The sequence below is a fragment of the Quercus robur genome, chromosome 5, assembly GCF_932294415.1.
Source record: "Quercus robur chromosome 5, dhQueRobu3.1, whole genome shotgun sequence".
Classification (NCBI taxonomy): Eukaryota; Viridiplantae; Streptophyta; class Magnoliopsida; order Fagales; family Fagaceae; genus Quercus; species Quercus robur.
The window spans coordinates 79982250-80054338 of NC_065538.1; the positions used below are offsets into that span (position 1 = coordinate 79982250).

The 72089-nt window shown below is 34.3% G+C and overlaps 2 protein-coding genes across 3 annotated transcripts; both read right to left on the reverse strand.

Moving 5' to 3' along the window:
- Positions 1 to 33536: 33536 nt before the first annotated feature.
- On the reverse strand, positions 33537 to 52584 carry LOC126727307 (probable NAD(P)H dehydrogenase (quinone) FQR1-like 1). Of its 2 annotated transcripts, none has more exons than XM_050432894.1 (4): positions 52547 to 52584; positions 35009 to 35102; positions 34306 to 34568; positions 33537 to 33970 (listed from the first exon to the last, which is right to left on the reverse strand). In XM_050432894.1, exons 1-4 carry the CDS (start codon positions 52567 to 52569, stop codon positions 33739 to 33741), a joined length of 612 nt encoding a protein of 203 aa, XP_050288851.1. In that variant the 5' UTR covers positions 52570 to 52584; the 3' UTR covers positions 33537 to 33738. The 2 variants fall into 2 exon arrangements, with proteins under 2 accessions (XP_050288851.1, XP_050288852.1); XM_050432895.1 differs by lacking the exon at positions 52547 to 52584 and adding an exon at positions 36854 to 36999.
- Positions 52585 to 53234: 650 nt separating this feature from the next.
- Positions 53235 to 54315, reverse strand: LOC126728792 (uncharacterized mitochondrial protein AtMg00810-like). Its single transcript, XM_050434569.1, has 2 exons — positions 53716 to 54315; positions 53235 to 53672 (listed from the first exon to the last, which is right to left on the reverse strand). The coding sequence occupies exons 1-2, from the start codon at positions 54313 to 54315 to the stop codon at positions 53235 to 53237; spliced, it is 1038 nt and encodes a 345-aa protein (XP_050290526.1).
- Positions 54316 to 72089: the final 17774 nt, after the last annotated feature.

The window sequence follows — 72089 nt, forward strand, 5'->3', positions numbered from 1 at the left end:
AAAATTTTTTGAGGTCATTTTGAGTTTGCTCCTTCAAATTTTAAAACTAGCGGATGTCTGTGCAATGCACGTATAATGGTATACGTGTAAGGAGAGTGTGAAGAAAAGCTCAAGATTGTGCACTCAGCAAGGAACTCGCGACTGGATCTCGTGACTTGCTCGCGGCTTGCAAGTTGCTAAAGGATGCACACGAGTGAAGCATGCAGAAGAGCTGAATAGTCATACTAGCTAGAGCACTACAAGATAGAAAGTCTAGTCTGGCCATTCAGTTAGCTCGCGGCTTAGACTCACGACTTAGTCAAGTCGCGAGGCCAAGTCGCCAGTCCACTCTGTTTGGGAAAAACTAACTCTTCGCATTCTAAACACACACTAGTATAAATATCCCTTATATCCATGAAATGTAGAGAGATTCCAGAGAGAATTTTGAGAGAGAAAACCTAGAGAAAAACAAGATTGACTCATCCACAATATTCATCTTTTGACTTTCCAAATTCCTCTACTCTTACCATTTTCATTGTTACATCCTTAAGAGGTACATTAGCCAAAACCTTTTCTCACCATACCCATATCAGTAAGGAGGCTATTTAGTGCTTAGGAAGCAGTTAGAAAGGGACCAATTGATATTGGTTGATGCTATGGGATATAGCGGAATCCGGTAAGTTAGAGAAGATAAATGTTCGGCGTAACCTCGTTGAAGCAAGAAGCTTGGAGGGCTTAAATACACTGGGTAGATTAGGGTTGGAGGGTCTTATGTTGTTCATGTATCCCAACTTGATTCTCTAGTGAATTATTGACCGCTTGGAGGGTGGCGGAGAGGTTTTACGCCGAGGACTTCGGTTTCCTCTTCGATAACACATCACTGTGTTGTCTTTATATTTGCATCTCTCTTCCCTTAATCTTTGCCATTTAATTTCTGCTATGGTTGTGATTTTATTTGATTTAGATCGTTTTATCAATTCTGTGTTAAGCTTATGTTCATATTTCGCATATACATTGTTTGATAATAAGCTTGAATTGGTAATTTGTAATTTGGGGGTCTAAACTTTCAAGGTGTTTTACACACTAATTGAACATTCACTTTTAACTTCCATATCCCTCTCCAAATTGTTTTTTGTGCTATTGCTTCTAAAGGAAGGACCGGGTTCTGCAAGTTTTTATCACAAAGAGCTTTGTAAAAAATTCCTAATTCATATTACTGGCAAAGCTAAAAATATTCTTTAGTTAATGCAAACTTTAACAACCAATGTTTTTTGTACACGAGGTTTTTGCTTAAATATTGATTTTTTATTAAAATAAATTTATCCATAACTTATTAAAAAATAATAATTAATTAATTTCAACACTTTTAGGATTACTAGCCTTTGAGCATGCACTTATGCTATCTTGAGCATCCCTTGTAGAATTGTTTGATCTTTTGTTATTTTCTTTTTCCTCTATCAATTTTTTACAAATGGATATTTTGTAGAAGAGTTCAATTTTTTTGAATGTTGTGAGTTAAGGTTGTGTAAATTATTTAAACATGAGTTAGTAAAAGGCATGCATGAAGGGAAATTGTTAAAAACTATTTAGTTTGAAGTTTATAACTTTTTTTAAATTTGATTCTTTTTGTTTGAGATTAAAAAAAACAGTTCTTTATTTTATTTTTTTATTATGAAAACACGTGCTTGATTTTGATAGGAGAGTTTGCTTCTTTTCTTTAAAGTAACCAACTAACCATACATAATTTCCTTAAAAAAAAAAAAGTAACCGAAGATAGAGAGAAGGAGAGGTATAGTTTAATAATTTGCTAAATTTAAGGGATATGGATGGGAAGTTATAATAATAGTTTTTTGATAGGAGTGTTTTTTTTTTTTCTTTAAATTCAAAATAAATAAGAAGATATTTGTGAAAAAAAAAAAGAAAAAAAAAAAGTAAGATCATGGAGTAAGGAGAGCAAATTCTATATATAATTTTTTTTTTTTTTTTTTAAATGTTTAACCAAGAGAGTGGTCCTATTCTCATAAAAAAATAGAGTGATTCTATTTTGTAGGTAATATTTTAGTGGGAGTTAAAGATGTATTTTTACTTGGTAGTCCTTTAATTTTGTCTCTACTTAAAACTAGAGATGTGGAGGTATTTTGGAACAAAAAAAAAAATGTCTAGTCCAAACGGGAGAAGTCCCTTAAATAGTAGTATAGAAAATTTCAATTTTTTTCAAAATTAAAAATCTAACATGAATTTTATACTAACTAATAAAAAGAAACTGTAAATGCTTAAACTAATATGACATTAAAATAAAAACTTTATAAGAGTTATATCATAATTAAAATTATGGTGCTTAAGGAAATGTAAAGAACACTCTTTTACTATTTGAGCCACTCTAAATCATGATCAACAAAAGTACTCATAAGAAAGAGACATACTAGGATTCTGCTAGATAATCTTCAAGCTTGGAGAATAGTATAAAACCTTAAGATACCAAAGTTTAGGCCTTAATATTGTTTTTATTTTTATAAATATCCTAATAAATGTCAACTTACTTTTTATACCTAATTTAGAAAAACCTAAAAGGGTAACGAATATATTAATTGCAAATAAATATCACGCTTAAACAAAAACAACATAAACATAAACATGACATAAATGTTTTGTTTTATTTGAACCATAAAAACATATGTTATTATATATTCTAATAGAAGCACAGGATATACACCACTATTAGTTTTTGTGGGGGTCCTTTTTTGGACAGTGTCCAGGCCCAAGTTGAAACAAGGACCCTAGGCCTTTTAGTTGTTGTTTAAAGGGATTGAGCTTGATTCACCGCAGCTAAATGGGTTGTTTACAAACCAAGTGGTGCACAGAGCAAAAATCCTACAATACGTACATACTAGCGAGCATGAATATATGTATTGAATAGCAAGAAATAGTAAAGGAAACAGAGCAATAAAGAGAGAGACAAAATAATTGTTAAGGATCCTTAAAATACTGTGAAATATTTCATTACTTTTCTTAGTTGTAAATTACAATGTACTCACTAAGATGTGTTACAAGGTCCAAATAAGTTAAAAAATTACAGACTTGGATGGCTATCTAAGCCTCTAAAACTTGTAAAGTTTGAATCCCTTTAATTTCAAATATGTTTTATAGTGACTGTTTTGGGATACCGGACAATATTTCTCTTTCTTTTACTGCATTCTTTGAGTTTTTGACAGAGTTTTCTCAATGATTCTGTTATGATTCACTATTGCTAAATGCCTCTTCAATGTTGGCTGCTTCCCTCTTTTATAGTGTCATTTTAAGGTTCCAGGATACCACTGATTTCCCCCCCTCTATTCCCTTGGGTACCAAAGCTTATGTCGTGCTAGCCATTTCGATGGTTGGTTCCTTCCTTATTTTCTCATAGTTTTCTTCTTTTGATGCCTTTTCCCCAAAAGCTCCTTGTTGACTTTCCTTTCTGGGGTGTCCCTAGAGAGCTAACTTCTAATCTCTCTTCTTTCAAGGGTTCTACACCTCACATTTTCAAATTCAAGTTTTTCGGCTACCTTTCCTTTTGTCATTTTTCACGAGTGAGCTTATTCCATCTCTGCTAGGTCGAAAGTTTTTCCAACTACTTCCCTTTGTGGTTCTTCTTTCTGGTTTCCCCAAGATACCAACCCTCTATTCATGAATTATTAGTCCCAAGCTCTCTGATTCCTTTCTGCATCATTGGGTGGCTGATAAAGATATATTTGTTCTTCGTTTCTTGTGTTTTCTGGGCACTTTTTTTGAGCTGTCTTAATCTCATCCTAACTTTGTTGCATGTCCCGAGGACCTCGGGCTTCTGTCAGTCCCTGGGGATCCCGACCCAGTTCTTATCACTGGACTCCCTTTTGATTTTCTGATTTTGATAGGTTAGGCTTCTTCCTTTCTTTCTTTCTTTTTTCTAAGGCCTATCCCTTCATGGGTTCTGGGCTTTAAATCTTTTTTAATGGACTTGGGTCTACCATCCTTTTCTCTTGTGGTGAGCTCAACCCTTTTATATGGGGTTCACCCACTGCCCTATTTTGGGCCTTAGTGTTATAACTTTTTAGACCTCAACAGTTTCTTTAAGACATTCTCCCAATTCCTTTTGTGTGTGTTAACAATACTTACTATTCTATAAAAAAATAAAAAAATAAAAAAGAAAAAAAAGAAAAAGAAAAAGAGAAGCATAAGAAAATATGGACATTAAAATGTTATTACTTAAATTTTTATTCATACCTATTTATCCATCATTTTTAACATGCAACTCAATTTTTGACTGTTTAAGCAAGAGAAGCATAAGTTTCAAAGTCCTAAGCTTTAAAGAAGTTTTAGTAGCTAAAGATAATTTAAAATTATTTCTGTGTGAAATTTTAGTATTTTATTATTTCATTGATTATGATTACAAATGTGGCTCTCGGATAGTGGTTGCTCTAGCATAGTTGAAGCCGTATGGTGTTCTTCAGAGGAGGGGGCAGATGTAGAAATGATGGTCACTAACAAAATTAAGAAATGTGGTAAGGAGTTTGGCAGGTGGAACCAGACCCACTTTGGGAATGTGAGACAACAATTAGCAAGGAAAAGAAAAGAACTTTTTGAATCAGAAAAGGTGGCCATGCGGTCTGGATGCAATCAGAGAGTCAGAAGTCTAAAGCAAGATATTTTAGAGCTAGTTGACAAGGAGAATAGACTTTGGTTTCAAAGGTCAAAGGTGTTATGGGCAAAAATTGGAGACAAGAACTCTAAATTTTTTCACAGCCACACCTCACAAAGAAAAAGGAAGAACCTAATCCATAAAATCCAAGATTGCCACGGTCAATGGAGAATGGATAAGGACGAAATTGCTGATTGTTTAGTTCATTACTATCAGGAGCTTTTTTCGGCAACCAACAATCAGTTTTGTGACTTAGCCACAAACTCCATTTAGAGGGTCATTACTGCTGAAATGAATGATCAACTTTCTTCAGAATTTTCAGAATGGGAAGTGAAGCAGGCCATCAATCAAATGGCTCCCCTCAAAGCTCCTGGACCAAATGGAATGCCACCTCTTTTTTTCCAACACTATTGGAATTTAATTGGTGATGACATCTCTAACTCTATCCTTCATTTTTTAAATTCTGCTTCTTTACCTGAAAATCTCAATCATACTTTCATCACTCTTATTCCAAAAATGAAAAACCAAAATTTGCTGTTGATTTCAGACCTATAAGTTTGTGTAATGTGTTATACTAAATTTTCTCAAAAGTTCTAGCAAATAGACTTAAGAAAATTTTACCAAAAATTATTTCTGAACAGCAAAGTACTTTTACAAAAAGCTGTCTCATTTCTGACAATATTTTGGTAGCTTTTGAGTCTCTTCACAGCATGCAGAATCATAAAGGAAGGGATGATTTTATGGCAATAAAGCTAGACATGAGCAAGACATACGATAGGGTGGAGTGGCACTACTTGGAATCAATTATGGTGAAGATGGGTTTCTTAGAGCATTGGATTAAATTGCTCATGCTTTGTGTTAAAACAGTGTCCTACTCAATCCTGATAAATGGAGAACCCAAAGGCATGATCACCCATCAAGAGGCATTCGCCAAGGAGACCCTCTATCTCCCTTCCTATTTCTACTTGGCACAGAAGGTCTTCATGGACTCATAAGCCAAGCTGCAAACTAGGGTGATACTAAGGGTTATTCACTTTGCAAATATAGCCCATGATTAACTCACCTTCTATTTGCAGACGATAGCCTTTTGTTTTCCAGGGCTACTGTTCAAGAGTGCCAAAAAATTCTAGACATTTTGGAGGTTTATGGAAAATGCTCGGGTCAACAGATTAAGCAAAGTAAGACAACAATCTTCTTCAACAAAGCTACCTGTGAGGAGACCAAAAATCATATATAGACAGCCTTGGGAGTTCCTGAAATTGTTTAGTATGAGAAGTATTTGGGTCTTCCCTCCCTTGTGGGGAAAAATAAAAAAGCCAGCTTCAACTACATTAAGGAGAGAGTGTGGAAGAAAATACAAGGATGGAAGGAAAAGCTCTTGTCACAAGCCAGTAGAGAAGTTTTGATAAAGGCGGTCGTCCAAGCAATCCCCACATATACTATAAGCTGTTTCAAACTCCCTTTGGGTCTCTGTGCGGAAATTGAAAGTCTCATTAGGAGATTTTGGTGAGGTCAAAATGGAGATCAAAGGAAGATTCATTGGGTCAAGTGGACTACACTTTGCCAAAGCAAGGATGAGGGAGGGATGGGTTTCAAAGACCTAGCAAATTTTAATGACGCACTCTTGGCAAAGCAAGCATGGAGATTGTTACATAATAAAAACTCTCTATTCTATAGGGTTTTTAAACCAAGATTTTTTCTGGATTGTTCTATCTTGGAAGCCATAGATTCTACTTCGGGATCACATGCATGGTAGAGTATTTTGAAAGGAAGGGATGTGCTTCTCCAAGGTGTAAGATGGAGAGTTGGAAGTGGGGAATCTATTAGTGTATGGAATGATGCTTGGCTGCCATCCACTAATCACCCTAAAATTATCTCACAGGTTGTTCCAGGATTTGAAGATGCTAAGGTTGCAGACCTAATAAACCCGATTTCAAGAAGGTGGGAGGTTGATCTTATCCATGGACTTTTTCTTCCAGAAGAAGTGGAGCTAATATTCAGCATTCCACTTAGCCATCGCCCCACGGAAGATAAGGTGATTTGGCCTTATAATTCTTCAAGTGCCTACTCTGTGAAATCGGGCACTAAGTTTTAGCAAAAGAGAATAATATTCCAACCCCATAGGTTGACCAAATGCATGATGATGGCACGTGGAAGCGGATTTGGAGTCTCTCTATTCCAAATAAAGTCAGAAATTTTCTCTGGCATGTCACAATGCAATCTCGATCAAGCAAAATCTGGTGAGGAGGAAGATCCTCTCACAGAGGATATGTGCAAACAATGTAATTCAAACTCTGAAATGGTCTGCCATGCTCTTTGGGAATGCCCGAAGATTGCAGAAGTGTGGGAGGAGATATAGCTACATAACTTCCAATCTTTCAAAGACTTGATTGATTTCGCTCATGCAAAAGGGAAGAACTTGGAACTGATGGCAATGGTTATGTGGATAGTTTGGCACCAACAGAATCAAATCAGAGTTCGCTCATGGGACTTCCCTGTGTCACAAGTGCTTTCCCAAGCAAAGCAAGCTCTGGCAGACTTTAGGCACCTGAATGCTTCACTACCTCCTCAACGAAATGTTGCTGGAAAGCCACTAGCTCGGACTCATTGGACTTTGCCTCCACGGGATTGTTTTAAGATAAATTTCGACGGAGCTTCATTTTCTGACCTGGGCAAGGCGAGGCTAGGTGTAGTGATCAAAGATTGCAATGGTAGGGTGGTGGCAACCCTCTCGAAGCAGGCCCCTCTCCCATTCGCACCGGAAATTGTGGAAGCAATGGCTGCTGCCAGAGCTATCGGTTTTGCTTAGAAGATCGGAATCAGGCCATACATCCTCGAGGGAGATGCAGAGGTTGTGATTAACACCCTCAGATCTGACAAAGAATCCCTCTCTTCCTTTGGTCACATTATTTCTCTGGCTAAATCCACCTTAGATACCAATAGTTGTATTTCTTTTTCTCATGTATGTAGAGTTGATAATAAGATTGCTCATAACCTAGTTAGACGTGCTAGACATGTTAGAGGTTTGTCGTTGTAGTTGGAAGATGCTCTCCCACATCTATATTTTGTTCTCTTTGCGAATTCTAGTTAATAATATTGACAGTCTTCTTTCTCAAAAAAAAAAAAAAAAAAGTGATCATATTTATTTCAAGAATTTTCTCTTTCATGTGTTAAACTAGAAATTTTAATTCAAAATCTTATTTAATGCTATTCAGTTGGCGCGATAATTGTTGTCTTACTATTCATATAGAGAAATATTAAAGGAAGAAATATTTAGTTTTTGATAGCAAATTTGGGATTTCATTTTAGTATACATCTTGTTTTTAATCACCAAAATATTGTATTTTATATAAAGTAGACTAGTCTTCGTAAGACCTATAATCAATTTTGATTTTGATTGCGAAATGGCAACGCTGCTTTCTATTTCAAAAGTTGTCCCACTGGAGAACGAAAATCAATTGAGTTTTTTTTTTTTTTTTATTTGGTAAACATCAATTGAGTTTTTCAAATATAGAAGTTTTCGTACCTCATAATATTATTAATAGGACAAAGTTTAACTACAAAATTAGTTGTAACCTTAAGCTACAAACTTACTTAATATCTTTTTATTGGATGTGAATTTTGACAAATCCATCATTAGATTACATCTTCTTCTTATATCCTCCATGCTTGCAAAATTTTAAGAAAATTAAATATCAATAGCTATGTCATCTATAAATTTTTTAAATTGTAAGTTTTTGTAATTTAAAATTATGCACAAAATATAAACTTATAGATCATATAGTAAATGATATCCGATTGACACAAAATTTAACATGTGTATTAAAGGCGTAAAGAACATGCAATTCAATGGTTAGATTTTCAAAATATGTTGTAGTATTTATTTTATTGAGTGAGTTTGTAACCTTAAACTACAACCAATTTTGTAACTAAATTTTGTCATTATTAATAAGTTTTTGTGCCTTAAATTTTCCATTCCATGTAAGCTGGTTGCTATTACTAAATTATTTTTTGTTGCCAGCTGTATCTTATGTCATATGTTTAATAAAAAACTCTGAAGTTAGCGAGAAATTATAAGATCCATAGGTGGACAAGTGATGTAGTCCACCAATCTACTAAAAAATTTTCACTTGTTTAAAATTGTTAGTTAGAATTTTTTTTTTTAAATAGAAATTAATTACTAACTCAGCAATTTTAAACAAGTGAAAGTTTTTTAGTGGAATGGTGGACAAGTAACGTGATCCACAAAAGGACTTTATAATTTCTCGAGGTTAACAGCTACAATTCTATATGCATATCCTATCCATTAAGTTCAATAAATAAGAGACAAATATTTTTTTATTCAAAATAATAATGATTATATTTGAACACAAAAGATATAATAAAATCATAATACACATAAACATACACTAACATGAGCATGTATGTTGTTTTTTTTATCCTTCAAATTTAAAAATCAAAATATAGGTTTCAAAAAAAAAAAATATATATATATATATATATATGAGAAATTCGTACATTAATTGGTGAATTCATTAGGTTGTTTACACATCTTCCTCATTTATTTTTAGTATTCAAATTATTGGTGGCCATTTTTATATATCATACACGTTAGGATTATTGTCCTAATCCTAATTTTATCACTCCATCTTTTATATATATATATATATATTGTTTGAACAAATATTATTTTTCTAAAAACAAATGTTAATTATCTAATTTATTTTTCAAAAGAACTCCGTGATTAAATTAAAATGAGGTACTATCATTTGGAGATGCAGTGTGGGGTGCTTAGCTAACATCTTTCTCACCCATAACCGAACTTTTGAGTCCAAGAATCTTTGGTTTGAGACTTTAGCTACCTTAATTAACTTAGGGATCCCTAAGATTGGTTTTAGTTAATTAGGTAATTAAAATGGATCAAACAAAGGGCTGACCAATCACACCTATATAACAAAATCAATGTTAGTGGTGACCCTTTAAATTGAAATAAGTCCTTACCCTAATAACACATATGCACACATCACTCATTGCCACACTCCAATGTGGAAACTAAAAAAGGGGAAACTGAGAGGGACTTCCTTCTCCCATCTCCTAAACCCCCCAAATCTTTTTCAAGCATCCACAATAGTCAGTAATGAGATTAGACAGTCTGATAAGACTATAGTATTTCAATTATGATGATCTATCTTGATCATGGAAGCAAAAAAAATCTAATTAATATGTTGATATTCTGAAATACACTAAAATTGACTATTGTGAAATGTTCTACAAACTACTATCTTTTGAACAAACAATCTTACCAATGCTATGTGCATTAACTCTTAATCCTGAAAGGATGATGAACTCAAATATGAATTTTTGATTGCTTTGATGTCTGTTGGAGTGAGATTTTTTATGGTCAATACCTTAGTATGTTGTGTATTCACATGTAGTATTATGGGAACACTAATTCTCAAAATGGAATCTATAATTTCTTTTAAAGACACAAAACATCCCCTTGAGATAAGTTTAATGAGAATTCTGTATTTTGAACATTGGACCTTTAGTTCAATTAATCAAATGATTAATTGAGGGTCTTAAATGATTTAAGATGTGGTAACTTACAAAGTGGTAGTAATTTATAACTTTGTTTCACTATAGATAATTTCAAGAAGAGGTTAAATGCAATATAATAAAGTCTTGGGATAATTTAATTAAATAAATAAAAACCTATTGTGCATGGTTAATGGTAACTTTAAGTCTCTTATGCGATAACAGGAGGCTCAAGGTTCTTTTAGTCCCACCTTAAACCACATGTACTAAAACTCATAATGATTATTGTATCAAGGTAAGTTTTCTTTGAACCCTTATTAAAAATTCAAAGTTCGAATGTGTTCTTGGATCATGCGAACTTTGAATTTTATTTTGCTGCACATTATATGTATGAGATACATATGGTTTTCCAATAGTATAAGAGCAATATAAGCAAAGCCCGACTCTTTCGGAACCCATCACATAATGGGTAACGTATTACTTTTTTGGGCCCAAGTCCATGCAATTTTATTGAAGAAGTGTGGTCTGAGAACAAAGAGCGGGCCACGTGAGCTTAGAACGCTTGTAAAAACTAAAGGTCCATGAGCAACCTCATAGGGCCACAAACACAACTAAAAACACTAATTTGTTTTAGCAAAAAATTAATAATAATAATTTGACTTGTCGTATTTGTCACAAAATCCAGAATTTCCATAAATCCTTTTATAAGCACCTTAAGATAAAATAAGTAGGCCAGCTTATTTAAAGTAGTTTGTCCAATTCCCATAAATTTAGAAGGTTCCTTAGAGGAGTGTTGCCCATCAATAAACATACAAAAAAAAAAAAAAAAAAAAATGAGGAGGATTACCATTATATTTAATCCTATAATCCATCTAAAAACAAAAATCAAGATTAACATTTTTTTTTCTAAAACCCAACAACCAAAAGCCTTAGTTGGTATGAAGAGGATAGTAAGTGCATTTCTAATCCATTATAAATCCCAAAGAATAAAATAAAAAATATTTAATTTCCAACAAACAATTCTCTCTAATTCTCACCTCTATATTCACTACTCTGACTTAAAGACGGACATGCTCAGACTTCGGACGCTATGCATTTTTCTCTGTAGAATAAGAGAACCAAAGCTCAATTAACATCGAATACCCATTGGGATGTGAAAGGAATGTAGCACATTTAAGAAATCCTTGCATTATTTGTTTTGGACAAAAATATAATTTTTATTTTTTGCAAAGGAACGCGTTATTACTTTATTTTTATATGAAGCGAAGAGGCCCACCAAACCAAATTCTTTAGAACATTGGGCTCACCATTGAATCTGGGCTACTTGACATTTTGGGCTACAATTGGGTTTAATATTTCAAACTTTGGGGATTTTTTTTTTTTTCTCATTTCTTTTATAAATTCCATAATCCCTTTCCGAGAGAGTTTTATAACCAATCCACCAATTCCATAAATTTAACACAACCCAATACCTCAACTTGGATTTTCATGAGCTCATGGGCTGAGTTTTTCTTTTTTTGGAAATATTTTCCACCAAAGTAACCCAACCCAACCCACACAATTAATAGTTTTAGAAGTATATGTGTTTTAAATTTACCAGTATGATTAATTTTGGATTTTGAGACGTTAAAATTTTTTAGTTTTATTAATTTTTTATATTTTGAAACTTAGGTTTGATGAAATTGGAATATTAGGCTCCAATGTGTAAATTGTATTATGGATTGAATAATGGATTCCAATGCTATGTTGATACACCCCCCCCCCCCCCCTTTGTTTTTTGAGAGAAAGAGAGTTTCACAACCTATGACATCCCCTTTTAATGATAACTCTTTATCATCAAACCAAGATCAATCGGTTTTTAGTATAGACGTGGATTAAATACCAGATCTCTTATTCAACAATTAGATAGAGAATTTACCAGTTGAGCTAGCTGGAATTCATATGCTAATACAACTTAATGACTTATTCTTTCAATTTTTTGAAATCTTGTTACTATATTGTACATTGCAGAACAGATAATTTTTTTTTGAGAAGGTGCAGAACAGAGAATTAAATAAAAAATTTATATATATATATATATATATATATAAATGTATATATATTTGTTCTTTTTACTTGAAGCTGTAATCCACCTTAACCTTATGCAATTCATTTAAGTTTATCTGATGAATTTATTTTTATCCATTTATTTAGTTTATTTTATTTATTGAGTAAAGTATAATTATACCTTAAAAAATATGTACTTTCTTATGTTTTTTGGAAGTAAAATACTAAAATGGCCATACTTTAGAAAGCCTAGCGATGAGGAACAAGTATTCCGGAGAACTTTGGGCAATTAGAGTTGTGCTTTACATGCTAAAACACAGTCTCACCCACTTGATTGTGAAATTTGATACTAAACTTGTTTTGCATTTTCCAATACTTACTATCATTGCAAATAAAAAAAAAAAAAAAAAAATGCCAGTATTAGTAGAGACTGCAGATCCTTTTCTTCACAAATTTTTTAAATTCATTCTTTGACGCTGCGCCCAACTTTTGGCAAAAGACAATTATATTGGGTTTTGTAGAGCTTTGTGTTTTATCTGGACCTTACCCGAAATAGTATTATTACGGTTTTTAATAGGAGATTTTCTGATATTCTTATTTTTTTTTCTTTTTTCCCCCTCGCCAATGGTCTTGGTAGGCAAGCTACAGTGCAGAAACGTTGTTGAATATGACAGTCCAATTCAATTCTTAATTGCCTAATTTGCCTTATAGAATTCATGTTAAAGAATTGAGACATATATATAGATAAGCAAATATATATATATGTGTAGATGACCTCGCCAAATTAAGTATCGGTCAATAACTATCCCATCTATAAAATGAAATTAAGTATTGGTCAATAATTATCCCCATCTATAAAATTTATGAATTTTTATACACCACTGTTTTCAGATCTAGACCGGACCGAGAGGTCAGACAGTGAAAACTAAGAACTGGATTGAAATTCGGTTTTTTAAGTATAGAGAACCGGGTATATGTGGCAATTCCGTGAACCCCTAAAACCGAGGTTGGACCGCACGGTTCATGCAAAACCGGTGGCAAGAACCGTGCAGTCCAACCCCTTAGCAATACATACATATATATATATATATATATATATATTTTTTTTTTTATAAAAACAACTTAACACAATTTTATTCTACTTAATTAAATTATCCATCTCTTACAAGGAATAAAAAAAATATTATTAAAATCCTTCAAAGATATTCAACTTTACTTCAAAGATATTAAAATCCTTTAATGTTTTCATGGTTATTATTTTATTTTATTAACTTTCTTATTTAATTATTAAATATATGCTTGAAAATCATTAAATTTCCCTCACATATATAGATATATTAGTCAATTTTGCTAGTTTTATAAATTTAATATCTATATTTAGGCTTTAATTAATTATTAAATTAATTATGACATCATCACGGTTCAACCCCAGTTCAACCTCGGTTCGACCTCAAAAACCTTGAACCTCTTCCTTTTACGATTCAATAAACGGTCCTGATTTCAAAACCATACTAGACACTAGACAAGTGATATATAAATAAACTGCAACAATTCTATGAATTGTAGTAGCCAATGATATCGCTAAAGAATACTATTGAATTACACATCTCAACTTAAGAGTTCAAAATAGGCGACGACTACAAAGTCAATCACACACCTGCCACAGTTTTGCTTCTCCTTCCACGGATTAGGCTCCTTTGTTTATCTGGTCAGCTTAGCTTGTGAACATGTCAATAGGTAGAAAATAACTGCACAGCCACATCGTAAGATTGTATTTATTTTTTCTTTAGTTCATAAATGAATCATTGATAGTAAGAGAAAAGCAAATATCACTTCCTATAAATAAATAAAAAATAAAAAAATTTAAGGTACATCATCAAAAGCCTCATGACTGAATTGGCATGTTTTGGTGCTTCATACAAACTCGTCCAAGATTCAAATCCTTTAATTCCTGCCCTATTATAATTATCAAAATTCCAAAAACAAAAAAAAAAAAAAAAAAATAGATACATCCTTATTTAATAAAATTTCATAAAACTAATTTGTAGAATACATCCTTAAAAATTTGAGGTCATTATGAGTTTGCTCCTTAAAATTTTAAAAGTAGCAGATGTCCACGCAATGCATATGTTCATTATTAATTATTTTATAATACTCATATGTGTTATAATGTTCGGAAAATTAATTTCGATTTTGAATTATACATGATTATAATAATGAAGAAAAAAGTTATAATACAATATATCCATATATAAGTAACCATAATATCACCGCACATCCTTGGTGTGATAGTCACTTCACAAGTATAAGTGCTTGTGGGGTGTGGGAGGCAAGGGCCGGATTTCAAGTTTCCAAGAGGAAGTTTCACACAAATATATACTTAGATTAGGTTAGAGTAGAATTTCTATCTTGTATTAAAAAAAATAAAAATAAAAAATAAAATAAAAAAAGAAGAAGAAGAAGAAGAAGTAACTATAATTAATTTGACCCAAAAAATGCCACTACATACTTATTGATTTTTTTTTTAATTATTTTTTTTATCAAGTGTACATGTATATTTGGTTTTTACATTTGACGTTTTCAACACATGAACTTTTGAAGGCTGAACATCTAAGATTTAAGGTTTATAAATTTTAATTTGCAAAACTAAATATAGCTGTTAAGAGATTAAAAATATAATAAAAATTGAACAGAAAAATATATTAAAATTATACTATTTCATATCTTAAGTTTAATTTTGCAAACATTTGAGTACCTCAGTCTCTTACAAATATTAAGTACTTCCCAAAAATATAAATAAACACAAATAACAATAATAAAAGTTCTATGTCATCTCTAAACATACCTTTTAGAAACCCCAAATGTCATTGAAACATTGTATCAAGTTTTGACAATGTTGTTGACAAGTTTAGATCATATGCACCTAAAACCAAAGCCAATTTCATACTCTCTCTCTCTCTCTCTCTCTCTCTCTCTCTCTCTCTCTCTCTCTCTCTCTCTCTCTCTCTCTCTCTCTCTCTCTCTCTCTCTCTCTCTCTCTCTCTTCTTTTGACCCTTCAATATTTTATGAAACTAGAATATATAAAATATCAAGTGTTATAACATGAAAAACTAACATTGAATGGAAAAAAATATTTCATTTTTGAAATTATTGAAATTAAAAGTGGCAGAGTTCAAGAAAGTTGGAAAAGGGGTGGAACCAAATCTGTCAATCTTATGCATTTATGGCTTACACTGGTCATTGATAAGAAGATGGGATGTGATGAAATGCTAAATGAAATACTACTCATGAAAAGCGCTACAAGGCATAACTTTATACTCTTTCACATGAGGTCTCTACTTATATATATATACACACCCCTGACGTTACTTATCATTGAAATAACCCCTTGTGTCCATATTTGGTAATGAGTTGTCCATTAGATGTTACTAAGCTTTGCCACATGTAATAATTGGTCTAATCATATCATGACATGTCAATTAATTATGGCACATCAACTAAATAACCTAAAAGACTTAAAAAAATTTTACATTTCTCTAAAAAAATGAAAATAATATAAAATAATTCATTTTCTACATTGTATCAGCATCCAAATAGAAACAAAGGAGCCATTGACAAAAATATTCAAATCAATTCACAAAAATGACTTTTGAAGAACCCTATCTAATCAACAATAGCACCACAAAACCCACAAAACCTTTTGTGATGTTTGGTTCGGGTGGAAAAGAAGAACAGGAAAAATAGAGAAACAAAATGGGAAAGGAAAATAAGATTTTCAAATTTTTGGATGGAGTGGAAAGACAAAGAGATAAAATGAAAATGGGGTTGGATTGAGTTTTTCCCCTAGCCCAACATATTTTTCCTCCCAAATTCATATTGAAAAATTATTCAAATAAAAAAGAGAATGTGAATAATTTGTTTTATCTAAATTATGTGCTTTTTTTTTTTTCCAAGCAAATTGAGAATATTCAACCAAGAGAAAAATAAAGGAAAAAAGATGGGAAAAATACTAAAAAATGAAAATAAAAAAAAGGAGGAAGATGTGTTAAATATATATATTTTTAATTGAAATAGAAAAAACAATGTAGTTTTGAATACATTATAACTATGTTGTTTGAAATGAGCCGACATTTAACAAACAACTTACCAAAAAATATGAATGAAAGACTTTTTTTTTTGGGTGCAAATATAGGTTTCTTACTATTAAGGGTACACAAATCAAAATTTTAACATTTCAGGGGACAAAATAAAAATTACATTAAGTTTAATGGTATAGTTTACAATTTTGCCATTTCCTAATTAATATGAATGGCAAAGCTTAAATTTTTCTTTAGAGGTTGCAAACTTTAACAACCAATTTTTTTTTTTTTTTGGACATGGTGTTTGCTCAAATATTTATTTTTGTTTTTTTTTTTAAAAAAAAAAATTTCCACAAATGATTCAAAAATAAAACTTAATTAATTTCAAAACTTTTAAGATTGTACTTTTACTTTTTTTCAAAATTAAAAATGTAACATATATTTTATACTAACTAATAAAGAATTTAACAAAACCTATATATGCATAGAATAATATTACATTAAAATAAAAATTTAGAAGAGTTATATCTTAACTAAAATTATGGTGTTTAAGACATTATAAAGAACGCAATTTTACTCTTTTAACCACTTTAAATCATGATCAACAAAAGTACTCTAAAGAATGAAGAATTCGAGGTATGCGGCTACAATTCTGCATTGCAAACTTGGGTGTAGAAACAAATAGTAAAACTTACATGCATAACCTTTCTATCCAATTCAACAAATAAAAGACAAATCTTTCTAATATATTATATGTACAATTTTTTTATAGTTTATTTTTGTTTTTAATATATATAATTTAAAAAATTATGAAAGAACTACTAATACATCAAAATAATAATTATCAAATTTGAATACAAAATATTTAATAAAATCATGATACACAAAAACATAAACATGAGCATGTATGTTATTTTTTTATTATTCAAATTTAAAAATTAAAATATATGAGAATTTTTTTACATTAATTAGTAAATACATTAGGTTTTTTACACCTCTTCCTCATTTATCTTTTAGTTTACAAATTATTGATGGCCATTTTCGAATGAGAGGTTCTATGTCCACAATATTTTCACAACATTTTTACAACCAATCATAGGTGGTTAGTTGTTGTTAGTTCAAATTTGAACCTAACACTAAGATTACTTTTTTGCCCCAACAATAACAATCAGTAACAACTTGCCACTTAAGATTTGTTGTAAAAATGTTGTAAAAATGTTGTGGACATATCATTTCTCTTTTTGAATATCATACATGTGTGTCTATATATATATATATATATATATATATATATATAGACACACACACACACAAACACATTAAATTTTCTAACATTGTATTTGTGTGAACATTTGGACTAATGTGCGGTAATCCATGAAATGCATTGTATAAATGTTAGTTAGGAATGAGAATGAGATTTGCATATAGAAGATCAAAATCACAAATCCTTGTAAACTCAAAATATTAGTTCGTAGTTTGTAATGAGATTAAATATCTTGGTAGATAAGACTATAGTATCTATACTATTATTTAAGGGACCTCTCATTTTTAGTTTCCTACTTTTTATGCTCTAAATACCATTAAATTCATATGTTTAGAAATGTTAAATAGTAAGGTTAGATAGGTAAAATTACTAATTAAAAAACTACAAAATTTTGGATAAATTTTAAAAATTAGTTTTTTCCAACTACATTGCTCCCTCCTCTTGCATGTTTCTTTTTCAAATTCAAATCTAAAAATAAAATAACTGTTTTTTAGAAGAAAATTAAATGGTATTATAGATCAAACAACTCTCTCTCTCTCTCTCTCTCTCTCTCTCTCTCTCTCTCTCTCTCTCTCTCTCTCTCTCTCTCTCTCTCTCTCTCTCTCTCTCTCTCTCTCTCTCTCTCTCGTTTCTTTTCTTTTTTTGAGAGGATCTATCTCTCACGTCAGTCAAGTATAATACAACCCCCCATTCTTTCTTTCTCTCACATTAGGGAAATTATTGTGTACTCCCGTAGTACCATAAATGCGTACTTCCTCCTCTCACATGAATGGTGGGTCCTACTAATTAAATTCATAGTGGGACCCACCATTCATGTGAGAGGAGGGAGTACATATTTATGGTATTCCGGGAGTACGTAATAATTTTCCCTCATATTATCCATATCCCTTAAAATTAGGCACTTCTACCTCTCCTTATTCATTTTGATTTATTTATGGAAGTTATCAACTTATTTTTAATCCTGAAATTTAGTTTTAATCCTAAAATTTAGCCATTTACTAAATATCCATAACAAAAGTTAAAAAGAGCTTAAATTTAGGATTTAGCAACTACCTTTATAACCAAAAATATTGTATGTAACATTTTTATGGGTAGTAAATTAGTAATTATCAAAGAACTGTAAATTGAATCCCATCTCATCACACCTCTAGGTAATTTGTGATTAAAAAAAATGTAGCAGCTCCAAATTAGGATGAATGAAAACTATTAAGTATTAACCTTTAGAAGAAAAAGAAAATAGAAGAGCCTTTGAGTACGTGCGTGAACACGTGCTTAGAGGCTATTATCAATTATAATGATTGGTCTTGATCATGGAAGCGAAGAAATCTAATTAATATGTTGGTGTATTAGAAATATACTATATTGGATTATTGTGAGATGTTTTTTTACAAACTATTGTCTTTTGAACAAACAATCTGACAAATGCTATGTGCACCAATCTTCATCCTAAGAGGATGGTGAACTCAAACATAATTTTTTTTTTTTTTTTTTTTTTTTTTTTTGAGAATCTCAAACATAAATTTTTGATTACTTTGATGTGTGCTGAAGTGAGTTTTTGTATAGTAAATACCTTAATATGTTGTTTAATAACATATAGTGTTATGAGAACTCTAATTCTCAAGATGGAATCCATAATGTGTTTTAGATAGATAAAACATCCCCTTGTAATCGGTTTGATGAGAATTGATTACTTTGAGTATTAGGCCTAACCACATTGGCAAGTAGTTACTAAAATTAGATTTCATTGATATAAGCATTATCAAAAGATTAAATGAGTGATTTAAAGGATTTTAGATGTAGTGAATTATAAAGTGACAATAACTTATAAATTTGTTTTTTTCTTAAAAAAAAAAAAAAAAAGCATATAACTTTGTTTCGCTATAGATAATTTTATAGAGGGGTTAAATGCAATATAATAGTTTTTTTTTGGATAACTTAATTAAATAAATAGTCACCTAGAGTGCATAGTTAATGGTAAGTTTGGGCTTTTTATGTGAAAATAATAGGAGGCCTATGGCCTAGGATGCATGGACACGACTGGGAGGGTGCCGCACTGGAGTCTAACGCGGGGTGCAGCGTCCAATGCGGCTGCTTGTGCGTCGGTGCTGCGTTTGAGCTTTTTTTTCTTTCTTTTTTCCTCGGATTTGTGCCGACACGGCTCGATTCGTGTCGACTCGACTTCAATTCACATTGAACCAGGCCGATTCGGCCAGAATTGGGCCTTATCGGCCAGTGACGAAAATGGCCGAAACAGGCTGAAATCGGGCTTGAATCTAGCTGGAACAGTCGAAATTCCCACCTCTGAGGCATAGTTATGTGTTTCTTGCCTTCTTCTTTCTTTGTTTTGTGAATCAAGCATAGTAATGTATTTTTGACGAATATTTTAATAGTAAAAATATATAAAATATATAAATAAAAATATTTTTAATAATTTTTTAATCGCCACGCCCGCACCCTACTTTTTCAAAAATTGCCGAGTCCTGCACCCACACTCACACCCGCACTCACACCCGAATCTGGAAACGCACCCATGCTACATAGCCTATGGCTCATTGGAGCAAGGATTTTATTTTCTCTTTCGTCCACCTCAAACCACATAACTAAAACCCATAGTGGGTTGGCCATATGTCTAATTCACTATATATCACACATGTACATGAATAAAAAGGAAGTACACGAGTAGAGAAAAACTTATGAGGCACTCGACAGTTGCAAACAAAAGCCCCCTCCCCCCCCCCCCTTCCCCCCTCCTATTGTGAGAAATGGCTAGGGCTCTATCAACAAGGAGAGCCCCTACTCTTAGCTAAGTTTGTGGACATTGAGGTGAAGATCAATGTGATATTAAGATCAAGACTTGCTAGAATTTCAAATTTTGTTTAAGGTTTGTGGGGGTGTTGAAATTCAATTAGTGTGGCTGTTTTAGCTGTGCTACCAAGGTTAGTGCTCTCAAAATTGGAATCATTGTTCCATAGCCAAGGTCAGCTTTCTGGCAATGAGAGAGCTCATTTTCCTAGTATGATTGATCAAATTCTAAACCCATTATGACAATACAAATTTCAAACCCACCATCACAACCACAACCTAAAGAGGGGAAATTTGAAGGCAATCATAGCAAATTTAGATGCAAAGATAGTATGTTTGAGAGAGAGATGATATGGGTTATGGCTATGAGCACATATGAGAGAGAGAGAGAGAGAGAGAGAGAGAGAGAGAGAGAGAGAGAGAGAGAGAGAGAGAGGATTTGTGTTGCGGTTGAAAGTAGATCTATATATTTTTTTTTATTAATAAATTTGGATTTGGAATAGATGCTCTTAACCCAAAAGGGCCAAAACTGTCTTTTCCTATTATGTAAGTGCACTAAAATGGATGGAATGCATAGAATGGACCGAAGTGAATCAAAATGGAGCGGATTGGACTAGATTGGACCGAAGTGATCCAAAAGGACCAAAGCTGATTAAAATAGATAAAATGGACAAAAGTGGACCAAATTGGATCGAATAGAACCGAATGGACCGAAGTGGATAGAAAAAGACCGAAGTGGACTAAAGTGGATTGAATAAAACCAAAGTGGATGGAATAGGACCAAACTGTACAGAATGGACCAAATAGGACCAAATTGTACAGAATGGACCGAATAGGACCATAGTGAACCGAATGGACCAACCAGAACCGAAGTGGACCAAGTAGGACCAAAGTAGACCGAATATGAACAAAGTTGAACAAATCGGACTAAAATGGACAGAATGAATCAAAGTGGATATAATGAACCGAAAAGGACCAAGTGAACTGAGTAGGACCAAAATTAATGGAATAGGATCAAAATGGACAAAATAGGACCAAAGAGAACGGAATGGACCAAAGTGAACCAAATGGACCGAAATGCTATGCATATGTGGCTTAACGGGAGTTTAGCAATGATAAAAGTAACACTTAACCTTTTAGAAATGCTAGTACTTTTTAATTTATAAATATTAGTCTTTAAACACCTAAAATATTTTTTTTTCATAATATGTTGTGGGGGCCGGCCCAGAATAACAAGTTGGTTGGGCCTTAAGCCCGTCTGAGGACCATTCTGTCCGAGGAGACGTCGCGGCCCATAACCCCTGCCCAAGCCAACTGGAGCGAAGAAAACACGTCCGAGGAGTAATTCCTCCTTGGACATTCCGAAGTCCAGGTCAATGACGCATCCCAGTTACTGTAGCCCTCACTCCAAACACGTAAAAAGAAAGGAGGCTCAAAATATCCCAACAAAGGCTGTCATAACCACATTAAATGCACCACAACTACTCTCCTGGCCGCATTAATGAAGAGAAGACCCCTAAACAGTGTTACCTTGGTCACTGCAACTCACAAAGAACTGGTAAGGGCGTCTGATGGGACAGGTGCTCAAGTGGGGGTTTGGATGATCAACAGGTGTAGGGCCCAGATAATAAAAGAGGGCCTATATAATATGTAAGAGTCCCTCAGAATGGGGGGGACGAAAAAAGGAAGAGGGAGAAAGGGGAGAAAAGCAAGGATTCATTGTATGAATGCATAGCCATGAATAAAACTTCCACTTTCACATCCATTTTCTTGATTCACGTTTCTACATCTGCTAAGAACATGCAACAGACCATCTAAGCCAACTAGAACCAAGTTCTTCAGCCCGTACTATACAAGATACATTGTGTGGGACCTTTTTGGGTCAGGGCCTGACCGTCCAGGATCGGGTTAACTAAAATCGTGTCCCTACAATTGTCGCCGTCTGTGGGAAGAACTAAGGTATCAGCTAGCATAACGGTCGAGCATGGCAGAACTAGGTCCACACCAGGAGAATCCTCACTAGGCTAACTCCCAACAGACACAACCCATTGAGTCCCAGAGGCAAAATAACCCTGCCAACCCAGGCGGCAGAGGGAATCGTGAGGGAAGCGTGCATACTATCCAGACGAGCCATAGTCACACTCAGATAGGTAGCCACGTATCCCAGAGGCGAAATAGTCATCAGGCTATGCAGCGAGAGATAGATGACCTGAAAAGGAAGTTACGACGTGTGCAGCGAAAACGATCTCCCTCTAGCTCAAATGAGTCCTCTAATGGGGAGGATGCGAGTTACCGACGGAGGTCAAGGACCCCCCCAAGTGAAACCTTTTCTTACGAAAGGGAACCACGCCCTGTACGGAAATACGAGAGCCCATCTAGTAAAGGTTCAGGAAATGATGCTATGAAGAGGGCGCTAGACCAGATTTCAAGGTCACCCTTCATGTATAGAATCGAAGGGGCTAAGCTGCCTCGACACTTCAACCAACCAGTGTTCGCCATCTATAACGGCCGAGCAGACCCGGTAGAGCACGTGAGTCAGTTTAACCAAAAAATGGCTATCTACTCGCAAAATGAAGCCTTGATGTGCAAAGTCTTCCCATCCAACTTGGGACCAATGGCGATGAGGTGGTTCAACAGCCTGAAGACAAATTCCATAGGCTCATACAAGCAGCTCACTCAGGCTTTCTGCTCCCGCTTTATTACAAATACCAGAGTCCCTCGACCCTTCAGTTCGCTATTGTCCTTATCCATGCACGAGGGAGAGACCCTAAAAGCATATTCGGATAGACATTGGGAGGTGTATAACGAGTTAGATGACAACCATGATGATGTCGCTATCAGCACATTCAAAAGCGGTCTCCCCACCGAGCATGGCTTAAGGAAATCTCTCACTGGTAAACCAGTTGCCAATGTTCATCAGTTGATGGATAGGATCGACAAGTACAAAAGGGTGAAGGAAGATCAGCTGCAAGGAAGGGGAAAGGAGAAGATCCTTCCTCCCAAAGCAAACGATTTTATGTCAGAACGATATAACCATAACCAGCCGAGGAGAGATTTTTCGCGACAAGCTGGACAGAGTAACACGCAAACGGTGAATGCCATGTTCAGGGAGCCAGTACAACAGGTGCTGGAGAAAGTAAGGAACGAGCCTTATTTCAGATGGCCGGGAAAGATGGCTGGAGACCCTTCTAAACGTAACCAGAACCTGTACTGCCACTATCATCAGGACCATGGGCATACCACCGAGGATTGCAAGAATCTATGGAATCACCTAGATCAGCTGGTCCGAGAAGGGAAGCTACATCATCTTCTGCACCCCTCTAGCGGCCATCCCGGTCAAGCAATGCAAGAGCCTCGAAAGGATGTGTCATTAAGACTCCCCACCGGAACGATACATGTCATCCTCGTCGCACCAGGAAAAACTGGACCACCCCCTTCCAGGGTACTGGCTGTTGGTCGGCTCCCTTCCGAGGATAGGCAAAAGGGACCTAAAAAGTCCAAAAAGGGAAGCTCTTTGATACTAGGATTATCGGACGAGGATAAGAGAGGAACTATCCAACCTCACGACGATGCCTTGGTGGTTACGTTAAGAATCGGAGACTTCGATGTGAAAAGGGTGTTGGTAGACCCAGGAAGTGCAGTAGAGATAATGTACTCTGATCTATACAAGGGGCTGAACCTGAAGCCGGAGGATTTGACAGCTTATGACTCCCCCCTTATCAGCTTCGAAGGGAAGATTGTTACGCCAAAGGGGCAGATCAGACTACCCATACAGACTGGATCGGAGGTGGTGGAGGTAAATTTTATCGTGGTCGATGCTTACTCACCCTACACAGCGATAGTTGCCAGGCCATGGATCCACGCTTTGGAAGCCGTATCCTCCACACTTCACCAAAAAGTAAAATACCCATCCAGAGGTCAAGTAGAAGAGATTCGTGGAGATCAGGCCATGGTCAGGCAGTGTATGGTGGCCGCTATTTTACATCGGTCCCATGCCGAGTCCTCGACCCCTAGGAACTTATAGCAACCTGCCGCCTCGGCAGAGCAAGACAATGAGCTAGCTGAGGAGATAAGGTGTGAAAGTTTGGAAAAATTCACTGTTAACAACGACCCGGAGAAATTTTTCCAGGTCGGCTCCGAGTTGCCTTCTCAAAGAAAAGAGGAACTGGTCAGATTTCTCAGGAGAAATGTCGATGTGTTTGCATGGGACGCCTACGACGCCCTGGGAGTTGATCCTAGACTTATTTGTCACCACCTGAACGTTAACCCATCTTCCACTCCGAAGAAGCAACCACCCCGACGCCCCTCAAAGGAACATGCTAGTGCCGTAAGAGACGAAGTGGCAAAACTGAAAAAAGCAGGGGCTATTAAAGAGGTCTTTTACCCCGAATGGTTGGCAAACACGGTGGTGGTAAGGAAGAAAACAGGAAAGTGGAGAGTCTGCGTGGACTTCACAGACCTAAACAAGGCGTGCCCGAAGGACCCATTTCCCTTACCGCGAATTGACCGACTGGTGGATGCAACCGTGGGCCACCCTCGAATGAGTTTTCTGGACGCCTTCCAAGGCTATCATCAGATACCCCTTGCGTTAGAAGATCAGGAGAAAACGGCTTTCATAACACCCATCGGAAATTATCACTATAAGGTGATGCCGTTCGGACTAAAGAACGCGGGGTCAACCTACCAAAGGATGATGACCAGGATGTTCGAGCCCCAACTGGGCAAAATCATTGAGGTTTACATAGACGATATGGTTGTAAAAAGTAAAATGGTGTCCGAGCACGTGAAAGACCTTGAGATCATCTTTGCTATCTTAAGGGAGCACAAGTTGCGACTCAATGCTTCCAAATGTTCATTCGGGGTCGAGTCCGAGAAATTCTTAGGGTATATGGTAACCCACAGGGGAATAAAAGTAAGTCCCGATCAAATCAAAGCAATTAACAGCCTACAGGCTCCTCGGAATCCGAAAGAAGTACAGAAGCTCACTGGCATGATCGCAGCATTAAACAGGTTCATATCACGATCAGCGGATCGATGTCGACCTTTCTACCTCTTAATAAATAAGTGAAAAGGGTTTGAATGGTCGGAGGATTGTGTTCGGGCCTTTCAGCAACTTAAGGAATACCTGTCACGACCACCCATCATGTCCAGCCCTGAGGCAGACGAGGTATTGTTTGCATACGTCGCTGTAGCTCTCCATGCCGTAAGCTTGGTACTGATACGGGATGATAATGGGATGCAGCGACCGGTTTACTATGTGAGCAAATCATTACATGAGGCCGAGGTGCGATATTTACCTTTAGAAAAAACAATTCTGGCGATAGTACACACCACACGGAAGCTCCTTCACTACTTTCAGGTGCATACAGTCATCGTTCTAACCCAGCTTCCCCTTTGAGCGGTGCTTCGAAGCGCCGACTACACAGGAAGGATCGCTATGTGGAGTGCGCTTTTGGGGGCCTTTGATATTAAATATATGCCCAGATCCTCCATCAAAGGTCAGGTCCTCGCAGACTTGGTCGCAGAGTTTGCTGAACCCTCTGTAGAAACAATAACCGAGAAGAAAGACATGGATGGAAAATCGGTTGGTTCAATTTCAGCAGGGGGGACCTCGCATTGGAAGGTCTACGTGGATGGCGCGGCCAACTAGAGAGGATCTAGAGTTGGGATAGTTTTAATATCGCCGGACGGTGTTGCCATTGAAAAATCACTGAGACTCGGGTTCTCGGCTACGAACAACGAGGCCGAGTACGAAGCCTTACTTCAGGGGATGACGATGGTTCAAAGATTGGGCGGAAGGGTAATAGAAGCATTCTCGGACTCTAAATTGGTCGTCAGTCAAGTGATGGGTAAGCTGGAAGCTAGAGATGCTAGGATGCAAGAGTATCTAGGACGAGTCAAACGCCTACAGTCGAGTTTTGAATCCTTCAATCTGACACACGTTTCCAGGAGTGTAAACACCCATGCAGACTCGCTGGCTACTCTCGCCACGTCCTCGGCGCATAATCTGCCGCGAACGATCCTGGTCGAAGATCTAGTCCAAGCGAGTCCCATTAGAAGAGACCCGGCCCAAGTCCATCAGATCAGAAAGAGTCCCAGCTGGATAGATCCCATAAAAAAGTTCCTCCAAAACGACATCCTACTAGAGGGAAAATTGGAGGCCGAGAAGATACGGAGAAAAGCTCCTCGGTTCTGGCTATCGGAGGACCACAAACTATATCGGCGCTTCTACTCTGGGCCATACCTACTCTGCATACATCCAGAAGAATCCGAGTCTTTACTTGAAGAGTTACACGAGGGGATTTGTAGAGGTCGCTAGCACACAGGGCACTCACCCAAGGATACTAGTGGCCGAACATGCAAAGAGAGGCCCAAGAATACGCCAAGAAGTGTGATCAGTGCCAGAGATTCGCCCCGAATATCCACCAACCGGGAGGGGTCCTCAACCCCCTCTTCGGCTCCTGGCCGTTCGCACAATGGGGTCTTGATACTGTCGGTCCTTTCCCCAAAGCTGCGGGGAACAAGCGATACATAATAGTTGGAACCGATTACTTCACCAAATGGGTGGAGGCTGAACCTTTGGCCAACATTAGGGACGTGGATGCCCAGAAATTCATCTGGAAGAACATTATTACCCGCTTCGGAATTCCACACACACTCATTTCGGACAACGGTCTCCAATTTGACAGCAAAAACTTTAGAGAGTATTGCCGCGAGTTTGGGATCATTAACCGATACTCCACTCCCGCCTACCCCCAAGGAAATGGGCAGGTCAAGGCCGTGAATAAGGTCATAGTGAATGGACTGAAGAAAAGGCTGGATAAGGCAAAGGGGAGATGGGTAGCAGAGCTCCCACACGTCTTATGGACCTATCGGACAACGCCGTGACGATCAACCGGGGAAACCCCCTTTTCGATGACTTATGGGGCTGAGGCCGTGCTCCCAATCGAGAACAACTTTCCCACACTGAGGTCTAACTGATTTACCCCAAACAGCAATGACGAGTTATTGGGAAAAAGTCTAGACTTAGCCGAGGAAAGAAGGGAAAAAGCAACGATCCATATAGCCTATTATCATCAGAAGCTGAGACACGAATATGATGCCAATGTTAAACTACGACCTTTAGGTCCGGGTGATCTCGTGATGAGAAAGATTCTCGGCAGTGCAAAAAACCCCTCTTGGGGCAAGCTGGGGCCCAATTGGGAAGGACCGTATCGCATCACCTCCGTGGCCGGGATAGGTGCTTATTATCTAGAAGATTTGGCTGAAAAAACTATACCTCAACCATGGAATGTAAATAACCTAAGAATATACTATTATTAATGAAAATGGCTTTGCCCATGTTTTGTTCCGTGATTATCCTGTGCCCACTGGTCTATTTCCAACTATTCATAGTTTTAAACAGAACCTAAGTCCTGCATGGCTCCTCGGACCACAGACTTAGGGGAAATTATTACTTATGGCAACTATTCAAAGTTTTAAACAGAACCTAAATCCTGCATGGCTCCTCGGACCACAGACTTAGGGGAAATTATTACTTATGACAACTTATTCAAAGTTTTAAACAGAACCTAAGTCCTGCATGGCTCCTCGGACCACAGACTTAGGGGAAATTATTACTTATGGCAACTATTCAAAGTTTTAAACAGAACCTAAGTCCTGCATGACTCTTCGGACCACAGACTTAGGGGAAATTATTACTTATGACAAGTTATTCAAAGTTTTAAACAGAACCTAAGTCTTGCATGGCTCCTCGGACTACAGACTTAGGGGAAATCATTACTTACGACAACTTATTCAAAGTTTTAAACAGAACCTAAGTCTTGCATGGCTCCTCAGACCACAGACTTAGGGGAAATTATTACTTATGACAACTTATTCAAAGTTTTAAACAGAACCTAAGTCCTACATGGCTCCTCGGACCACAGACTTAGGGGAAATTATTACTTATGCAATTTATCCAAGTTTTAAACAGAACCTAAGTCCTGCATGGCTCCTCGGACCACAGACTTAGGGGAAATTATCACTTATGGCAACTGTTCAAGGTTTTAAACAGAACCTAAGTCCTGCGTGGCTCCTCGGACCATAGACTTAGGGGAAATTATTACTTAAGGAAAATTATTTCAAGGTGCGCGCGCAGTCTGGCGTCATTGCAACTCTTATTCAAATTCACTGCACGGCATCCTTTCTTTTCTCGTCCGTTTATATTTATTTATATTATTGCAAACTTTAAATAAAGGGATAGTATCAGCATACATCCATAGAAAACAAAGGGAACATTCTATATTAATATTCCGAGGTCAATACAAAGAGAGGTCCTTACAAAAGAACAAAAACAAGACGACTCTCATTCAAAAAAAAGAAGTACAAAAATTAAAAACCTAACAGCTAAGCCTTAGCAGGAGGATCCTTCTTCTGCTCTGGCTGAGGAGGAGGAGCCTCGGAGATAGAGTCCATGGCAGGATCCTTCGCTTTATCAGGCACAGGGATGGCATCAGGCACCGCCAAGTCCTGCTCAGAAACTGCTTGGGCACCATCAGGATTCTCTCGGATCTCTTGAGGATAGAAGACGTTCTCAGGCAGTCTCAACGCTGAATCCGCAGGAATTCCTGCAGCATCAAGGGCGTGAGCCCATGAGATGCTACAGTAGTCCCTGCACACCTCAGGGATTTCCTCAGATAGCCTGGCCTCCGTTTCTTGAATCCCGAGCTGATGGGAAGCTTTCTTTTCAGCCTCTGTAGCCTCCCGGACCAGCTGAGCCTCTTCTTTAACCCACCGTATCTCATCCTCAGCTTTCTGCAGAGTGGCCTTAAGTTCCAGTACATTCTGCTTCTCAGTAGCAAGACTGGTTTCAGTTACGAACAATTTCTGGCGCTGATCCTCTGCTTGGGTTTCAGCACTCTTCAGGCCAGCCTCCGCGCTCTTGCGCTGTTTCTCCGACTCTTTGAACTTCTCCGTCAGTTCAAAGATTTCTTGCTTGAGGGACCCCACGGTCTTCTCCACCTCAGTCTGAGATTGAACCTCAGCTTCAGCCAAGCTGCGGTTGCTGCGGCAGAACTCCTCAGCCACAAACACCTGCTGGGTGATCTGCTAACAAAACAAAACCAGAATTAGGATAGAATGCAACAATGTTGATGGCTTAATAAAAGGATGCAAGAAGGGCTTACCATCGCAAGGTCCCTCTTAAGGGACAGAAAAAGCTCGGGCTAGGAGAATCGCTTGTAGGCCTCCATATCCTGAGGAAGGAGCACTGGCTGCTCCAAGGCCTCAACTATGTAACCCGCTCTGCCCCGGTTGTACTCTCGAACCGAGGCAGTATAGGGGATAGCAACCCCGTCTAGCTCCATCTTCGGACTCCATGCGCGGGGATTAACGCGCACCTCAGCCCGATTCTTCTCATCCCGGCTCTGCCCCTTTTACTCCTCTGTCCCTGAGTGGCTTTCTGCTACTTGGCTGGTCGGGGGGCCACTTCACCTTCCTCAGGAACGTCAACTGGCTTTTTCTTTTTTAAATCAGGGTTAACCTTGAGGCCAGGGTCGGAAGGAACCTGAGGGGCGGTTGGGGGAGGGTCCTGGGCTTGTGACTTAGCAGGCGCCTTCGAAGACTGACCCTTTCCTCGGCTGGACATCAGTTCTCGTAAAGATTTTCCCTTGCCAGCCATATTGCCTACTTCCTCATCTGAAGAGTCGTCCGAGCAAGTTATAATGATTGGAGTGCCAACCACGGAATTTCGATCATGCTCTCCTTCAGGGTCCGAGAGCTCAACTACGGGGCCTTTATCAACCTCCTCTTCAAAATAAAACTCGTTTATTTCCTCCCAAGGGAAAGACGAGATGATTTGGCCTCTTCCTTAGCTGGCACGGCGGCTTCAAGGTCGTCTGGAGGCAGTTGCACGACCGGTGGAGGATCCCGAACACCAGGTAGCACGACTGGCTTAAGATTTACTCGAGCCAGAAACTTAGGCTTGGACACGTCAATCCTAGCCAACCGGGGGCTACCAACTCTAATGGCGTGGCCAATGGCTTGGAAAGCACGGGTTAGTGGTCGATAGCCCAAAACCAAATGACACGCACGCAGCTGCCCGTCCTTGTGGACGTAGATTTTTGACCTTAAAAGATAATTTAGGGCCGGAACGTTCACGCGGCTCAGCTTGGGAGCAACCAAAGTTCTATCTGCAATATAGCCGAGAAGGAAATTAGAATTAAACTACAAAATTTATGACAAGCAAAAAAGAGAGTAAATCCGAGGAGCTGAGCCCCTTCCCTAAAAGGATTGGGCCTAAAGGCGCCACACCTGGAATTCCTGCCTGAGTTGGACAATGAAAACCATCGCTCCATTCTCCTGAGGCAATGAGGAAGTCATCCTTCATAGTCTTATTGGATATGGGGAGACAGGAGATTAGCCTAACCTCCTCGGATCGAGATTTAAGGTAATATCCTCCCTTCTCGACGTAGTGGCACTCGTACATGTGTACCACATCATACCAAGTCAGACCCAGACCTATTCGCTCGTTCCGGACATCTATGCAGCCTAATACCCTGAACATGTTTGGAGCACTGGTGTGGTGTCAACCTATGGTGGAACAAGTAGTCTCGGGTAATCCTACGCATGGAAAGTGTCATTCCCCCTTGTATAAAGGCAACCATGGGAATGACCACTTCACCCACATCTCTATCTAACAGTACCCCTTCTGTGGGACAGTACCGCAGAACCACCCCCTGCGGGATATGGTATTTTTCCCTAAAAGCCTCCATGGCAGCCGGAGTGTCTACTAGGTTTTTGAATCTACCCATCTAAGCTGAACTGGAGGAATGGAAATGAGGATCGAGGAAAAAAGTAAAATCCGAGGAGAAAATCGAAGCAACGAAATGAACGGAACTTACGGATACCTTCGCAAATGACCAGTGAGGTGATCGAAAATCTCTTCTAGGAAGGGCGCTTCGCAGAAACAATTATGGAGATTTGAAGAATGGAGGTGCTCAAGGATTTCTGGGCGCTGGAGTTCTCTGGAGCTCTCTGTTCTGATGTGCGGATAAAAAAGAAAAAATGAGCCTCTCAGGCGCTTTATATAGCAGGAGGGAGAGAGAAAAAATCCCTCCCGCTCACAAATTCAAGGAGCAATGCTGGCCGTCAGATCCACATCTCGCCGTTGGATGAAGGAGACATAAAGCTGTCTGGAGTAAATGGCCGCGCCTCGTAAATTGTGGCGCGTCAAAAGTAACCGCCTACGCGCGCGGACCAAGATTTCATCCGTTCCATCCTTTATAAATGTCAAAACCCTGCTTTTCTCCTCAGAGGGAGATCAAAACCGAAGTTTTGAGGGGCTATTGTGGGGGCCGGCCCAGAATAACAAGTTGGCTGGGCCTTAGGCCCGTTCGAGGACCATTCTGTCCGAGGAGACGTCGCGGCCCATAACCCCTGCCCAAGCCAACTGGAGCGAAGAAAACACGTCCGAGGAGTAATTTCTCCTCGGACATTCCAAAGTCCAGGTCAATGACGCATCCCAGTTACTGTAGCCCTCACTCCAAACACGTAAAAAGAAAGAAGGCTCAAAATATCCCAACAAAGGCTGTCACCACCACATTAAATGCACCACAACTACTCTCCTGGCCGCATTAATGAAGAGAAGACCCCTGAACAGTGTTACCTTGGTCACTGCAACTCACAAAGAACTGGTAAGGGCGTCTGATGGGACAGGTGCTCAAGTGGGGGTTTGGATGATCAACAAGTGTAGGGCCCAAATGATAAAAGAGGGCCTATATAATATGTAAGAGTCCCTCAGAATGGGGGGGACGAAAAAAGGAAGAGGGAGAGAGGGGAGAAAAGCAAGGATTCATTGTATGAATGCATAGCCATGAATAAAACTTCCACTTTCACATCCATTTTCTTGATTCACGTTTCTACATCTGCTAAGAACATGCAACGGACCGTCTAAGCCAACTGGAACCAAGTTCTTCAGCCCGTACTCTACAAGATACATTGTGTGGGACCTTTTTGGGCCAGGGCCTGACCGTCCAGGACCGGGTTAACTAAAATCGTGTCCCTACATATGTATTTCCTAAGAAATATAAAAATTATTATTAAAGGTTTTGAATTTTATTACTTTTTTTTTTAACCTATGCTGCTGCTTCTTCTTTTTTTACACATGTTATACTTATATGGATGCTCTAGTGCAATATGCAGGATTTTTATTAATAATTAAATTGGACTATATGATAAAATGTATAAAGTTAATCCATAGTCTATCAACATAATTTTGTGAATTTCACAACTTTTATATGAAAAAATATTTTGTCAACACTTCTAAAATACTTGAATCTACAAAAGGTATCCTTAAAAATTAGAGAGAAAAAATAGAGAGCTAAAATTAATCAATAATTGCATCAACCAATAAATAACTTTAGTAAATTATATTGAAAATATTCAATTAATAAATTAGAAAGAAGTACCATTAGGAGATTTTAGGTGATCTTCATCACAACCTGAACAAATTATATATTTTTCGTCATATTTTTTAACAACTCTATGTTACACAATAAAAACCAATTTTTATTTGTCTGCATCTATCCAAAAAAAAAAAATTATATTGCATTGCTTAGCACCATTATTTTGAAACTTAGTTTTAATGAAGTTGGAATATTAGGCTCCAATGTGTAACTTGTATCTATCAATTAAATAACAAATCCCAGTGCCTTATTGATACAATTTTTTTTTTCTTCTAGTTTTTTGAAAAGGGGTTTAATCTTGAAAAATGTGAGGTTTAAAAAAAAATTTAATTTTTTTAAAATTGTGGATTCTGGAAAAAAAATTTTTTTTTGAGAATAAAGCTGCCTACTACGATATCTTCCAAACTACACAAAAGTGAATTTTATGTGTTTAGTAAATTCTTTTAAATCGGCTCTCAACAACTTTGGGAGCCTTAGGTGAAAATTTTAAGTGGAGCTTTTTTTTTTTATATTTAAATATTAATTAAATAATATATATTAAATTTTTTTATTTAAAATCTATTGATCATTTAGTTTGTTTTTCAATTTTTCTCTTTTTTTGAAGTCTTTCCTATCCAGATAAATATTTCCTAGTAAACATTTATAATGAGAAAATATTTATAAATAAATAAAACACAATTCATAATTAAAAATTATAATTTAACTTAAAAATAAAATTTAAAGTATAGAATAATCAATTAATATTAATATATAAAAATAAAATAAAAGTGTGGCACATACTATGATAATTCATGAGAGCGACTGTCTTGGAGAATGAAATATATGTGATTACAAAATAATCAGAAAAGCACGTAATTATAGTTTTATTACAACAAGGCAAGTGGAAACAATTTCTAAGATGGGAAATCTTGTATATATGGTGAGGGATAAAATCAAGCCGTTCCCTTGAGTTTCTTTGAAATGCCAGCAAAATACTTTCCCTGGTGGAAAGCTATGTCCAACTCTAGCTCAGAAGGCTGTCTTGATCCGTCCCCAGCATAAGTTCCTGCACCATAAGGAGTGCCACCTCTCACCTTCTCCATCTCGAACATGCCAGCTCCAAATGTGTACCCGATGGGCACAAAGATCATTCCATGGTGAACAAGCTGAGTAATGGCTGTCAAGCTGCATAGTTTTCCAACCAAAACAACAGTGTAAAGTTTCAATACTATGTTAACTTCTTATTCAAGAGGTGGTGACAAAATAATAATAATAATAATAATAATAATAAGAGCATGTATTAAGTCTATTGACATTGTAATTTTCACAAAATTTTTTGTAACTGCTGACATAGTTCATTGTGATTGGTGCATAATAGAAGTATTGTCATTGATGGATCCGGTTGAAACTTGAAAGTAACGTTACACAAATTACAATAGGTTATATTAACAATTATGAATAATGTTGTCTCTTTAACAATAGTTATAATACTAAAAAATAGATGTGAAACTAAAACTCACGGTGTAGTCTCTTGTCCGCCTCCCTGGGATCCAGTGCTATAGAAAAGTCCTGCAGGCTTGCCTGCAAGCTGTTGAGTTCTCCATAGCGTTCCAGTTGAATCTAGAAACGCTTTGAATTGTGCAGCCATCATTCCAAATCTAGTTGGGAAACCGAAAAGTACACCATCAGCCTCAGCTAGCTCGCTTGAAGTAATGATAGGTACATCACTCTTTGGTGGTGCGCCCAACTTCCCAAGAACTTCATCAGACAATGTCTCGGGTACCTGGAAAGGAGCCGGATATATTTCATTAAGTTACCATATTTTGATTTTTGCAGAAGACAATACCAAATCCATAATCTATTTTTTTCCCCCTACCCAAGGGTTTCCTGGTAGGCAAGATGCAGTGCACAAATCATTGTTGAATGTGACAGTCCAATTCAGTTTATTTAGTTGCCTTATATAGAATTCATGCTAAAGAATTGGGACATATATATAGAGAAGCAAATATATAATTGCAGATTCCCTTGCCATATTAATTAACAGTCAATAGCTATCCCATCTACAAAATGTTTAAATTTCTAGGCACTAGACGAGTCAAGAATATATAAACTGCAACAATTCTATGACCTTAGTATCAATGTCCAAGCTAAGAAATACTGCTGAATTACACATCTGAACCTAAGAGTTCAAAAAAGGTAATGACTTCAAAGACAATCACACACCTGCCACAGTTTTGCTTCCACTCCTTCCACGGATTCAGCTCCTTTCTTTATCTTTTCAGCCAGCTTCTCAACATGTCCATAGGTAGAATAGTAACTGCACCATTCATTATTAAAGTTTCAATTAAAGCAATCAGATTAATGCAAGTGCAGAACACTTGAAAATCAACTGTAGGCAGTCAATTAGTACAGCTATTTCCTTAGTCGTGGTGTACAAACAACAACCAAGTCCTAGTCTCAAAATTTTGGGGTCGTCTACCAAGAAAACGTAATTTAAATTTACCTAGTTTTTCAATAATGATGAATTAATCTTGAAGCATAATCGGGCATGAAATAAAAAGCCATTCCTAATATATTTGATATGTGGCAAGAACTAGTCTCAATAATGATGAGTACACTTGAAACATGGGACCACAAGCTCTAGAAAAAGGCATGGTCCTTCATTTCTAGACTTTATTTCAAAAGGTAGTTCAGGTTTCACAATCACTTTTTCTTCATCTGTGGATGGTTCATAAAATAATGTCTTTAGTTTTTACACTTTGCAAGCTTTCTTGAACAGGAATCCTACTTTTATTAATAACCATGTGAATACAAAAAGCAACATTTATAAAACTTGTGACATTAAAAAGCATGAACTCAACTCATAGCTGGCATCCGTAAAGTATGCCAAGATTGGGGAAGCACGAGATGAGCATCAGCCCTCTTTTTGTGACTTATCCCAGACTCTTTTGTACCAGTAAGTATTTATTTATTTTTTGTTCCTTTTAAAAAAGTACTATTATGTAATTAATACTATTATGCTCCCCATTACACCCATCAAAAAAGAAACGAAGAGAGAATATAAATAAAAAATAAGATCAAATAAACATACAACATATTTAGGCTTAAGTGAGCAGAAATAGGGTACTATAATTAAATCTGTTACGTTTGGTATTGTTTTATTATATTTTATAATATATATATTGACAAGGTCTTTATGGTTGATTTCTTGTAAATTACATTCTATCTTTCTATTTCTTTTATCTTTAATTGGATATGATAAATTAAAACTAAAGAAGAACAGCTCTGCACGTACGTCTTGGTTACAATTAATGATCAAAATCTTAGCCTCTTGATGTAATTAATAGAATTGGGTTTGGCATCGTATAGAGGATTTGTATTCATTGTACAAAAAGCTGTGAATTGTGATTATTTAATTTGGCTTCTCTGTTTCTAATTAAACATAAAATCCATGAATTCCCCAATTGCAAAAGGTTAAATAATTATCAATATGAAAGCTCTTTCTCAAGAAACAAAGTAGACATTTAGGATTAGGGAGGGGCAAAATTACAAATTTTGGACAGGATACAAGATTTGACAATAGCAAGAAAATTAAAATTTTCATTTTAAATCGTAATGCATGACATATTTCTAATAAAGAATCGAATTTGTTTGTTTTTTGAGAATCAAACTTATCATTTGCCAAGAATTAGTACTTCTCTTATGGAATTCATATAATGAAAATTATAGCTCTCGTCGACGCTCCGAAAGCTTAGAAAGACTAACTAAAAGAGATATATACATAGCATAAATGCATGAGAAGATGGACTAGCTTAACGTTTTCTCAAATAAAAGATCATATAAACGTAAGTAGCAAGAAAACCCAGAAATAAACCGTAGATAAGGACTCAAAAAATGATTGGTTTATCTTTCATGCACTAACAAAAACATAACCCAAAACAAGAAACTGAACAACAAAAGCAGAGAATAACGTACGTATATAATACATATACAAGACAAGAGGATCAGCGCGTGTGCGTTTGAGAGTGGAAGAGAGAGATAGAGAGATAGCTAGAGAGAGGTTCTTACACAATATAAACTTTGGTAGCCATTAATGGATTGAGTCTTTGAGTCTCTGTCTCTCTCTGTATGTCTTTCTGTCTTTGTGCTCTGCAGCGAAACCTTGCGAAGAATGAAAGAAAGCTTGGTAAGCTTTTATAATAATGCTGCCAATAAGTTTGGCGACCAAAGAAAAATAGATTATAAAAAGAAAAAAAAAATTGTTAAATATACATTTTAATTGACATGGAAAAAACGATGTAGTTTTGAATACATTAAAAATACGTTATTTGCAATGAACCAGAATTTAACAGACAACCTATCAATAGATATGGATGTAAGGGGTTTTTTCAAAACGTTCTGTAAAGCTAGGGGCACCAATCAAAATTTTAATACTTTTGGGGGGACAATCAAAATTAACTAAAGTTTAATGGTATAATCTAAAGTTTTGCCATTTTCTAATTAATATTACTAGCAAGGCAAAAAATTTTCTTTAGTGAATGCAAAAGTCTAACGGCCAATGTTTCTTGGACATATGGTGTTTGCTCAAATTTTGATTTATTGTCTTTAAAATATATTATCCATAATTGTTTCAAAAATAATAATTAATTTCCGCACTTTTAATATTGTAATTCATGTGTATAAAAAAAATAAAAATAAAAATAAAAAACTGTAATTCATGGGTTCTAATTAGCTCAACTGGTAAAGTCTCTTATGGTTGAGTAAGAAATCTGAGGTTAAATCCCCGTCTACATCGAAAACCAATTAGTGTTACGATTTAATGATAAAAAACAATCATTAGGAGCGGAATCCATATGTTGAAATTCTCTAAAAAAAAAAAAAAAATTGTAATTCATTTTTTAATAAAAAAATTAACAATCTAACATAAATTTTATACTAAAAAATAAAAGAATTTAACAAAACCTATAATTGCTTAAATTATTATGACATTAAATTAAAAATTCATAAAATTTATATCATAATTGAAATTATGGTGTTTAAGATAACGAAAAGAACACACTTTTTTACTCATTTAGCTAATTTTAAATCATGATTATAAAATAATAATAAAAATTACTTTTAAGAAAGAGGCACACTAGGATATAGCTAGATAATCTTCAAGCTTGAAAAATAGTTTAAAACTTTAAGACACCAAATATTAGGCCTTAAAAAAAATTTCCACCTTTGCTATGGGTGCTTAATATATTTTTATTTTTATTTTTATAAATAGCTTGATAATTTCCAACTTACTTGTTTATTTTTTACACATAATTTAGAAAAATCTAAAAGGGCCATGAATATATTAATTGAGAATTATTATTTTTGAATATAACAATTAAGCTAAAACATCATAAAAATAAACATAAACATGAAAATAAATATTTTTAATTTATTTGATCCACAAAATGTCATACTTTATTCAAATAGAAGCATAGGAAAATATAGAAATTTTGATGGTAATATTTGAATTTTTTAGGTTATTCATACCCCTTTCTCATTTGTTTTTAACATACAAATTATTTTTTTTACTAATTATGTGAGAGAAGCTTAGGCTTCACAGTTTCTTAGCTCAAAAATAATTTAAATATCTAAAGTCTAAAGATAATCTAACCTTTTTTTTTTATTTGATGCATAATCTTTTGGGCTATCATAGTTCAAACTAGTCAAAATCTTGTGGGTTACAAATTAGTCCAAATTTATCATATGTGCCTCCTAAATTAGTGTAATACTTCAAGATAGTATCAAGAATCGCACTTATAGGATCATTTATAAACATTTTTATAATGCATGTGTAAAAATAATTAAATTATTTATTTCAATATTATTTAAGATCATAGATATAGGGTTGTTCACTTTGATATCCCCTGAATGTAGATCTAAAGTGGGAAAATTACTTAAGATCATTTATTTTTTTCATTTGGTTTTTCCACTTGCATCACCAACATTCCTATAGTATATACACTTGAAGCTTTTCCCAATAGATATTAGTTGACAGTACTATTAGAGCTTCGAACTAGAATAATACCAGGTCTTCCCTGTGCTGCCTAGGCGAAGGCCGAAGATGCCTAGTTGTAAGGTTAAGATTTAACTCTCTTATAAACAGTCAAGATTCTTTCAATTGTTTTACATATTTAAAATAATAATAAAAAATTTAATTTCTCCAAACCAAGGGAATGCTAGAGGACCCAATTGAACAAGCAAGTGGTAGAATGAGCACAAGCCACACAAATGCAATGAGAGCAAAGTGCCAAATGGTATAACGTTATATTATAATAAAAAAATTATTACATTTCATAATTTAATATAATCCATGTAAAATAATTATATTTTACTTTATTTTTCTTTGTATGTTTATTGTTGTGCTTTGCATGTAATCAAGGGTATCAAACAATTAATACATGTCAACATACTTTTTTTTTATACATAATTTAAAAGATCTAAAAGGGCTATAACTATATTAATTAAGAATTTATTATTATTATTATTATGTGAATATAAAAATCAAACAGAAACATCATACAAATAAACATAAACATGAATATAAATCTTTATTTGTTTTATTTGAACCCACAAACATATGTTATTCTTTATTCAATAGAAGCATAAGAAAATATCAAAATTTCAATGTAAAAAAATTGAAATTTGTAGGCTATTCATATCCCATTTTTTTTTTTTATCATACAAATCAATTTCTAACTATTTGTACAAGAGGAGTTTAAGCTCAAAGTTTCTAATCTGACATTGTTTTTGTGTGAAGTTTTTCTTATGTTAATTTAATTGATTATAATTTTAAAGTAACCATAATAGTCAAAACTTGTTTTGTAGCGTCTCCAACATATTATATAAGATTAAATGCACTTAGAAGAAATTCTTGGCATTTACATGCACTAGGGTGTGTATATGTACATATAAGATTTAAAAATTTGAACATAAAATATCTTTGGCCAAAATCCAAATTACGCACATTTAAGTTTGAGTTAACTGTTATTTTATCCCTATAGTTTTTTTTTTTTTTTTTCATTTTAGTTATAAATATAAACATTTATGTCAAATTGGTGTTTATAAAAATGTTGCTAATTCGAATAAAATAATTACGTATTAAATTTGTAAATTCTGTCAATTTTATAAACAACAATGAATGAAAGAAATAACTTGACAGAAATGTTCAAATTTATTAATTTAATTACCAAAACAAAAACTTTGGGGATGAAAATCATAATTCACCCAAACTTAACGGGTTAGTATGGACTAACCATAAATTTATACTTAACTCCCCCAAAATAAAATAAAAAAATTTTAATCCAAAGGTTTGGAGATATCCCTCTCTCTCTATTCTAGAATCAATTAATTTTTGTTTATTTATCTAATGTCTCAAATCTCAATAAGCAATGTTTCTCACTGTATGTGGCTATGAGACGGCAGCGACTGTATATATTCTCTTATTCAAAGGAATGTGTACGTGTTACTTTGTGTTTGGATTTTGTTAATATACATATGAATATATGATTTATGATTGTGTGTTTGGGAGTTAAGAATTTGGGATATTGTCGCACTGTCACTACCTGGTTCTCTCCACCTAAAGAATTGCTTTGCCCTTTCTTTTACTTTTTTTTTTTTTTTTTTGAAAAACAAAAATTTTGTTTGGCTACTTGGGTGCGTATTTTTTACTTGGCAACGCAACAACTCTAATTAGTTTTTTAGTCAAAATAATATAGGACATATAGTGATAAATATAATATTTATTAGATTTGTATGTTTTGGAAAAAAAAAAAAAAAACTACCACAATATTTGACCTTTTCAATTAAAACTACACTTAAAAATAAAATGTAAGATGATTGTCTAAAATACTCTCTAATTTTATTCATTAAAATGGAAGTTCACATTGAGTTAATTTTTTTTTTTTTTAAACTATTATTTTGTATCTTTTATTTTGTTTATTTTTGTATGCGCTCATTTAGTTTGGAATCTTAGTGTGTTTCTTAATATTCTTATTTTTGTTCCAGAATGGTGAATCTTTTTAGTTCGTACATTAGCCCCAAAGATTAAATCTCAGCTCTGTGCCTAATTTTTTTTGGGGGGGGGGGGGGGGGGTCCAAATTATTTATTATCTAGTAACTAAAACACTTAAAAAGATTAATACTCTTCAAAGGCCTTGTAGATGAATTGACACTTCTCCATACACAAAGTGTTTGGGGGTTTAAAGGAAAAAGGAGTTTGAACTGCAGGATTCGCAGCATTTTATAATTATTTTTCAAAAAAAAAAAAGATTAATACTCTGAAACTTTAATGTGTTTGGGGACGAAATAATTTTTATATGAATAGTCGAAAAAGGCAAATTGTTGTGGGTCTGGGCTACAAAACTTGTTCAAATTATGTCTCTTTTTTCATTATTTGTCTTTGTCATGCTTTTATCTTAGTAGGCATCTAGGAGTGGCATTGGCATCAATGGCCGCTGTCCTCAAGCGTGCTTCCCTTATTAGTACCAACTATCGACTTCGTCATCCCATTTACGCATTGATGATAACATTCTTTCTTTTATTCAACAAATGTGGATTCCAAAAAAGTGTGTTCATATTCGGTACCTTTTCTTGTTCAAGACTAGGTCGAAATTTCTGTTTGTGGGTCACATTAATGCAGACCTGTCTTATCACACAACAAATGTAAATTTCAATTTTATTATTATTTTTTTAAGTCAATATCTAAATGTTCTCTTCTATTCCGAATCTCTGATAACTTGTCTAACTTGTTTAGCTTGATAAGTCTGGCCGCCAGATTCAATTTCTTACCAATTTTTCTTTTGAAAAGTATTTGAAATTTCAACTATTGTGAAATCTATGCAATGATTTGAAAGAATTTGTGAAGAAAAGAATTTTGGATGGGAAAAAACTAATAATAATGTAAAGCATAAATCGTCTCCATAATATTGACATTAACTTCGGAGGCAATTTCAAATGTGATTTTTTAATTTCTTTTTCACTCTATAATCTAGCTTATGTCAACTGTTGTACCATGAATATTAATTGACTCTAATTTGTAAAAGTATTATTTTCAGTAAGTGCGGTCCTATTTTTGTGGTATCTATAACTTCAAATATTGATGAGTGTTTGATATTTTATTTTTAAGATTTGGCTTACTTCCAGTACTTTTTCAACTGAATATTACATTTTGTTTCAAATATACAGTAGCAAATGGTAGTAGGTTTTAATCTCCACATTTTATTTAGGTAATGTGTGATATGACAATTTCTCATTAAAATAAAAAGATATTCTATTTAAAAAATTACTGAAAATAAGCCAAATCTTTATTTTTATACATAATTTAAAAAATCTAAAGGGTTACAAGTTGTTTCTAATGTAATACTTAAAAACTCCATAAACGTAAACATGAAAATAGCTCACAAACATATGTTATTATTTATCATAGAAGCATCGAAAAATATGGAAATTAATTTCAATCTCAACATTTGAATCTTTTAGGCTATTTATAAACATTTCTACAACACTTTAAACATACAAATTATACAAATTAATTTTTGACTATTTAAACAAGAGAAGCTCAACCCTAAGTGTTTTTAACCTCTAAAGAAGTTTCACTACCTAAAGATAATCTAACATTTTTTTATATGACATTTCTCTTATTAGTAATTTTATTGTTTATGATTTCAAAGTATTTATATTTATTCCAAGAGTTTTAACTTTCGGTGTTAAATATGAAGTTTTTATTCAAATCCTAGTTGAATGCTAATCAGTTGGTGTGCTAATTGGTGCTCAGCTATTCATATAATCCAATATTCTATAATAATAATAATAATAAAATATGATGGTAGATTATGTATTCATTCAGATGTCCATCTTGTCTTCTATCACAGAAAATCAGAAGAAGATTACTCAAAAGAAGATTATTGAATTCAGAGCTAGTGTAATAACTAATGTAAAACTATACACCACAAAACACGAGGAGCGACTAAGTGATTAGAGGTGTTATGGTCAAATATTTTCGTATATATGATATTATTAATAAATTTGGTAGACAAAAAATATAAATCTTCTATTTTATTTTTTGCATTCCATTTTCTCTTCCCTTTTATTAATTTTTTTTAGCTTTATTAATTGAAGTTTTCCATTTCAGGTAAGCTGGTGGCTGATATTGACTTCTATTTTGTTTCCATTCATAGCTTGTCATACTTCTAATCAAGATCTTTGAGGTATGCAACTACAAGTCTACATACAATGAAAAGTATGGTACAAAAATATAGGAAGCAAATACTAAAACATACATACACATCATTTTCAATAAAACCATAATAAACATAAACGTAAACATTAATATTAACTTGAGCATCTATGTAATTTTAATATTGTGTCAGTATCATGCACAGTGGAATAGTAAATAAGATAAGATATGATGATGATAAAAAAAAAAAAAAAAAAAAAAAAAAAAACCAATGAAACAAACTAGTTTCACAGTAAAAATCCTGAAGGGAAACCTTCCCAAAAAGCAATCCACTATAATAAAGAGAAGTTTCAGATCTAGTACAAAATCTTTGTCCCTAAGCTTTACAAACCCAATAGATGAACTTATAGCAAAAACCTTCTACTGCTTCAAAACCTTCGAACTTTTCAATATATGAATGCTCCACCCACAATTACAATTGGAACCTCCAATTGATTTCAAGAACCTCTTGAAGGTTTTCCTTAAAGTAGCAAGTCTATGGTGGTTACTATGACTTCAGCTTCTTCACCAATGGAATCTTTAGATCTACTTTGAACCTCTTTGGTTTGGTGATATAGAGAAAACTTGGTTACAAAACCCTAGCCACATAAATGGAGTATTTCTCTCTCTCTAAAAAGCCTACTAATAGATGGCTTATAATGTCCTTTAAATACTGGTTCCAATGGATCTCAATTCGAGTTTCAAATGAATAAGTTATAGGCATTTTCACGTATAAGCTGAGTTTTGCTAATCCGCAACGCTCAACCTGATCGAGCTTGTGTCCAGACTTCTATCAAGGAGATAATAAGTTTTGAGTTTCTATCATGCTGCTATCGAGGTACATGTTGAAAATGTGCTGAAAATGTGTTCTTCTTGATCTTTTCTTGACGAAAAAAAATTGATATGAACAATTGAAAAAGGCATAATAATAATAATAATAATAACTTTACTGTGTTTGGGGAGGAAATGAATTTGATACGAATGGTCAAAAATGCATGGCAATTTGCTGTGGGTCTGAGCTACAAAACTTGTTCAAATTATGTCATGCTTTTTCATTGTTTGTCTTTGTCATGCTTTTATCTTAATTATGAGGCATCTAGAAGTGGCATTGGCATGGATGGCCTTTGTCCTGAATCGTGCTTCCTTATTAGTACCAACTATCGACTCGTCATCCCATTTACGCATTGATGATAACAATTTTTTTTATTTTATTTAAATTCAACAAATATGGATTCCCAAAGATTTTTTCATTGCTACCCGTCCAATTTGTCTTCATTGATTTTCTGCCAGATTTGATTTTTCACAATTATTAAGGAATGTATTTGAAGTGTGTTCATGTTCGGTAACTTCTAGTTCGAAATTTCTGTTAATGTGGGTCACATTAATGCAGACCTGTCTCATCTCACAACTAATGTGAAAACTTGCAATGATTTGAAATAATTTGTGAAGAAAAAAAGTTTGGATGGGGAAAAAACTACTAACAACAATGTAAAGCATAAACCGTTTTCATACTTTTAACATTAACTTATAGGCCACTTCAAATTTGATTTTCTGATTTCTTTTTAAATTTATAATCTACTTTGTGTGAACTGTTGAATCATGAATGTTAATTGACTATAATTTGTAAAGCATCCTTTTCAATAAGTGCACTCCCTTTTTTTTGGTAACTTATAATATTGATTGTTTGATCTTCTATGCACGCCAATTTCAATTTTATGAACCATAACCAGGTTGTAGCGACCATGATTGTGTCTCTCTTCCGGCAAATGGACCCACAGAAGACATTGAAATGGGCCAAGAAAGTCATGAGTAGGAGAAATAGCTTTTGCTTCACTTATAAAATACAATGGCCACTGCCATCAGAGTCAATAGCTAGGTTGTTTGCTACTAGCTAAGGAGGGGACACAATATGTCTTCTCAGATATTGCTTTTTGCTCTTGTCCCTCGATTGGGGCAGGGCCACCCTGAGACTTTTAATCCACCATTATGCCTTTGAGTTGGCTTTTCGTGGGTTGGTGCTGGCCTTTGAGAAGAAAGCATTATAAAATGCTTTCTACTCGTGCCAGTTGGATTCAACAGTGCTACACATGCATGGTTGCATTGCATTTTATAGTCTCAAGTCCCTTCATTCTTACAACATAGCACCACTCAAAAGGGTGCTAGCTAGGTGTTTTATCCACCATTTTTCTATGGTAACCTTGTGGAGATTCATGGAAGAATCCATCTTGTGGATAATTGGCAAGTAAGGAAGACTTCACATAATGGAATATGAAAGTCCATTTTATAATTAAGCTTTTTTTTAAATTCTTTTTATATTTAATAGCGTGCAAACTTCACATGCCTTTATTTGTTCATGATTTTGTGATGCTTGATAGTACATATCAGATTTAACTGTGGATCATACCAATCACCTCTTTCTTTTTTTAAAATTTAATTTAATAAAAATGTTATTAGAATTACATGTGCAATAGCAGTAAATGCCAGAATTTTTTTTTTTTTTTCCATGATCTCATCATTTTTCATTTGTATTTAATTTGAAATAACTCGAGATTTTGTGGAATTCAAATAGCACCACCATGCCAAAGACTTTGTAGCTGAATTGGCACCTCCCCATGCACAAAATGCTTGGGGGTTTAGGGGGAAAATGGTTCGAGTTGCGGGGTTAGCAACATGTTGTAATTATCTCTAAAAAAAAAAATAACACCACCAAAACATTAAGATTGTCCTTTTTAAAAAAAAAAAGAATTTAATGTTCCACCACTTTAATGTCCTTATATAGGCTATAAGCTCACGCTACTAAACCTAGTAGATTGTCTAAATTGAGGATTCGAGTGGTGGGGAAAATATGATTGAAATAATATTTAAGCAGGGTTGACAAATGATCAAAGAGAATCATGAACCTAGACTCTATTTCAAACTTGGGGGAAAGTTGGTGCAATAAAGTTGGGAGTTGGTGGGAGTGATGAGCAAGAAAAATGTTTAAAACTTCGGTTTTTCCTGTAACTACTATAACAATTTTTAGAGCTAACTTCGAAAACTATATGTCTCAATTCTAGTCAGAATTGCCTTATTCTTGTGCTCAAATTGAAGCCCTAATTATCTAGATTCTAGAAAAATTAACCTCACTCACAAATTCAATATGTTGAGGGATATCAACAGAATGGTGAGCAGGGGTCATTTGTTAGAAAATAATTTTAGCACAATTAATATTAATAGGTCCCAAATTAGTTTCCAATTTACATTAATAGGCTCCAATCACTTCCATTTCAAACTTAATTAGTTCGAAAATTATCCTAATAAAAAAGATAATTACACAAATTACTCATTGAATAGTTAATGTTTGACTATCTAATTAATTAAGTATGTGCAACCTTCCCATAAGATGTAGTTCTAGTCAATCAAATTACGACACGCCATTAATCTCAAATTGATTATAATTATAACCAATTGAAATCAATTTTTTATAATCACATATAGTTGAACTCAATTTGTGATAGTGCATCTCGGCCATTAAAACTTGATTTGATAATAACTTTCAATCTGGTGGTCTGATTAAGGCTTATGACCAGTCAATTTGATCGCTACAACATTGAGATCATTTTGATAAAATGAAATGAAGGATCTAGTGGCCAAAATTAAGATGCCTATTTCTAAGGTGAAATTACCCTTTTACCCTCCATATGAGGTTAAATGCGGGTTGCAAACAGTGTCAACATCGATCGACTAAGCTTGTGTCAAGACTTCTATCGAGGAGATAGTAAGTTTCAAGCTTCTATTGAGAGATATCAGACTTCAATCGAGCTGCTATCGAGGTATATGCTGAAAAAGTGTTGAAAATGTGTTTTTCTTGACCGTTTCTTGAGTAAACTTTGTGTCTTCAACTTGGTCTTCAATTACAACTTTAAGACACATCAAAACTCAATAAAAGACACATAATTTGGCATGGTTTGACAATACCAAAATACATGACCCTACCAATCTCCCCCTTTGTCAATCCATGACAAAAACTCAAATATAAAAGTAAGCCTAATACAATAATAACTCGAATACAATGAATGAACTCATATTTAAATAAACTAGCCTATCTAAAAACAACCAGTCTTGAGAAATCACAGCACGAACTAGGATTGACTGTTTTGATTGACTCCATTCCTATCTTTCCTAAAAGCATTTAACAAACATGTTATGCACAACATGTGGAAGACAATGATAGATAATAAATAAGTAAAGTGCGTTTTGTCCTAGAATATGCCAATTATATACAAATGTGAACCTAACATACTTTTTTTAAGGGGAGAGATAGGGGGGGGGGGGGGGGGGAGGAATAGCATATCATCATGTGTTTTTTTCCTGCTATAAAGCTTATACCAACTCTCCTATTTTTTCAAGGATAAAACACATGCGGCAAATAATAAATCTAAAGGTCAAATAAAAGTATAAAATCCGTATCACGTATGTAACTCTAACCTCACCTTTTAACAACTAAAAATTCTATTGAAAATCCATAATCTAGACACCAATGACCAGGGGCAACTGCACATTGTAGTCAAAGTGGTGACAAGACCACCCTGATTTACGAAAAAATAATTATATGCATAATTATATTTAAATTAACATGGTATATCTACTTTAAAAATATTATTGACTACCTTGACTAGATAGTCTCAAGAATTTTGGTTCAATAAAAATAAGAATAATGCTAAGAAGTTAGAATGCAATAAAATGTCACAACAAATTGTAATATTCCACAATTAGCATGCCAACTCATATATGGACATTTTTTAATCTCTAATTAAAACTTTTTTGTATGCTAATATTGAAATTTTTGTGACTTTTTTTTTTATCTGTAAAATTATTCAAAAAAATAATCTTGGCCCCCTATACATAATTCTTAACTCCTTAAAAAAAAAAGCTCAAATAACAATAAAAATGAGCCCAATTAACATCAAAAATAGCCCAAAAAACAATAAGAGGAGGCCTAACAATAACAAATAAATAAAATATTCAACAAAAGCTTATTCAAAGACAAAAATTAAAAACCCCTAATCATTCATATTTGGAACTCGTTCAACCCATTCCATTAAAATAATTAAATAACCTATAATTTCATTTTTCCTAAAAAATGGTACCAAAAGAGAGATTGTGACTATGATTTCTACTTGGTGATGCTAAGAGCTCCTCAGCAATTTGGCTCTCAATCGCAACAAGTATCATTTATTGTTTTCTCTCACTTTCTCAATTTTTCTCTTGTCTATCATCATTATAGACCCTTTCTCACTTTATTACTCTCATCTCTACATTCTCAGTTCTCATTTAATTTTTCATTAGTTTTTTTTTTTTTTTTTGACATTTGAATTTTTTTTTTTTTTTTTTTTTTGTAGAAGAAAATTGTAAGATTTAATGTATTTGCAATTTTTTTCATGATGTCAATATATTCAAGTTCTCTTTTTATTAAATTTTTTATAAGTTAAGTCATAATGATCACTTTAGAAAAAATTCTAAAGTTGCCAATTATAGCCGATGTCATCCACAGCTAGCACTACATTGTTTTTTAGACGTTTTGCATTCCAGTGATTTGAAGTTGGCGTAAAAAAAAAAAAATCAAGGTTTTTACACCATAAACCCATCAAGGTGATAAATTTTATTTCAAACAAAAATTCAATCTATGACTTCGCCAAGGGGAAGCCAAATGCAAAAAATTAAAAATTAAAATTGATGGGTATTGATGCGGTAGTGTGATAGGACCATGGAAGCCTTGGGTCTTGAGGTTGATAGTTGTCTCAAGTGGGCAAGTTGCAGTGTATCCCATGATATATATAGTGAAATATAAGTCATGTATGGGAAAGATAAGTTACATATGTGACATGGATTTGTTTTCACCCTCATATTGTGTATTTGCCACTTATCATTAATTTTAATAAAAAAGCCAGACCTAATTTGAATACCCAAAGGCCTAACACTGTTGCCCAAAGGCCTAAACCTAGCCCGAATGAAGACACGGGCTACAGATTCATGTCTCAAGACTAGGCTAGGCTTCCCTCAACGGTTTGACCATAAGTCCATTTTTAGTTAATTGTAATAATTTTCTGTTTGCCAAATTTTAAAAAGGAAAAGATGAAAAATTCATTTTTCTTTAGTAAGTCCAATGGGTTTAATCTAGTAAGAAAGAAGTTAACATTATCCAAAGTTTATATTTCATTGAATTGGATTTCAGGGATAAGGAATAATATTATTTTATTATTATATTTTTTTTGAAACCGGCCATGGGACTAAATGATTTATGATGTAGTAACTTACAAACTAACAATAGCTTATAACTTTGTTTCACTATAAATAATTTCATGAATGAGTTAAATGCAATATAATAGAGTTTTAGGATAATTTAATTAAATAAATAAAAAGCTAGAGTACAAGATTAATGGTAACTTTGGGTCTCTTATGAGGTAATATGAGGTCCAAAGCTCATTGGAGTTAGGATTTTATTTACTCTTTGTCCCACTTCAAGCCATAAATTATAAAAACCATAGTGGGCTGGCCATATATCTAATTCATTATAAATAACACGAGAGAGATGGTTCATTTTTTTTGATAACAAGAGAGTTGGTACTCTGGGCTAAGAGGAACAAGTATTTAAATATCTAAGTTGACGATGGTGGTGGTGCGGTGCCATTGTCGGAATTACGAAATGCTAACAAAATATATTTCCTGACTCTAGCTCAGAAGGCTGTTTTGATCCGTCCCCAACATAAGTTTTAGCGCCATAAGGGGAGCCGCTTCTCACCTTCTCCATGTCCAACATGCCAACTCCAAATGTGTACCCAATGGGCACAAAGATCATTCCATGGTGAACAAGCTGACTAATGGCTGTCAAGTTGCATTGTTTTCCAACCCAAAAAAAAAATAAAAAGAGAGTAAACTTCAACACTGTTAACTTCAGGTAAAGCATGCATGCAATAAGTCTATTAATTCACAAATTTTTCACAACTGTTGACATAGTCTGTTATAATTGGTGTATGATAAAAGTGATATCATTGATGGATTTGATTGAAACTTAAAAGTAATGTTACTCCAATTACAATAAATTATATCAGCAATTATGAAAAATGTTGTTTTCTTAACATAAAAGAATATAAAAAATGTTACTCTTTGGTGGCGTGCTGAGCTTCTCGAGTACTTCATCAGACAATGTGTCGGGTACATGGAAAGGAGCCGGACATAACACAATATCAAATCCATATTCTAATTTGTTACCCCACTAGCCAATGGTTTCCTAGTAGGCAAGCTGCAGTGCACAAGCGTTGAATGTATATATAGAAGCAAACGTATACGAGCAGATGCCAATGCCAAATTAATTACCACTCAATAGCTATTCCATGTACAAAACGTTTAAATTTCAAGGCACTAGACAAGTCAAGAATTATATATAAAAACTGCAACAATTTTATGACCTCTAGTACCAATATTCAAGCTTAGTTATACTATTGAATTACACATCTCAAGAAAGGTAATGACTTCAAACACAACCACACACACACACCTGCCAAAGTTTTGCTTCTACTCCTTCCACGGATTCAGCTCCTTTATCTGTTCAGCCAGCTTCTCAACATGTCCATAGGTAGAATAGTGACTGCACCATTCATCAGAAAAGTTTCAATTAAAGCACTCAGATTAATGCCAGTGCAGTACACTAGAAAATAGTCATGCATATTTGATATGTGGCAAGAACTAATCTCAATACGATGGGGACATCAAGCTCTAAAAATGGTGTGGGCCTCCATTTCTAGACAAGATTTCAAATGGTAGTTCAGGTTTCGCAATCACTTTTTCTCCATCTTTAGTCTTTTACACTTTTCAAGCTTTCTTGAGCAGGAATCCTGCTTTTATTAATAACCATATGAATACAAAAAGCTACATTATAAATCTTGTGACATTAAAATAGAGTTGCATTAAAGAGCATGAACTCAACTCATAGCTGGCATCTATCAAGTGTGCCAAGACTGGGGATGCATGAGATGTTGTGGTCATGTTAAATCTTTTAGTGGGAGTTGTAGCCTAAGGTTAAAATCAAGTTTGTAGTAAAACATTGTCCAACAAAAAAAGAGACACAGAGAATATAAATAAAAAAGTAATAAGTATTAAATAAACATACAACATATATAGGCTTAAGTGAGTAGAAAAAGCATACTATAAATCTGTTTTTTGACAAGGTGTTTATGGTTGATTTATTTTATTGTAAATTACATTCTGTCTTTCTATTTCTTTTATCATAAATTGGATATGATAAATTAAAACTAAAGAAGAACAGCACTGCACGTACTTCTTGGATACACTGAACAAAATCTTAGCATCTTGAATAAAATTGTGTTTGGCACTGTACGAAGCTGTGAATTGTGAATTGTGAGAATTTAATTTGGCTTCCTTTGTTTCTAATTAAACTATAAATCCTTGAATTTCCCAATTGCAAAAGGTTAAATAATTATCAAGACCAAAGCTCTTTCTCAAAAAAAAATGAAAAAAAAAAAAGATCATTTAGGAATTGGGGGAAAAATTACAAAATTTGGACAGGATACAAGATTTTCCAATAGCAAGAATATAAGACTTTTCTTTTAAATCGTAATGCATGACATTTTTTTTTTTTTTTTGCAGCTTAAAAACGGTAGAAAGATTTTATTGATTAAGAAACTAGAACAGAAAAGGATTGGCTATAAAGAACACCAAGAGCCAGAACTAGGGGGAACACCCACAACTACTGTGGGGTCCCAAGCTAATAGCAGCACATACAACTAAAGCCAAACGTAAAACAGAGCATGATCCAACTCGCAACAACCAAACTGCATGGTTGACATCGCTGATGGGCTGACAGCAAACGGTGATACTCCTCTAGCAGACCTACCGCACCTTCAAAGATCAGCTTCGGGTGTACTTGGACCTGATTAAAATAGAACTTATTACGTGCATTCCAAATCGCCCAAGCTACCATTGACCACTTCTCCAACTCGGTAGAGCTAAGTTTCTGCTTCATCATCTTGAAAAATATTTTTTTGGTTAAAGTCATCTTGAAAACTGCGGCACAAGCAATAGCTCTTGACGCTCATGACATATTTTTAATAAAGAATAGAATCTGTTTGTTTTTTTTAGAATCATACTTATCATTTGCCAAATCCAAGAATTATTACTCCTCTTATGGAATTCATATATTGAAAATAATAGCTCTTGACGATCTGAACGCTAAGAAAGACCAACTAAAAGAGATATATACCATAGCACAAATGCTTGAGAAGAGGGCTAACCTAACGTTTTCTCAAATGAAAGATTATATAAACGTAAGTAGAAAGAAAACCCAGGAATAAAACGTAGAGAGACTCAAAAAATGATTGGTTAATCTTTCATGCACTAACAAAAACATAACCCAAATTTAGAAACGGAACAACCAAAGCAGAGAATGAAGTATGTATACATGTATAAGCCAAGATGAAACAAGCGTGTGTGTTTGAGAGAGAGGTGCTTACACAATATAAACTTTAGTAGCCATAAATCGATGTCTTACTTTCTGTCTCTCTCTGTGCTTTGTAGCGAAACCTTGCGAAGAATGAAAGAAAGCTTGGTAAGCTTTATAATAATGCTGCCAATAAGTTTGGTGAATTTTATTAGTCGTAGTCAATGTGTGGGCTGCTAATTGTATCATATAATATATATGGTATAGCAAACAAAAATTAAAAGCAAATAAATACAGGGTTGTAATTTTTGATGACTTGATGTCATATATATGAAAAGAATCTAAGGTTGAAGAGATGCAACGATGGTGTTCACACTGTGAAACACTCAGTGAGGAGCAATGAATGTAGAGAGAAATAGAGAGAAAGAGAGACAGACTAAGAGAGAAAAGAGATTTTTGGAAGAAAATGAATGCTTCACACTGTATTACACTTGATGTACAGTATATATAGATTACAGAGAATTAGTAACTACTTAATCAGATCCCTGAAATCTCAGGATTGATCCGTAAAATGTGGAGGGAAATTAGGAACTGATTAACTACCAATTAACTACCCAACAGACTGATTTAATGAACTAATCCAGATGTACAAAATGCAGCTTATCAATGAACTAATAACATAAGGATTAAATGCAGTGTTTCACTAAATACATTTACAACAATGCATTAATTAGAACGACATTGTTTGCTGCATGTCTGGACTAGTCATTGGGCATTTGAACCATTTGATCAAAACTCTGTTTGTCCCTGGGTTTACTCTTAACATCCCCCCTCAAACTCGAGGCAGTGTTAGCCAAGAGTTTGTTATGTAGAACCAGAAAATGAGGGCTAGGCAAAGGTTTTGTGAAAATGTCAGCAAAATTGTCACAGCCAGAAATGAATTTGATCCCCAAAGTGCTACAAAGAACACAACTCCTCACATAGTGATAATCAACCTCGATGTGCTTGGTTCTAGAATGAAAGACTGGATTAGAGGCCAAAGCAATAGCAAAGTTGTTATCACACCATAGAATGGGAATTTGAGGAAGAAAAAGCTTAAGTTCCGTAAACAGAGTGCGTAGCCAAGCTAACTCTGCTGCTATGGAAGCCAGGGCACCATACTCTGCCTCTATGGAAGAACGAGAAACAGTGGATTGTTTCTTGGAAGACCAAGAAATTGGGTTTCAACCAAGAAAAACCTACATTCCAGTAGTAGATTTTTCTGTCAGTAGGGTCTCCAGCCCAATCTGCGTCAAAGAAGGCAGAGAAGGTAAGTGGACCAAGAGTAAGATGAATCCCAAAGTGTAAAGTACCCCTCACATAATGAAGAACACGTTTGGCTACCTCCAAATGAGAAGTAGTGGGATGATGTATAAACTGGAAAAGTTGATGAACACTAATGGCCAAATCAGGACATGTGAAGGTCAAGTACTGGAGAGCACCCACCATGCTTCTATACTCAATGGGATTAGGCAAAACAGAGCCATCAAAAGGAGTAAGACGCACATTTGGACAACAGGGGGTCTTCGTAGGCTTAGAATTCTCCATCTTGAATCTATGAAGCACATTAGAGGCATACTTGGACTGGCACAAAGTAAGACCAAATTTGGAAGGCACAATTTGAATGCCTAAGAAATAAGAGAGGGCACCCAGATCTTTAAGCTCAAAAGCCTTACTAAGAGCAGTGACAAGATGAGAGACTTGTGAAGAAGAATTGCATGTGATGATAATATCATCAACATACACAAGTAGATAAATGATGGTCTGATGAAAGTCAAACACAAATAAGGAAGAATCTGCCATGGAAGCTTTAAATCCAAGATGCAACAGTTGAGAAGTAAATCTATCAAACCAAGCCCTTGGGGCTTGTTTCAAGCCATACAAGGATTTATGTAATCTGCAAATATGATGAGGGAATTATTGATCCACATAGCCTGGTGGTTGCTTTATATACACCTCATCCTTTAGAAAACCATGGAGGAAGGCATTGGAGACATCTAACTATCTAAGAGGCCAATTAAAACTCACTGCAATGGAAAGTACAAATCTCACAATAGCTGGTTTCACTACTGGAGTAAATGTTTCAGAGTAGTCCACACCTACTTATTGATGAAAGCCCTTAGCAACTAATTTTGCTTTGTAACGAGCAATGGTGCCATCACTGTGTAATTTCAACTTATACACCCACTTACAACCCACCAGATTAATACCAAGAACAGCAAGAACAAGAGACCAAGTTTTCTGTCTTTGTAAAGCAGAAAATTCTTCATCCATGGCCTTAACCCATTGAGGAAATTTACAAGCAATTCTATATGATGGGGGCTCAGTGTGAGTATAGTCAACCACAGCCTTGTAACACAATTTAGGCTTGGAGATCCCATTCTTTGATCTGGTGGTCATAGGATGTATGTTCACAGGTGCAATGACAGAAGCAGTGGCAGTAGGAAGGGAAGATGCAGAGACAACAAGAGGGGAAGATGCAGTGACAGAAGGAGGTGAAGAAGTAGGTATAGATGAAAGTGGAGGAGGTGGAGGTGTGGAGTGAGTGATATTGACAGGTGGAGATGTAGTAGCAGGAATAGAGATAGGTGGTTGGAAGGTTTGGGATGTGTCTGATAAGGGAAAAGGACAAGAAGTATGAGATGTAAGATTAGGACTAGGATTTGTGGAATGAGATATAGAAGTAGAATAAGGCCCTAGGATTGAGGGCTAATTAGAAGAGTGTAAATAGAGCATATTAGAAAGCCAAACATCAGTATTAGGGGTATGAGAGGTTGAAGTAGAAGAGGGTGTAGAAGAAAAGGGAAATTTGGCTTCATTGTACAAAACATGTCTGCAAGTGTATAGGGTATGAGTGAGCAATTCAAGACATAAGTAACCTTTAGAAATGGCAGAATAGCCTAAGAAAAGACACTTTGTGGTTCTATAATTTAGCTTGTGTTTTGTGTATGGTCTAAGAAAATGGGTAGCAAGCACAGCCAAAGATTTTAAGAGAAGAAATATCAAGATGTTGACCATGGAGCTTATACCAAGGAGAACTGAAACCTAACGTAGCTGTAGGAAGTAAATTGATGAGTGTCACAGCTGATTGAAAAGCAAATGACCAGTATGAAGAAGGTAAGGAAGCTTGAGATAGAAGGTGATAGTAGTTTCAATTAGGTGTATGCTTCCTCTCTACTAAACCATTCTGTTGAGGAGTATAGGGGCAAGAGATTTGATGATTAATCCCATTGGAAGTGAGGAAGGATTCAAAAGATTTAGAAGTGTACTCACCTCCACCATCTGATCTAAGAGTTTTAATAGTTGAGGAAAAATGCTCGAAAATGTGTTAAAACACAAGAGTTGTTTAGACCCCCTAAATAAAAAATAATGGCTTAATAGATTTTACTCTAACTTATACTAAGTGCGGAATAGAGTAAATGCAAGCGAATAAACAAACAAACTACTCTAAGCCATATTCAATATAACACAGCAGAAATATGAAAGCTAAAAGAGTAGGGAAATGGGTATAACAATCTCTAACTCTCAAGGTTTGTGGCAAGGGTTTTCTCTCAGAAGCACTACTCAACATTTGTGGGTAATGTGGGTATATATAGTGCGGATACAAAAAGTGTGTATCAGATAGGACAATCTGACAAAACAGAATGTTTCGTAGGTTTCTCGCAGGAAGGCCTTACCCGTGAGATACTCGCGAAAATCAGTTGTCTCCATCCTGTCCTAACTCTTCGCATTCCAATCATATGCAGGGCATATGCATTACTTTGCGGGATACTAAGTTGTGAGCTACCCACGAAAACACTTCAGTCTTCAATGCCTTGGGTCTTCACACTCTCTCTCTCCCTTACACACAACCCTTACAAATCCCACATGAAATACAGTGTATAAAAGATTGAACATAATTACAATCAAATTTGGCACGGAATAAAAGCCAACAAAACACATAGTTGTAAATTACAACTTTACAGCATGAAACATGACAAATTTTGAGTAAACTTCAGATTTAGCAGAAAGTAAGTACAGCCATGTGAAACGAGTGAAATGATCAACAAAAATGACATAATCTTTGTAGCCACTTATTGAATTAAGAGGTGCAGGACCCCATAGATCAGTATGTACAAGTTCAAAGGAGAATTAGCTACAAATCTTGAACTAGGAAATGGAAGTCTGTGCATTTTTCCTTGAAGACAGTGAATACAAGAATTGACAAAATTAGCACTAGTATTGAAAGACAGTCCATTATTTTGTAACAAAAGCTTAAGAATTTGAGAGTTGGGATGGCCAAGTCTACTATGCCACAGATGCCAACTAGAAGAAGAAAGTTGAAAAAAATTGCACAGTTTATTAGGAAGCAATAGCTCGGTGGCCTTGTGAGGATAGATGGGGTACACTCCACCTTCACTCTTGCCCTTGTAAAGAGTTTTCCCCATGGCCAAGGCCTGAATGAGCAAGGTGTTTTCATCAAAGTAACACCAACAGTTATTATCATGACAAAGTTTGTGAACTGAAGCAAGATTAGAAGCAATAAAGGGAACCCTAAGTACATTTCTAAGTTGAATAGGAGCATTTGAAGCAAGGATTAAAGAGTTACCTATGTGAGTAATAGGCAAATTCTGACCATTGCCAACTGTGAGGTGTTTCTAACCTGTGTAAGGCTTAGGGAAGCTCAAATGATTAAGGCTTGAAGTGACATGGTCTGTAGTTGCACTATCTACCAACCAAGGTTGCTCCTGAGCTATCATTGAGTTGGAAGAAGTTGCCATTGCAACTAGCTTTGTGGGTGGATGCTTACCTTGATAGGCATAATCCATCCTGTGATAACAATCTAAGGCAAGATGACTTGCCTTACCACATATCTGGTAAATTGGCCTTTCTAATCTAGCATTAAACCCTTGAGATTGTGAAAATTGAGATGGTGAAAACTGATTGAAGTGATTAGGTGATGGACCTCTGCCTTTACCTCTTCCATTGTTATTTCTTCCTCTCCCTCTATTATGAGACTAGTTGTGATTATTATAACCACCTGTGTTGTTAAACCTTGGTGCAGTGTTAACTGCCATTGCAACGGTGGAGTCTTTGATCTCCATCTCTTCATTCAATGATTCCTTTTCTGCATTTAACAGAATAACTAGTTCATCAAAACTTAATTTTGTGCTTCTGGTTCTGATTGCAGACCTGAATGCACTTAATTCTATTGGAAGACCTTTGATTGCTACATGAAGTAGCTCTTCATCATCCAAGAATACACCAACTGCCATAAGCTTGTCCCTTATCACCTTAATCTTCTGTAAATATGCATCCACAGAATCAGATCCTTTCTTCACATTATGCAGCTCACCCTTTAGGTTCATCACATGTGACCTTGAGATTGAAGAAAATCTGTTTTCAAGCACCTTCCAGACTTCTTGAGCTGAAGAACATCCAACAATTATAGCCAAAACTGAAGGAGTGAGGGTTGAGCTAATGAAGGTAAGAAGTGCCTTTTTCCTTTGATTTCTAGATGAGATAATCTGGATTAAGCACTGAAGTAATCGTACCAGATAAATCCTTGAGAAATTTCTTAGGAACAAGTGGAACTTCATCAAGAAGCTCAAATATGGAGTAAGTCTCTAACACCATGGAGATTTGGAGTTTCCAAATGATATAGTTGGAAGAATCCAGCTTAACTATCATCATGTTTGACATATTTGAGAGTAATAGCAAAGGTTGATTTTTGAGATTGATGGAGGTAGATGTAGAAGTTGAAGGTATGGTTGTGGAAGTTGAAGACACAGTTGTTGAAGGTGAAGCTGAAGTATTATTTGCCATTGCTGCTGGGAATGATTGTTGCTCTAATACCATGAAAAGAATCTATCTAAGGTTGAAGAGATACAACAATGGCGTTCACACTGTGAAACACTCAGTGAGGAGCAATGAATGCAAAGAGAAATAGAGAGAAAGTTTAGAGAGAGAGAGAGACAAAGAGAGAGAGATTTTTGGAAGAAAATGAATGCTTCACACTGTATTACACTTGATGTACAGTATATATAGATTATAGAGAATCAGAAACTGCTTATTCAGATCCCTAAAAACTCGAGATTGATCCATAAAATGTGGAGGGAAATTAGGAATTGATTAACTAACAATTAACTACCCAACAAACTAATCTAATGAACTAATCCAGATGTACAAAACACAGCGTATCAATGAACTAATAACATAAGGACCAAACGCAACGTTTCATTAAATACATTTACAACACTGCGTTAATTAGAATGACATCATTTGCTGCATGTCTGGACTAGCTGTTGGGCATTTGAACCATTTGATCAAAACTCTGTTTGTCTCTGGGTTTACTCTTAACAATATAATGTACCCATCATCATTTTACTCAATAAATATCGGTAGCAACCATGGTTTTTAAACTTGGACCGGACCAAACGGTCTAACCTGATTAATTGGGAATCTCTCACTAGTACAGTTTTTTTTAACCTTAAGAACCATTCTATGAAGAAAAAAACATGAAACCATTTGAATTGCAATTGAACCACCCGGTTTTAAAAACCGTGGACGGTTCAGTTTCAAAGATTTTTTTGAAAAAAACAAAAGTATTTCTATTACAGCAAGACTCAAGACTGGAGCGTCAATTTCTTACTCTCTTTCAGTCTTTGCATTCTTTCTCCTTCTTCTCTCAGATCTTCCATTTTGGCTCTCTCTCTGTAACTTACACAGCTTCTCTTTTCTCTAATTCTTTCTCCTCATGTTCATTCAAATAACTTTGAAGCTCGATTAATTCCCTCTACAGTGACTTTTTCCTTGTGCATCCAAACCAACTACAACTTCCATTTTGGCTCACTCCGTTACTTACACAGCTTCTCTTTTCTCTAATTTTTTCTCCTCATGTTGATTCAAATAACTTTGAAGCTCATTTAATTTTCGCTACAGTGACTTTTTCCTTGTGCGTACAAACCAACTACAACTTCTAGTAAGTTTTGTTACAGTGTCAAAATTTACAGTATCATCTCTTCTATTTTTTGTTACATTTTTAGCTCCAAACACACGTGATTGGTATTGTAAATTTTATTAATTAAAATTTTTTATTTTCATGGATTGTCAGGATAGATGTATTGATACATATGTATTGGGCTTGGGCTACAATATTGGGTTAATGATTGAGAAATTGATTAAACCGTTAAAGTATACAAATATATATGGGCTTTAACTAATATGTCTAGAAAATGTTAAGTATTCACATCAAATATATATATATATATATATATATATATATAAAACTCAATAATTTTTTTATGTTTGTTTAGAATTTAACTTTTGTTATTTACTTTATAAAATTTATGATATAAAAAATACATTTGCAAAATAGATCTTTATTTTTATTTGAACTATTTTAGCCAAATTTTCAATTTTTACTGATTTAATATATTTATTTATATTTTAAATAATTATTAAATTAATTATGACATTATCACAATTCAACTTCGGTTTGATCTCAGTTTAACTTCAAAAACTTTGAACATCTCTCTTGTCTGGGTCTTTGAACAGTTCGGGTTTCAAAACTATGGTAGCGACTCGTGAATTTTGAGTTGTTAATATTTTTAATCAAAATTTTTAATAGATGATATATTCCATTTTACATAGACAAATTTTTTTAATGGCCATCTATATATATATATATATATATATATAGACAGACAGATAGATAGATAGATAAAGCAAAGAGAAAATCCAATTAGATTTTAATTGGATTCTCAATTTTGCGCCATGTGTCCTATTTAATTTTTAATCTTATGCCAAGTGAATTGTTGGATGTAAAAATCGAAGAGTCTAAATCCAACTAAATTCTAAATTGGATTTCAATTGGAATCTAATTTTCGCCATGTGTTTATCTAAGTTTTTTACTTTTGTGGTAAGTGAATTACTGAGAACAAAAACCAAAGAGTTTAAAACCAATTAAATTATAAATCATACATACATACATACATACATACATATATATAATGAGAAACCATTACATATTTTAGAAATGTATGGTTTAAAAAAAAAGTGTAAACTAATACCATGTATAATTTGAATCTCTTCTAAACTTTTTAATTGTATCCGTGCACATACACTAGGCTACACACTAATTAATATAATGGTTGTCAATTTCTACAAGTACTCACCTGAATTTAAACTCAAATAAAAATTATAAAATAAATTTAAAAAACAAGTATTGACTTTTACTTGTATATTTTTGTGCAATAATTGTGAGTGATAAATTTTAATTAAGCATTACGTCTTAGGATATTAATCCTTGGATTGAACAAAATGGATATCTAATGGAGATTTAATCCTTGAATTGAACAAAATGGACACCTAATTATAAACTAATAGGAAATGATGAATTTAATCACTTAGCCATTATTTTAACACTCCACCTCACATGTAAACTCAAACTCCCTCTTAATAAGTAAGGTCAAATTGTTAATCATCCAATAACTTTATATTGTTAGGAAATGATGAATTTAATTACTTAATCATTATTAATTCTAACACTTAATACTTTCTCATCTTGTAACTTAGGTTTGGAGATGTAGGTTAAAGCATCTTATCAGTATGTTTTCATTATCTGTACTGTAACTAGAAAAAAAATTTAGGTATTTTAATTTTCTAAATTGTAATTAGGAAATGATTCCTTATAACTTTTAATTTGTGAGAATGATTTAATATAAATTTTTAAGGAAATATATATATATATATATATATATCTCTCTCTCTATATATATATATATCTCTCTCTATATATATATATATATATATATAATAAATCAATTTGCAACTCTATGTAAATTCCTCAATTTACGAGGATAAATATATGCAATTCAACCATTATTTTAAAAATCAGATTAGATAGGCCGATTCAACAAATTAATTAAACATGAGCCAAACAAAGATAGCAAACTTGAAACTGTAGGTTCAAACGAACAAACCAAGAACTGGAATGGTTAAACTAGCATGTTATGCTTAGAAAGTGCGTGTTGAACAGGTCACTAGCTCGATGTTGCTATAACCATTGCCGTCTAGATTTATTTGGCCCTTGATGCCATTGCAATGATTGCACTGCGAGGTGTTTAATGTCCTAGTGTGCATGAAGTACACTTTCCCTTCAATATTGTAAAGTTGTGATTTCCAACTTGCTTATGTTGACTTTAATTTCATGCCAAATTTGACTGTAATTTTTTCAATCATTTCCCTGTATTTATGTGGGTTCACTTGTAAGAGATGAGTGTGAGAGATCGGTAAAGAATCAAGATTCAAAGATGAATCAGTGCAGTTCGCGACTAGCTCGCAAGAAGAGTAACCTGCGAAAGGCTAGGTGTAAAGCATATGACTGGAAGCTGAAGAGTTACGCCAAACTGTCAAGTTCACGAGTGTTTCACAAGAAGGGTCATCCCGCAAGGTACCTGCAAAACTCTCTGTTTGGAAAAAAAAAAAGTGTTTTACTAAATTCTTTACCCACACTATAAATACCCTCATTATCCACGAATTGTAAGGAGTGCTTTTCAAAGAGAAAGCAAATACACTTAAGAGTTAGAGATTGCTATACCCATAATTATCTAAACATTTCCTTGTGATTTTTCTCAACTCCTACCTTTCCATCTCTAGATCCTTGAGAGGTTCTTATGCCAAATACTTACCACACTCAATCTGAGTGTTAAGTGAGATTTTGGTACTGTTAGGAAGCATTGGAATGAGCCATTTAGTGGCAGATGCAATCAGGCTAAATTGCGAGATCCGGAAAGCTAAAGAAGATAAAACTCTGAGAAGTCCATTGGTAGTGGGAGCTTGAAGGGCTCAAGTACATGGGGTAGACTAGGCTTGGAGGATCTTTTGTTATTCGTGTACTCCAACTTTATTCTCTAGTAGATCAATTTTGACTTAGAGGGTCGTGGAAAGGTTTTTCGCCGAGTTCTTAGGTTTCCTCTTTGATAACACGTCTTGGTGTTATATTATATTTGCATCTTTCTTCCCTACTCTTTAAACTTTACTTTTATTGTTCTTTGTGGTTGGATATGGCTTAGAGTAGTGTGATCGGTTCATTGTGCATATTTACTTTTGTTCCGCACTTTGTTAAGTTTGATTAAAAGCAATCTAGCCATAATTTTTAATTTTGAGGTTTGAACAAGCTCTTGTGTTTTCACACTAATCTAAGTGCATAAGCGTATAAAGCTCCCTTTTAAAGACTTAAACCCTAACTTTTGCCCCCTACACCAAGGGTGTGCAGTGGTTATTACAAGTGTTATTGAATAGAAATTACAAAATATATCCAAGGGTCAATCACACAATGACATGTAATAATTTAACTTAAAGTGACATAAGTAGTCTAATTAAATGTTGTCATGTGTTATTTTAAATTAAGACACTTCAGCTAATTAAATTATGTCATGTGTTCGTTGGAGAACAAGACATAAAGTCCTTCCATTTAAATTATAACATGTGTCACCAATAGGAGTCACTCATGTCATGTGTCATTAAACCTCTTCAAGTCTCCTATAAATAGAGACTCTCCTTGGTTTAGTAGGAACACATTCAAACCTCTGCTAGAATCAAGTCCTAAAACCTCTAAGAATTTTCACTTTCAAGTATGAAGAATATTTGAAGAGAAATCATTTAAATCATCCTCTCAAATTTCAAAGTTCACTAGAATCAAGCTCAAAAGGCCTAAAAAAACTCCAATAACCCTAACTTAGTGAATTTCTATGGATTCAAACCTCTAAAGCCTTAAGGAATTTCCAAAACAAATCTTTGAATAAGAAGAATGTTCATCCAAATCATTATTTGAAGTCTTAGATTTCTATTGGGATCAAGCTTTAAAGCCTCTAGAAACTTCAAAGACCTTGGTCCATCAAATCTTCAAACAAATGGAGACTCTAAAGTCCTAAGGAACTTCCACCTTGAATATCAAGAACATTCGAAAAACACACGAAGAACGAAGAATTTCTAACAGGTGCATAGTCAGAGATTCATTGTAATTCCGTTTCAAGGATTTCTCAATTCATTTTCAAATCAAATTGACATTTGGTGTTAAAATCAAGATTGCATTTGAATCAAGCATCCTTCAAGGAGATCGAATAAGAGTGTTATTCTATTGTAATAGAATCCATATACAGAGAATTGTACCTACTCATTGACCAATAAAAGAAATACATTTATGAAACTATTTTGATTGTTTGACTTTCAAACTTAAGAGTTTGTGTTTATAGTTTTGGCCAACCTATGTTGGAATCCTTCGCTCGCTTAGAATATCGTCCTCATCTTATTGGCAACCCAGCTACAGTGACATGGTCAGTTTCGAGCAGCAATTTGGACCGATTTGGGTCATCAACAACCGTATTATTAACTATATCATATTTATTTAGATGCACCTGATAAACTAGATTATTAGGCTAACTGTGGATTATGTAGCATAATTAGTTCTAAATTCTTAAGTTATCACATTACTTATAACCAAACTTAACAAAACCATTGGTTAGTCCAACATGGAAATCAAATTATTACATAGTCATTCGCATAGGATGCTCCAATCCTACGTTTTAGCACTTTTAAGAGGTGAAACATGGATGAAATTATTGAGTTTATTTTATGGAATTCATATAGCACCACCACAACATTAGAAGTCTTTTTTTCTTTCTTTTTCCTCTTAGAATTCAAGGTTCTACCACTTCAATGCCCTTACATACATAGGTTATAAGTTTTTTTTCCTTTTTTTTTTCTTTTTTTGAGAAGAACAAAGTTTTTAAGTTTGTGTTACTGAACTTGGCATATTTTTCGAAATTAAGACATTAAAATTAATAGTACATCACTAAGAACCTCATGGCTCATTTGACACATTTTGTTGTATTTTACAGGGACAGTCAATATTCAAATATCCCTCGCCCATTATAACTATCGACTTATCAAAAAGTAATAATAATAAAGTACATCCTTATTTAATAAATCTCATAAAACTAAATTATAGTTTAGACCCTTAAAATTTCGAGGTAATTTTGATTTTTCTCCTTAAAAAGTTTCTAAAGTTAGATTCGTATCCCTAATGTCTTATCATTGGAAAAAACTTCTTCCATATATATTCGTTAATGAGTTGTCTATTAAATGTCACCTAAGCTTGCCACATGTAATAATTGGTCCAATCATATCATGCTATGTCAATTTATTGTGGCACATCAATGAAACCTAAAAGACATAAAAATTAATAAATTTTTCTATAAAATAAAACAAAACAATCCATTCTCTTCATTTTATTAGCATCCAAATAGAAACAAAGAATCAATTCATAATATCTTCAAATCACTTCACAAAAATGTCTTTCCAAGAACCTAACTTAACCAACAATAGCACCACAAAACCCACAATTTTTTTTTTTTTTTTTTGTGATGTTAGGTTGGGATGAAAAGAGAGAAGATGGAAAATGAAGGAAGGTAAAGGGAGAGTAAAATGATATTTTCAATTTTTAGTTACAGTGAAAAGAGAGAGAAAGCCAAAAAAAAAAAAAAAAAAAGAAGAAGAAGAAGAAGATAAAGTTTTTCCCACAAGCCCTCCACTTTATCCCTCCTAAATTTTGTTAAAAAAAATGATCATATCAAAATGAGAAGTTGAATCTTTTTTAAAAAAAAATCTAAATTGTGTTTTTTATTCCAAGCAAGATGAGAACATTCCAATAGATATGGATGGAAATTTTTTAATTGACATGGACAAAATGATGTAATTTTAAATACATCAAAAATACATTGTTTGAAATGAGCTGGCATTTAACAGACAACTGACCAATAGATATTGACGAAAGGGACTTTTTCCAAAATGTTCCGTGACATTAGGTTTATGGATCAAAATTCTAATACTTTAGGTGGAAAATCAAAATTACTTAAAGTTTAATGGTATAATCTACAATTTCTCTATTTCCTTTTTAAAATCACTAGCAAAGCTAAGAATATTCTTGGACATGTGGTGTTTACTCAAATTTTTATTTTCTTTATAAAAAAATAAATAAATAAATAAAAAAGATTAAATTCTCTAGGGATATGATATAAAATCCAAGTTTTACATCCTTTCATCCCAACATGCTATATCATCATATAATATATTAAAGAATAGTTACAACCGTACCTAATTAATTATAATACTCATTTGAAAATCCAACTTAATTAAGAGTTTATTGAGATATTATTAGGTGTTGCAAGAAGTATTGAGTTTTAAGTAAAAAAACTAACATGACAATCTCTTAATAGATGGTGTAAAACAGGGGTTTCACCCCATCCTTATCAAATTTGGACTCTAAAAGAAAACTCACAATTGTTTCAAAAATAACATTCAATTAATTTAAGCACTTTTAAGATTATAATTCTTTTTTTTTTAAACCTTAATAAACTAACATGAATTTTATAATAACTGATAAAGAATTTTTTTTTTTTTTTAAGCTATAAATGCTTAAACTAGTATTAAATTAAATTAAAACTTTATAAGAGTTATATCATAACTAAATTTATGACTAGGGGTGTGTCAGTTTGGTTTCGGTCGGTTTTCTAAGGGTTGGCCAATCGAAACCGAAATTTTCGGTTTGTGAAATTCTCAACCGAAACCGACCGAAATAATTGGAAATCCGTCGGTTTCGGTCGATTTTTCGGTTTCCTCATCATTTATTTTCTAAGAAAGCAAACAAAGAAAAAAAATTAACAAACCCAGAAAATATTAACAAACCCAAAAAAAATAAAAAAACCCAGAAAAAATTAACAAACCCAGAAAATCCCTTTGCTTTCCCACGTTTTCTCACCACCCAAACACCAACAAACACCAAGCACCAAGCAAAGTAGCAAAAAAAAAAAAAAAAGAGAGAGAGAACGGCGAAGAAGCGTACCGGCAAAGCCAAACTCACAACCTTCTACCTTAAAACCCAGAAATCACGAAGAACAAAACCCAAACCACGAAGAACAAAACCCAAACACCTAGAAACCTTGAAACCCAAACACGAAGAACAAAACCCAAACCACGAACCCAGAAACCTTGAAACCTAAACAGAAACCCACAAAGAACAAAACCCAAACCACGAAGACAGAAAAATCAAACCAGAGAGGCGGCGATTGAACCCAGGTGGCAAAGACTCCAGGCAGCGGCGACAACGGGGTTTTTTGATGTTTTCTCTCTGGATCTTTGGGTGGGTTTCTTGATTCTTGTTCTTAATTCTCTCTGAATCTTGTTCTTGGTGTGGTTTTTCATTTCTTGCTTCTTGATGTTCTCTCTTGATGTTGCCAACGGAAGTGAGAGAGAACAAAACCCAAACGTGAGAGACAAATGCTGAAAATAGGATTAATAGGGTTATAAAGCAAACCCCAAAACGATGTAGTTTTGGTAATAAGGAAAGGAAAAATAAAATGGCATTACTAAGGGTCGAACCTAGGATGACTGGAGGCAAGCACGTGTCCTTGCCGCTAGGATACCAGGTACTTTGTTAAAATATTTTGTACAAATTATTATTTAATATATTTCGGTTTGGTTTAGTCGGTTCAGTCTATTAGAAATTGCAACCGAAAACCGAACCGAAATTTTCAGTTTTTTATATGATAAAACCGAACTGAACAGAACCGAACCGAAACTGAACCGAAATTTTTGCATCGGTTCGGTCGATTTGAAGCAGTTTTTTCAGTTCGTCGGTTTTTTGCACACCCCTAAAAATGACCATGAATATATTAATTAATAATTATTATTTATGAATATAACACTTAAACAAAAACATAATAAAAATAAACATAAACAAGAAAATAATAGTTTCTATTTTATTTGATTTACACATATATGTTGTACTTTATTGAAATAGAAGCATAGAAAAATATGAAAATTTCAAATGTGAACATTTGAATTGTTTAGGCTATTCATACTCCTTTCTCTTTGTTTTTAATATACAAATATTTTTCACACTATTTATGCAAGAGTAACTTAAGATTAAAATTTTCTCAATTCTAAACAATTTTTAATATCTAAAAATAATCCAACCTTGGTTTTTATATTAGATGGGTTACAAGTTCATATCATGTATTCATATGTAGATCGTAAATTAGTGGACTACTTTTGAATATTATTGGGAATCACAATTATGGGATTATTATAAGTATTTTTATAATATCATATGCAAAATGAAAAACAATATTCATTTTAATATTATTAAAGATTGTAAGTTTAGGGTTGTTGCTTTGATATCTCCTTAGTATTGATCTATTTTTTCCACATGCATCTTAAACATTCCTATAAATATACAGTGGAAGTATTTCCATTAGAAATGAGAAGTATGAAAAAGTAAAATTAATTAACAAGTGCAGATGATTAACGCGTCAATACAGCTTCTTGTAAATATTGTAGAAGACACGCTGCTTTCTAATTTTTGGTTTGGGTGGGAGCCATTAATTATTTATGGTTCTTTCAATTTTGTACACCTTTCAATTGTTTTTTTTTTTTTTTTTAAAGTTTAATTTCTTGAAACCATGGGAATGTTAGAGAATGCAATTGAACAAACAATTGCTGGAATGAGTCTATGCCATGCAGATGCAATGAACGCGGAGTGCCTTGGTTTTCAACAGCCTTTAAGAGGCTTCTCAATAGGGTTTTAGTTATTGGCAATATATTGGTACAATTGAACTAGCTAAACAAGAAAAGTCCTACGAAGCCCCACCCATGAATACCACTAGGCAAACCTGCCATATTTTAGGCATCGCTATGCTTTGACTCACAACAAAGTGGATTAAAAGATGGCCAACGAAATTAAACAAGGCTGATAGTCCTAAGACCAGCCATGTTGGAAGAACACTAAGAGTGGCCCAGAAAGGAACCCCATTGCAGCACCTAAATCTTTAAATGAAGCAATTGTGGTAAGGGAAGATTGTGACAAATTGAGAATTGTTTTGACCTTGTTTGAATACTAGGGAAACGGCGTTGAAGCACATATTGTTAAAAGAATAAGATATGCATCTTTAAGCTGAAACCACCTTTGTCGAGCATTAAGAATTAGAGGAAACATTTTGTATTTTTTGTTTGGAATAGGTTGCTAGGTCTGTGTAGGCTTGGAAGCTAAGTATAAAACCCCCCACCACCATTAGATGACTACTTGGTTGTGTCTCCTAAGAACAGTCTGGATTGGCTAACCAATAAAATTTAACAAACTACCAAAACAGAAAAGAACAAAAAACAGATTTATCATCCCAACACCCCCTCCCCCACCATTATCATATTACTTGGTTGGGTCTCCTCTGGTCAATTAAATTTAACAGCTTGCTTTATTTTTATGTTAATTTTTTGAACCATACAAATATAACTACTAGAAGAAAGGTAAGTGTAGAAATCTAAACAGAATACTAACTGAATATCGTAGAATCTTGGCCTCGCCTCAAGCAAATTACAATGATTTGGGGATGGATTGGAATTGGTTTTGAGTTTACACAGAGAGAGAGAGAGAGAGAGAGAGAGAGCTCAGTTACCGGATTACAGGGAGAAAGAAAGAGATGGTGCAGAAGAAGAAGATGAAAATTACGAGGAAAATAAGAGAAATGTGTGAATGAGAATAAGATATGTACACAATATTTTCACAAATAATCATAAGTAGTAAGTTGTTATTGTTATTAGGTTTAATGTTATTGGGTTTCTCAAAAAAAAAATGTTATAGTGTAATCTTAAAAAAATTATTACATTTCATAATTTAATTTAATTCCAGTAGAATAATTATAATTTATCTATTTTGCTTTGTATGTTTATTGTCATGCCTTGCATGTAATAAAGGATATCAAACAACTAATAAATGCCAACTTATTTGTTTATTTTTTTATACATTATTTAAAAGAACGAAAAGGGAAACAATATATATTAATTAAGAATTATTTTATTATTATTATGTGAATATAACAATCAAACAAAAACATCATAAAAATAAATATAAATATGAAAATAAATATTTATCTTTATTTGAACCCAAAAACATATGTTATTATTTATTCAAATAGAAGCATAGAAAAATAAGGAAATTTCAATGTCAACAATTGAATTTTTTAGGCTATTCATGCCCTTTTCTTCTTTGTTTTAAACATACAAATCAATTTCAAACTATTTATGGAAGAGGAGTTTAAGCTCAAAGTTTTTAAGCTCTAGACCAGTTTCAATATCTAAGGATAATCTAACTTTGTTTTTGTGTGATATTTATCTTATTAGTAGTTTAATTGATTATGCTTTCAAAGTAATTATAATAGTCAAAGCTTGTTTTGTAAGGCCACCAACATATTTTCAAATGAAAGCTCTCATAAGTAATTCTTGACATTCACCTACACTAGGGTCAACTGTTATTTTATCCCTATATTTTTTTTTTTTTTTTTTTGGTTATTTTAGTCCTTAATATTAACATTTCTGTCAAATTGGTCTTTGCATCCCTTACCACTTATAAAATTGTTGTTAAATCAAATAAAATGATATTGTATTGCATATGTAAATTGTGTCAATTTTATAAATGACAATGGATGAGTGTTGTGTAATTCACCCAAACTTAAAGGGTGTAGTATTGATTAGCCAAAACTTAATACTTTGCTCCCAAAAAAAATAAAACGTAATCCAAAGGTTTGTCGATCTCTCCCTCTATTCTAGAATTAATTAATTTTTATTTATTTATCTAATGTCTAAAGTCTCAATGAGCAATGTTTCTCATTGAGTGTGTGTGTTACTTTGTGTTTGAATTTTTGATAACATACATTGATACGAATATATGATTTATGACGGCATTGGCATCGATGGCCTTTGTCCTGAAGCGTGCTTATTCCCTTATTAGTACCAACTATCGACTTATCATCCCATTTAGGCAATGATGATAACATTTTTTTTTCCCAACATATGTGGATTCCAAAAGTTTTTCTTTAGCCTTATAACTTGTCCAATTGGGCATCATTCATTTTTCACAGTTCTCCTGAAATGTATTTGAAGTATCTTTTCTTGTTAAAGACTAAGTCGAAATTTCTGTTAATACATCAATGCAGACCTGTCTCATCTCACAACAAATGTAAATTTCAAGTTTTTTTTTTACTCAATTTCAAAATGATCTCTTCTATCTAATTACTTTCCTAACTTGTTTAGCTTGATAAACCGGGCCGCCAGATTCAAGTTCTCACCAATTTTCCTTTTGAATGGTATTTGAAATTTCAGCTAATGTGAAAACTTGCAATATTTCAAAAGAATTAGTGAAGAAAAGAATTTTGAATGAAAAAAAGGAATGTAAAGAATAGAACATCTTCATAGTTTTGACATTAACTTAGAGTAAGTTTGGTTTAGTTTTTTGAAACTATGTTTTTTGAAAAAGTGATGGTTTTAAAAAATGCAGTATGAAATTGAGTTTTTTTTTTTTTAAATAGTGTGTTAGGCTTTTATTTTTCAAGAATTCATACATGTGTCTTTACCTTATAAATAATAATAATAATATTATTATTATTATTATTAATGATTCATGTTAATAGTAAATGACTTTCTTAATAAAATATTTTGTAAAAAAGTATATCAATTTATCATTTTTCTTAATACAAAATTGTTATCTTAAAAGTTAAAATCCAATAATTTTGATCAAATGAATCTTTTCAAAATAAAATTTTATTAACACTTATGTTTCAAATGAGTGATTCTAAGACCACAAATTATTTCATAACTTTTTTATCATAATTGTGACGTGGTAGATTGTGGGTGGTTGCCTACCACTTACACATAAACTTACAATTTTTTCTTAACCACTCACACATTGTCACATCACAATTGTGGCAAAAAAAGTTGTAAAATAATTTGTAGTCCTATATTTTTTTTTTTCCTTTTAAATTTTTCTAATTTAAAATTTATTTATGTCTTCCACTTAATAATAAAAATGATAAAAATAAATAAATAAATAAATAAACCGTGAATGCATGTCTTCCCATTTGTTTGGTGTGTTTGGATACTGCTTATTAGTTGAAAATTGAAAATTTATTACTAAAGATACTGTAATAAAATAATTTCTACATGTGTAATTAATACTATGAAACCCAAAAAGAGAAAGAAAAATGTCTTTTTGCTGATTTTTGTAGGTCCATAAACAATATTCATAGGCCCACAAAATAAACGCAGACCCACAGATTTGCCAAAAAAGTCAATCCAAACGTACGCTTATTCCCAAACCCTAAAACCCCCTCTCTTTTTCTTTTCTTTTTTTTTTCCTTTTTTAGCCACCAATACATAGGCTTCACTGTACCATATTTACAGACCTTAGCTTTCACTCTCACATATAAACCCCACCATAACAACCTTAACCAAACCCACAAATCAAGCCTCAGCCTTTACAACTCCAATCTATCCTTCCATCCCCAATGATCTTCTTAACTACGCCGCCACTTCTAACTCCCCCACTCTGCTCAGCGAGTCTCTTTTCTGACTGTATTTTTTGTTGTTAGAAATTTGGGTAAAATTGGGATTCAAAAAAAAGCTAAGGGTAATATAGGAACAATATGCAAAATAATCAAATGGTAACACGTGAGCAACCATGCGCTTTTGCGATGTTTGCAATTTTA

What these genes read in the sequence shown, in the direction of transcription:
- LOC126727307 (XM_050432894.1), bottom strand. Translation starts at nt 52,569, where the DNA reads ATGGCTACTAAAGTTTATATTGT. An exon ending in GCTACTAAAGTTTATATTGT is followed by an intron (nt 35,103 to 52,546) that starts GTAAGCACCTCT and finishes TGAATGGTGCAG; the next exon opens with TTACTATTCTACCTATGGAC. An exon ending in GGCGGACAAGAGACTACACC is followed by an intron (nt 33,971 to 34,305) that starts GTGAGTTTTAGT and finishes AAAACTATGCAG; the next exon opens with CTTGACAGCCATTACTCAGC.
- LOC126728792 (XM_050434569.1), bottom strand. Translation starts at nt 54,315, where the DNA reads ATGGCAGATTCTTCCTTATTTGTGTTTGACTTTCATCAGACCATCATT. An exon ending in GAAAAATCTACTACTGGAAT is followed by an intron (nt 53,673 to 53,715) that starts GTAGGTTTTTCT and finishes TGGTCTTCCAAG; the next exon opens with AAACAATCCACTGTTTCTCG.